Source organism: Zootoca vivipara, chromosome 10 (genome assembly GCF_963506605.1).
Source record: "Zootoca vivipara chromosome 10, rZooViv1.1, whole genome shotgun sequence".
Taxonomy (NCBI): domain Eukaryota; kingdom Metazoa; phylum Chordata; class Lepidosauria; order Squamata; family Lacertidae; genus Zootoca; species Zootoca vivipara.
The window spans coordinates 26,693,011-26,745,207 of NC_083285.1; the positions used below are offsets into that span (position 1 = coordinate 26,693,011).

At 44.8% G+C, this 52,197-nt stretch overlaps 2 protein-coding genes across 2 annotated transcripts in view; one reads left to right on the forward strand and one right to left on the reverse strand.

The window, feature by feature from the left end:
* Positions 1 to 1,928: 1,928 nt before the first annotated feature.
* Positions 1,929 to 37,359, reverse strand: WIF1 (WNT inhibitory factor 1). The gene is made up of 10 exons (XM_035128274.2): positions 36,970 to 37,359; positions 34,912 to 35,051; positions 15,389 to 15,497; positions 10,397 to 10,537; positions 9,148 to 9,243; positions 6,491 to 6,586; positions 5,387 to 5,482; positions 4,815 to 4,910; positions 4,546 to 4,641; positions 1,929 to 2,771 (listed from the first exon to the last, which is right to left on the reverse strand). Exons 1-10 carry the CDS (start codon positions 37,118 to 37,120, stop codon positions 2,650 to 2,652), a joined length of 1,143 nt encoding a protein of 380 aa, XP_034984165.1. The 5' UTR covers positions 37,121 to 37,359; the 3' UTR covers positions 1,929 to 2,649.
* A 10,834-nt stretch (positions 37,360 to 48,193) lies between these two features.
* The window catches only part of LEMD3 (LEM domain containing 3), a 21,575-nt gene continuing 17,571 nt past the window's right edge, over positions 48,194 to 52,197 (forward strand). Inside the window, exon 1 of the mRNA XM_035126597.2 lies at positions 48,194 to 49,857. Coding sequence (XP_034982488.2) covers positions 48,252 to 49,857 — 1,606 coding nt within the window. The 5' untranslated portion in view covers positions 48,194 to 48,251. The remainder of the gene's footprint in view (positions 49,858 to 52,197) is intronic.

Sequence of the window (52,197 nt, forward strand, 5' to 3'; positions counted from 1 at the left end):
CACAGAACTATTTAGACATTTCATAGGTCTATGGTGCTACTGAGACTATAAATCTATAGGGTGTTTTTTTTTTAAATCTATAAGTCAGGGCAAGTCATATTGGGCAATTAAACATGGTGGGTGACCTTCACGAGTGGCACCTGAGCATGGCTTCCATTCAAAAAGCAGGAGTGCTGCCTGTACACAGCTCAAATGACTCTGGGGCATTACAGGGAGGGTGATGAATGGCAGCCTGGAGAGAAGGGAAGTGATAGTGTTGCTGCCCCTGCATACAGTGGTGAGCAGGACAGATGTCCTGCACTGGTTGGAAGGGGTGTTGGGAGTGGAGCAGCCAGGCAGAGGTGATATGTCTGATGGCAGGCAGGGGATCTGCCTTGGGTGGGTGGGTGGTCCATCCATGGTGCAGGGCTGTGGGTCTCTTGAAGTTTGGCACCGACCATCCTGAGGGAAAACCTGCTCTTTAGTGCTCAATTGGAGCTAACAGGAATCTGGGTTTCCCCCAGATTGCCATTTGTTCTGATATATCACTAACTAACTGGCTCTGCCACGCATTGCCATGGCTAATCCCTGTGACTGCCACCACCCTGTGTCAATCCATGACGTATCCCAGCCCCTCCTCCCCCCCACCCCGGGTTTCTCCTGTGATTCCCCACAACCTGTCCTGTCCCATGACGTATCATGCCCCCTCTTCCCCCCACCCCTGGGTCACTTCTGTGACTGGTCCCACCGTGTCCTGACCTATCCCATCCCCCCTCCCCCACCCCCCAACCCCCACCCAGGCGAGTCAGTACCTCCATTCGGCCTAGTCTGTAAAGGCTTCGGCGTAGTATGTAAATGGCAGCTGAGGTGCTGTTGAGAGGGAAGGTTCTATAGGTATAGTACCAGTGTAGCCGCCGCTAGAGGGCGCTGGTTTGCAACCTGGTTCTTTTCCCAGCATGCACTTTCAGCTGAGTGGTGTGTTCTGGAACACGTTGTTTTTGGGGTTTTACATGGCACAGGTGTGGCATCTGTCTTAGGTAACTTTCTACGGTCTTTCGGACATTCGCATGTGATGTTGTGTCAAAATTTGAGCGCAGTCAAGTGGTTTCAGTGAAAAGTGGATAGCCACCCACATGCCCTTTTTACATTTTTATATATATAGAAGAGTAGGTTTTCCCTTGGAAAGCACGGCACATGTCAAAGTCTGGATGAGCCCCGTATTATATCTATATCTATATCTATATCTATATCATCTATATCTATATCTATATCATCTATATCTATATCTATATCTATCTATATCTATATCTATAACAGAGATCAATAGTTGCAGTTACCTGTGTATGACAGCTATGTACATTTTACAATTTTTTTATGTGCTGTAAGCCGCCCAGAGGGGCAGGGGAAACCCAGCCAGATGAGCGGGGAATAAATAACAAAATCCTCCCCCCCCCTCCTCCTCCTCCTCATTGTCCCAGCATAAGAGGTGGTGTTGAATCCTTGTAGTGGGGCAAGCTCTCCCCTTGCACCATGCCACAATCTGAGCACTGTGAAGCCTAGCATCATAGAACCACAGAGTGAGAAGGGCCTTGTAAGCCATCCACCCAACTCCTTTCTTGATGCAGAAGTTCCTGAGCTACAGCGTCCTCTGACAGAAGGCTGCCCAGTCATAAGATGAGGGCATCTCCTTCAGATACCGTGTTTCTCATATTATAAGACACGTCTTATATTTATTTTTTCCTCAAAAAAACACACTATGGCTTATTTTCAAGGGATGTCTTATTTTTTTCCTCCTCCTCCTGCCGCGGCCGGCATTGCTGCTGCGCCTATCACTATGTCTTATTTTCGGGGTATGGCTTATTTTCCTTGAATGCTTAAAAATCCTGCTATGTCTTATTTTATGGGTATGTCTTAAAATATGAGAAACAGGGTAACACCTCAAGCATCACCACATCTCAACACACACAAAACTAAAGCAGCATCTTTATTTCATACATAACAATCAGTATAAAAATGTTTATTACATAAGAGCTGTTTTGTGTACACAATATATTATATTGCTATAAGCCGATGCAAAGACTGCGCTCATACTTCATAGTTCCACTTTGTTTCCAATATATTATATTGTTTCAATGCCACAACTACACTGTATTCAATAGAGCATGCTGCAGAAATGGGAATTGGCTTTAAATTATATTTTTTAAAAAGCTTTTGCCTTTATTAAACAGAACATGTAAGACTGCACTGTGCCAAAATAAAAAAAAATAAAAAAAATGTTTTTAAGGTATGTAGACACAAATCCAGGAAAAAAAACTGTGGGTTCCAGGCCAGCATTTTCAAAATCTCTCCCCAATTTTGGATAATCAATTTGTTCTGAGGAATTTCTTACAAGGAAAGAGGGGGAAAAAACCCAAGTCAATAAAGAATTGAAATATTGTACAAAAAGAAACCAGTCCAAAGAGCACTGAAAACAAGAAGCCTATATAACTGTGCCAGGGAAGTAAAACTTAAAAGGAATAGTAAATATCAGCTCAGTGGTTTATAACGAAGCTAGTAAAATTCAGGCCAGTAATCTTAAAATGTAATGAACAGCGTTTTAACATTCAACACATGAAAGGTTAATGAAGGCTATGAACTTTGTGTAACATAAAACGTTTCAGATGTTGGAGTTCACCAGATATAATTGGATTCAGGGGGTGCTTGCTTCTCCTCGGCTCTTTTCGGTGAAGGCGTGTACTGCCTGTGCTTGGTGCCTGTTGGCCTCAGGCCATTGGTCAGGTTGGCTCCGTACCCTGAAAAACGACCCAGTTCAAGAGTAAGGAGACTACAAATGCAGCCCCCCCCCTTTTCACTGTGAATGTTTCACATGGAAATTTCAATATGGACTTCATGCAGTAGTACCATGAGACAAACATTTATTTCTGAAAGGGCATTTTTCTCATTGTATATATATCGATCTGACTTGACATGTGTTCCCTGCAGTCCTTGGTCACAAATCTACAGGCAAGTAAATTGATTACCATATTGGCCTGAATATAAGCATCACTCCCCACCCCCACCCCAAATTCCGACAGTGAAAAGTTAAAGTGTGGCTTATATTTATTCACGACCTTACAGTATGCAGCCCAGGAGCCCAGGGCAAACAGTGCCAGGACTGCGGCTAAGCAGCGCCCGCCCCGTGCATAGGCCCCTGTCCTCGCCCCCAAGGCCAGGAAGGGAGAGAGCGAGGAAGGGGAAGGCCGCTGGCAATGCAGTGCAGTTCCTCCCCCCCCCAGTATGCAGCCAGAAGCAGAGAGGAATGGAGTGGCTTATATTTGGGTATTTTTTCTCTTTTTTCTCCTCCCCCTCCAATTTTAAAGCTGCGGCTTATATTCGGGTGTGGCTTACATTTGGGCCAATACAGTGTTCTACAGGGGTGCCAACTAGAATAAAATATTGGGGGGGGGCCCAGGTCAGCCCCTCCCTGCATAATCAACCACACACAACGTCCATCAGCTTTGGGAGGCCCAAGCCCCCCTCGGTTGGCTCCTATAACTCCCTATAACAGTGGTAGCCAACGATGTTATTGGCATTAACTCCCATCATTTTGGCAGGGGCTGATCGGAGTCAGAGTCCAACAATGTCTGGAGGGAACCATGCAGGGTATTCCTGATCTATATGGTGGCACCAACACCAGCTCATTCTCTGGATTCTGGTGAAGTAAATGAAGACGTAATCTTAAAGTTTGGATTTGAATGGAGGGGTACCTCCCTATGGCTGTTTAGCATGGCACAGGAAAAGAAATACCAAAAAAGAAAATAAAACAACCAATGAATTGCTCTTAATAGATGATCTCAGGAGACTAATGTTTAAACTGTAGTGTAATTATTATATTTTTTATCTTTTCCCACTTTATTCTCACAACAACCTGTCAGGTTAGTTAGCCTGAGGGAGAGGTCCACTGCAAGCTCACATAAAAAGCAGAAATTACTAGGTAAGGAAATGGATGGATTAAATGCTGTCTAAATGCAACCAGAGTCTGCTAAATCATCTTCGATCTGAGTACCGTACACAGTGCCTAGTAGCAACCCTGTGCGATGGGATTGGTGGGGAGAGGTGGGAGAATCCGAGATCGGGGAGAGGAGACGGTGGAAGAAGACTGGAAGAAATTCAAGATTTATTTGGAGAAGAAATATATAATTAAAAATGGACAATAAGGGAAATGGAAGTACAAAGAGGCTGTAGAAGCAACTAGATATAGTAAGAAGGGAATAGGTTTATATGTAATAGAACTATTAAGATTTTTAGATCCAAATGATAACCTGAAATACTGGGAACATGTGCTTAAAATGGATCAAAAATTGTTTTTATAAAAAAGTATTTTAGAAGAAGAAATGGTTTAAATATATATGCCGGTATATATATGCCGGTATATATATGCCGATATATATATATATATATATATATATATATATATATATATATATATATATAGGATTGGTGGGGAGAGGATATCAATAAACCCAATACCACAGAGACTGCATATTTTACGGAGGTGAAGAGTCATATTTTGTCAATGCCACTTACTTTTATTGCAGTGCCTTCCATGCCAGCCTTCTCGACACTGGCATGTGTTAGGTTCAATACAGATCCCATATGATCCACAACCAGGTTCACATACGGCTGCAATAAGACACCTACAGTTAATATTTAAACCAAGTGTTTCCTTTTGTTGAAGGATCTTCCACAGCGCCACACTAACACATACCCACTATTTAGCATGAACGTTACAAAATCCCGAATCTGCTGCAAAAGCTTTTTTTTTTAGGAAAAGGCTGAGTTGATTGAGCACTTACGCTTTGAACAGAGATCTCCTTGGTAGCCTTTGGAACACTTGCATTTATTTTTACCGGTACATTTGCCTCCATTTCTACACGGCTGATGGCATTTGCCTAGAAATGATTTTAAAAAATATGGATTATAGCACTGCCTTTATTGCCTTAAGTGAAATCCGGCCCAGCCCCACTAGAGTTGATTACAGATTTAACAGCAGTTATTACCAATGGGATGCAAATGGGACCACCATTGTGATCAACAAATACTGACATCGCACACTCAGCAGACTTCATTCCCAGAATAGAGGCCTGGCTTGCACATTATATTCATACCACAGCTTAGCAGGAGTGTGAGGGCTCCAGCAAAAGAGATCGTGGGTGCTTTGCTCTTCCCCAGGTCATTCAGTATCAATTTGCCCTAACCCCATGACTTCTATATCCTTAGTAATAAATTCTATACCCATCCAACACACTAGACACCAGACAGCCCAGTGTTGTGAAACCTAAAGCTCATTTTGGCTGCCTGTACCATCTTCTGGGAGTCAGGAAAAATATTTTCGGTCTCCTGAAAATGACATAAAACCGGGACTCACTGATTTCACACTGATCCCCCTCAAGTCCTGCAGGGCAAATACATTTTCCTGGATAAAAACATGTTCCTCCATTGAAGCAGGCCGTTGTGCAGTTTGCTGGGGAAGACAAAGCAAACGTATGAGACAGGATATGTAGGCTTTCCCCACCAGAAATGGATAGCTTTGGCAAGGTACGAAAAAGTTTGGGGTCTTTTCAAAAGCCAATTAAACCAAAGCCCCAAGGAAAGGGCAATATTCTGATTTAATGCACTCAAATGTGGATTCAGAAGGTACAGCATCACTTTCGCATGCAAGAAACTGCCATGTCCAATAAAAGGACAGCCTTGAACGAACCTTGCATGTTCATCAGAGCCATAGCCGTGATGGCAGGAAAATATAATTTTTGGTGCTGGGAGTGGTGTTCAGCATTTGCTGAGGCTGTCATCCTAAGGGGCGAATGGCAAGAAAAACGAAACTGTCCCAGAATCATTGGGGCACACTCTAAGGTTAGGTTTTGCTGAGACTCGGGTAGGATGTGCGAATCAATTCTGGTTTTCTTTTTCATTTTTCCAACCTTAATTTCAGTTCTCTGTGTTTCTCCATCAGTTTGAGATTATTACGTATTTTGAAGTCCTCATGAAAATTCAGCAGGATTTTAATGTGAATTTCTCCGAATACACACATATTTGTATGCAGTCTTGTTTCCCTACTATACTGCATTTTTTGTATGTTATTTTCATAAACATATGCATTTCAATGCACATTTTTTCTGAGTATTTGCATTTTTTTCAGGCTAGAGAACAGTATTGTGAAAATCAGAGAAGTGTAGATTTCGAAAAATGGCTGTGTTTCCAGCTCACATATTGTTTCAGAAAGTGTGAGTTGGGCAGAGCTGCCTTTAAATGCTAACTGAATCAAATTCCTCCCCGTCCCTAGACTGTCAGCTAGGCTGTGCTCTCTGTTCTTCACTTTTCCTGCTCAAATTTTCTTGTTTGCAGTTCTCCCAATTAACTGGAGGTGATTATTTTTTTAATCTGCTGTGAAAGCTTTGGTGGCTTAGCCTACTGAGCGAATGGTTAAAGCTCACAGGTCTCATTCTAATCCTTTTTTTTTAAAAAAGCATACCTTTGTCACAGTTGATGCCATAGAAACCAGGTGGGCAAATACACAATCCAGGCATGACGCAGAGTCCACCATTCATGCAGTGCGGAGTACACAGAGCTGAATGGAGGGAATCAACACTATAGTGAGATGTTGGCACTGATGCAGAGAGGAAAAACCTTCAAAGCATAAAGCACTCCTTAAGACGAACTGTCTCTTCTGCAGGCAAAATGAATTCAGCAGTAGTAGAAGGTGCCTGAAATCTGGTGTAACAAAACCCTTGAGCTTTGATTTTCAGACACCTGTCTCTGCAAATAACATTTTTTAAAAATAATAATAATTTGTACTGAAGATTTCTTAGTTTATGAAAATACATGCATTTTCTCTTTTTTCAAGTTGTGTTTTCTACAGATCAGTTACATTTGTTGTGAGACATTATTGTTGCATGCAGTATAAGGTTGGGAAGAAAAGAGGGGGGAAGAGGAGAATGGTCATTGGGGTGGGGTGGCAATGCTTCTATTTTTCTACTTAGAGTATGTGTGGGGTTTTGCGTCAGCGGCACTTGTGTGGGTTCTCTTTCTATTCACTTGTTATATTTCCTTGGTGGTGAGAGAGGTTGGGGGTAGCCGAGGGTGTGGTTGGTTGTCTTTGGTTGGCTGTAGTGAGATTTGTTTATGTGTGTGAGTGTGTGAGTTTTTGGGTCAGGTTAGCCATATTGATTTGTATGCTGTCGTGCAAATAGCATTTTAGGCATCATGCTGCCACGGAAGAAAACTATGGGCTGTATCCAATGTTGGCTGCTCGCTAACGCGAAGGCTAACAGGTGAGTTTTAATGCCGCTCCACAGGGGAATCCAATGCAGCAGGTTTGCCAGCAGAAACTCATTGCTCAACAGATGGCACCGTTTACTGTGGAACCAAGTTACTCTCAACCTGCTTGTGCATTTTATTGTGTGACTATGTCCTCCAGGCACAAAACCTTTCACCAGAGGAACAAGTATACCACTAATTGACTTTAACTTAGCACTGCAATGGATATAAACTGGTAAATTCATACTCTCCAACACCACGACAGCAAAATCTGGTACACCATCTTCCTGGAAGCCACCTTCTCATTTTCCTTGGTGGACATTTAGGGAGCCATGATTTTGCACCACAATTTGTTTTTGGGGGGCATGGAGCAACAAAACATGCATTTTGGGATGCTGCACGAGATCGCAGCCCACCCAAAAGCAATTTTTCAGGGGGATATTGCATTGTGAAATTGAGCACGACCACAGCTTCCCAAATGGCTGCTGTTGCCTTGCGAGAGAAAAAACAGGACGTCCCGTCCCGTCCCGTCCCCGGACACTTGCGGGTTATGTAAATTTGCTCATCCTTGTGCCTAAACACAACCACACCCAGGCATTTGCTGAATGTGTGAAATGGGAGGAGAGACTACCAGCCCCCAATGCATAGATACCAATGGGCTATGAAGAGGAGAGCTTTCTCATTATCATCACATTATCATTTATCATCTGGGATATTTTAGCTATGATTCCTGGGTCCCTTCCAACTCTACAATTCAATTATTCCCTATAGTTGCTGGGAATCATGGTCAGGGAGTGTGGCAAGGTTTGGGGCAAGTGTAGTAGGTGAGATTCTACTTCCCCCTTCTGGCATGTAAATAATGTGTGAGGGAGTATGTGGTTATGGCCAGATTACCCTGAGTCTATAGTGACATGGGCCTGGGCACGGTGAATCTTTTCATTTTCATTTCATTTACATATTTACACCCTGCTTACAGTCTCAAATGCAAACCACTTCGCCCTCTAATAACGATGGGAGAATAACTCTAGGTCAGAGGTCAGTAACCTTTTTCAGCAGGGGGCCGGCCCACCATCCCTCAGACCTTGTGGGGGGCCGGACTATATTTTGGGGAAAAAATGAACGAATTCCTATACCCTACAAATAACCCAGAGATGCATTTTAAATAAAAGGACACATTCTACTCATGTAAAAACACGCTGATTCCTGGACCCGATTGAGAAGGCGATTGGGTCGCATCTGGCCCTCGGGCCTTAGGTTGCCTATCCCTGCTCTAGGTGCATGAGTGCTTCACCTAAAAAAAATTATATCGAAATACCCAGAAATGCCTGCCAAGAGCAAAACAGGGACAAATTACAGGCAGGGATTTACAAGGCACAGATCTGAGGAAATCCGAACTGATTCTGGCAAACAAGGGCCCGCTGGAAAGGAGGCAAGGCTATTGCTCTCTCTCTCCCAGGCAGGCTGTGCCTCTGCACAGATGGAGACTTGCTTTCATGATCAAATTGGGACATTCTCTTCAGTAACAATAGCTGAGTGAAATAATTGTGGTACTTTTACAGCTAGTGTTCATTAGCAACAGCCTTTTACTTAATGTTTTGCCAGATGGACGCTCGTTCACTTGTTGGTCAGTCCTGTTCCAGCCTTTAAACCATTCAGCGGAGACTTCTTTATCTTTTTGTGTAAACAATCTATGTTTACTGAGAAGCCACAACTTGTAAAATATTTTTCTTATGCGTTTAGATTTAATTTTTGGAAGCGGCCTAAGCCACATCTGAAAATCTCTACAAAACAATATTTTGAAAGGCAGCGACTGCTTGGCTGTCCTCGCAGTGTAAATAAAAGCGCATGAAATAATTGAAGCCTTTTGATTACCTTTTTCGCAGTGAGGACCATAAAATCCATCTGGGCATTCGCATACATGCCTTTCGTTGCAAAGCCCGCCGTTCCTGCAACCTCCAGGACATTCAGCTTCAAAGAAGATGGTAATAATTATTGGATGAATTGAATATGTGTTGTGTGAACAGTCTTATTACAGTCTGAGGTAAGAGCATCATATAGTCTGCTGGAGATGGGGCAGTGGGAGATGCCCAGGAAGTTAATTCCAGTGTCCGAATGATGGACATTTTGGTAGCATACATTGACTGAGATGCTCAAAATGTACAAGAAAACTAGATATTCACAGGCTCGGATCCTAAGAGAAGTTAACTGAGACGGCAATCCTAAAGGAGGAGAACTGAAGGCAAATGAGCTGCCATATCCAATACCCTGCTGGGCTCTTGACAAGGTAGAAGTGAAAGGAGAGTAGTTTTATTTTTATTTAAAACCAATCCCTTTCCCAGGCTTTTATTTTCCCTTTAATGATTCTCCTCACATTGGAATGCCCTGATCCATTCCCTTTTTGCCCCACCAATGTAGGAGCTCAGATATGGATGAGGCTAGGGCCAGTGGTGGGCTTTCAAATTGTGCGACACCAAAATTCAGGTGCCCCCCGCCTCTCACCTTCTGTTTTAAGTCATTGCTGTGGCACCTTCTGTGGCAACCCTCTCAGCTTGGTGCCCAGTGTGGGTGAACTGGTTGCACTTTCCTAAATTTGCCTCTGCTAGAGCCAAAGACGTTTCCATGGAGTAGGATCTACAAAGTCAGATTACTCTCAAAGAAGGGAGGTTTGATCTATCCTATCGTTCCGGCGGGGCCCACCTGCCCATGAGGTGAGCTGAGGCAGCCACCTCAAGTGGTGTGACACTGAGAGGAAGTGCCCCTGCAGGTGGCCCACCATCTCCAGTGGTGAGAAGAAGTAGTGGTAGCAACAGCAACAGCTTCTGGAGAGATTTCACCCAAATCTCATGAGATTTTGCTGGAACCCACCTTTTAAGCCTCTGGCTGCCTCTGAGCTCCTGAGATGCCCTCCTAAAGACCGTAGAATTGTATGTCTGAGGAACTTTCCCCTTTCCCTCCCTCATCCCTGTAACCCTCCCAAAAAAACCTCTCATCCACATCTGTATTCATAGTAGAAATTGTGTCTCAGCTTGTTTCTGGTCTGACAAATGTGAGCTATTCCCCAAATGTGTGAAGACAACGGCAAGACAGACAAACTTCCCTTCCGAGGGCAGGTTCTGGTTACCTTGCTGACATGTTTTAAAGAAGATGGCGTTCTGTGGCGTTTGGAGTATGGTATTGCCTTCTGAATTCATGATGATGACCGTCACCTCAAATGCCGCCACGCCATCTTGTTTCCCAAGGCAGGGAAATCCAACCTGGACAACTTAAAAAAAAAAGGGAAGGGGACAAAGTGCGAAGAAAATAAAAGGCAGTCTTACTGATTATCTGTGAAATCTGAATTATTTTTTTTTAAAAAAAGACATTCCAAACCAATGATAATCTACCGATAAATAAGGAAAACAAGTACTATGAATAAACAGCTGATCATATTGCAAAAGTGCTACAATAGGTGCTAATGATTAAATTATCTTATCCAATGCAGTGTGGCACCCTGGTAATTTTTGAGTCAAACAAACTGCATCTTCACAGTTCATGGAACTTCTCTGTGTGTGGTTCCCCCCCCCCCAAAATATCTAATTGTGCCAAGGGATGTCAGTTATCAGTAAGGCATGTTGTTGTGCTTTCTGAGACACTTATATCCTGCTTATGCACACCTAACCAGTGTCGGAAACAGGTATCGGTCTGATCAAGGAGAGCTTTCCTTGTGTTCTGATGACTGCCTTGTGCACCAATGTGAGCAAACCTTGGAAGCTACAATCAATAGGGTAACCCTACATTAAAGGTAAAGGGACCCTTGACCATTAGGTCCAGTCGTGACCGACTCTGGGGTTGCGCGCTCATCTCGCATTATTGGCCGAGGGAGCCGGCGTACAGCTTCCAGGTCATGTGGCCAGCATGACAAAGCCGCTTCTGGCAAACCAGAGCAGCACATGGAAACACTGTTTACCTTCCCGCTGTAGCGGTACCTATTTATCTACTTGCATTTTGATGTGCTTTCGAACTGCTAGGTTGGCAGGAGCTGGGACCGAGCAACGGGAGCTCACCCCGTCATAGGGATTTGAACCGCCGACCTTCTGATCAGCAAGCCCTAGGGTCTATGGTTTAACCCACAGCGCCACCTGGGTCCCTTAACCCTACATTAGGATAGAGGATAACTGCCCACCATTGAATTATTCTGAGTTCATATTCCCATTCTTAAAATAAAGAAATGGACCGGTCGACTCTCCTTTTTTAAAATAACATTTTCAGCAACACGGACAAAATTCTTCACAGTCTGCACTCATTGAGTGAATGGTCTTAGCCTTTCCATGTCGGGACATTTCCAATCTTGTTTGCACCCGGGGACTTGTCTTTGGCTGCGGCTGACAGATCGTTTTCTTTTGCTCTGAGCGATGCTTAAAGAGAATTGGTCAGGGCTGCAACATAAGATCCCTCCTATGTCCCCGGATAACCAGGCAGCTCTGCCACATGTGGATATAGATATATTTTTTAAAGTACAGTCCTCTACGTATCAGAAGAAAGTTCCATTGAGTTCAATGGAATATACTCCCATTGAAGTTTGCAACTTTAGTTTCTTCAGTGCTACTACCATGGTTGCAGGGCAATGGTTTGAAGAGGCAGGGTGCAGCCACTGGTGGAGGAAGAGGAGTGCGGGGGGAGTGCACCGCCCCCGACAGCGCGATCCTGGTGGGGTGCCATCATGGCTGCCCCCCCCCCCCCGTGCTGGGCGCCATGTCCCCGCAGGCAGCGTGCCATGCCCCCAGTACACACGCCATGCCCCTGTGGGCGGCGCACCACGCCCCAGGGATGTGCACCAGCCCTGCCCCCACCTGCTCTCTCCCCCCCCCCCGTGCCAGAACATGAAGCTCCCCCACTGGATGCAGCAAACCTTGCTGAAACTAAGCAGGTCTGACCGGTCTGACACCAGGATGGAACACAGCCTAGAAATCCTTCGTATGATGCCCTGGGTTGCACCATGGAAAAATAAATAAATAAATGCAATAACATAACCCACACTTTGCTTTAAATGTAAATCTCAATGTAAAAATAACAATAATTTTATTTATACCTCGCCCACTCTGGGTGGCTCCCAACAGAACACTAAAAACAGAATAAAACTTCAAACATTAAAATCTTCCCTAAACAGGGCTGCCTTCAGATGTCTACTAAAAGTCAGATAGTTGTTTATTTCCTTGACATCTGATGGGAGGGCGTTCCACAGGGCGGGTGCCACTACCGAGAAGGCCTTCTGCCTGGTTCCCTGTAACCTCACTTCTTGCAGTGAGGGAACTTCCACAATGTTAATAGAGAAGAAACACCAGGGACGTCTAAATGTTTCTATTTGTACTCATATCTTTTAGCAAAAAAAAAGTGGCTACGTTAAGCGATAGTTCTGTCATTTCGCCAAGGAACTGAAGAGAAAAACTATAAAAGATACCGGTTTAAACCAAAGGTGTTAAGTGTTCTAAATGCAACAAATAGATGGGGATGGCTGCCTTTAATGCAAACTTTCTTTTAACTACAAAGAGCCAATGGAAGGCAGTAAATCTGGAGTATTTTAATGAGGAGAAAAGCCTGGTAACCCCAAAGCCTTGGAATGCTGTTTTGTGGTTGTTTCATTTGAACGCTGCTTGAGATTAATAGTGACATTTATCTGCTTTCTTTATGACCGGCTTCTCATTGATGCTTTTTGGAACTGCACCTATTAGGTTCCCCCTCCCTCCTTACAGCACATTTTGAGGATTTTACTGCAAAATACTCTGCTAATAAAGATATTCTGCTAGTAAACACCAATCTATTTTTTTTGGGGGTGATCAGCTCACTGTTTCTGCAAACAAATACTAATCACAAACAGACACAATAGCATCATCCTACGAAACGTAAACCGTTCTTCATTATAGATGCCATTTTGTATCAGTTCCATGTCATACTTTTATTTGGCTCAAAGGAGCCATGGGGTAAAGTGGCCATAGCTGTCAAATTCTTGGGTGTTTCCTTCCCACTCACAGGCAACAGAAAACGTTATTTGCCGAGCTGCATTGTTTCAGAATAACCAGCTCCGCTGAGACCTGAATTACTAATGTGTCATGTTGATGCACACACATACATTTCAAACTAAGCTTACTGAATAATACTACTGCAAACCATATGTATTAACTTAGCGGGCGCTTATTATTCAGCACAGCCTGTAAGTATATTTGTATGTCTGCACATGCTCGCCATATGGAAACAAAGTCTACATCTCCAAAGCAATCTTGGAACTCAAGTCACCAGAACTGCAATTATAGCGAGCCTACTTTCATTCCACTCAGACCTCCCAAAAGGAGAAGAACAAGGAGCCCCATTCCAAGACTGGATGAGGAGGAGAGCTGAGAGCTGAGCACTGGGCTTCAGCATTCCAAAATGGTCAGTTGCTGAAGCAACTTCAGAACACACAAAACCTGATCCTTCCACAAGTCTTGCCCGATTTGCATGGGAAATCGTGTTTCACAGCTCCGTGATTTTGCTGATCTGCAGGCCTGAAGCTCGCTCGCTCCTTCTTTCATCCCTTTCAGATGTGGAACATGAGATAACTTTGACAGCAAAAGTTCAAGAGCTTTTGCAGTTACCAAGCTATCAGATCATCTGACACAAACAAGCTTGTGGGGGCAGATGCAGCAACGGCAAACGACCTTTCCCATATGTATCTCTCTCGATAACTTGCAATTTGGGGGAAAGCGTGCAGTCTACACAAACAAACCAGCACTGTATGGATGCATGCAATGGTCGCAATGTCAAGTTAATGCCTTGCACATAGGGAAAAGCGCTCTGGCAGATCTGACACCAGACACAGACCTTTCCTAGAATCCCAGACACAAAGATTTGCAACTGGAGGCAGTTCCCACATTCAGCTGAGAGCCATTAAGTGATATAAATCATGGAGCGATGCAGTTTTAAGCGATAAACATATATGTGTGAATCAGCCCTTGTGGGATGGCCACCAAGTGAGAATCTGCCAGAGGGGGCAACAATTCTATGTAGCAGCTGCAACGTATGAGATTCGAGATATGGGTTGTCTCCATTGCAGATACACTTTTGGCCTCAGTGCAGGACGCATTGTAGCCTCCGCGCATGGCAACTTCGCAGAAGCATAGCCAGTATTGCACTAGTGGAGTCTGTTGTATTTACGTATTTTATTCATGTTCTAAGCTGCCTTGAGCATGGTTTGGACTGGGGAAAGATGCCATGCAAATAAAATTATGTCTGTTTGTCTGTGTGTATTTCCCTTCTTGCTGGCTTCATTCACTTGCTCTGCCTGCTGTTGTCAGTGTGATCATTTGTTTTTCTTACAAAAATACTATACAGTAAGAAAACTAAACTTTTCCCTTGAACACATCTCTCCCCACCCGCTCTGGGCCCATGAAGAACCTTATTGGTTGCCAAAGTTTACTCGTTACTGCCTTTTTAAAGTTTGAGGTCTTTGCCACCTAGCAATTAAATACTTAATCGCTAATTTTGAAACAAACACACACACACTTTTCAGTCTGGTACATCAGTAAAGTGGATAGAAACCACCTTGAAAACCATTTTGCTCCCGTCATCGTTAATGTCTGCTGACTGGAACCACCAGCTGTTATTTGGCTACTGCTACGGAGATGCCGAAAGCTTATAATAGTAACGCCTTTGTAAGCGCTGAGAGTAGGAGTCACATTTAACATACATATATTTTATGCTTTGCACTTTGGGCTGGCTTCTGCCAGCCTGCACCCATTAGCAATACTAACAAGGTTAGCTTGTACGAATAAAATACATAAAAGATGCTATTCATTAGCTATTTCAGAGGAGGAGTTACATTCTCTTGATCACATTTATGCAGGATAAATATTCAGCATTGTGGCAAACCTTTCCCCATACAGATCAGTTTGTACTATAATATTATTTTTGATTCATTATGAACTGCAAAATTCCCATATTTACTCAAATGTAATGTGCACCTTTTTTTGCCAAATTACGTCGTGAAAATTAGGGTGTGCGTTAGATTTGATGGTGCATTAGATTCAAGTAAATAAGGTAGTTCCTTGCAACACTCCCCCCAAAAAACTTTGAACTCATAACTGCATACAGATCCACAAACCTGATGCCTGGTGAGGTATTGTTCCAAGCAGAGGGATGTTCACAGTTGGGTCAGCCATTATGCCTTTATCCAATGAGCGCAAGGACAGGAATTCATAAAAGTATTCAGCCTGCAAGAAAATGAATGTATAAGAGAGGTTAATTTTTATCGCATCGGGCTATCTGTTCTTCGTGTTCATCTAAGGCTGGAAGGCACCCCCAAACATAGCTGCCAAGTTTTCCCTTTTCTCGCGAGGAAGCCTATTCAGCATAAGGGAAAATCCCTTAAAAAAAGGGATAACTTGGCAGCTATGCCCCCAAACTGCGGCCCTCCAGTTTTTTTGGCCTACACTTCCCATGATCCCTAGCTAGTGGTCGGGGAAGATGGGGAATTGTAGTCCAAAACATCTGGAGGGCCAAAGTTTGAGGATGCCTGATCTAAGGCGAACAATACAACTAAGCTTTGAATCGTATGTATCAATGAGTAAGCTCCAATGAACACAGGAAGACTTACTTCTGAGTAATAGAACTGGAGATTGAACATTGGATTGGATTTTTGGCTATTTACAGATATTGTAATTTATTTATATTTTTGCATTTCTACTGAGTTTTTTTTAAAAAAAAAATAATTCGCACCATTTAAAGTAAGAGTACAAAGGAACAAAGAACACTTATGCAAAGGAAACTACTCTGTTCATCACAAATTATATTCGAACCAAGTACTTCTCAGACTAGACCCTTTGAAATCAACAAACCTAAGTTAGTCATGTTGGTCATGAATGTTTTGTTAAGTGAACTTGTAATGTCGGTGGAGATATCAATCAGTTGTTTTTGGTAGATCTGAAACAGATACTTGAAGGGGCTTAAGAGACTTGTGGGTCCACCACTGCATCTGTAGCCTCATGCCAGCCGGGGCAGAAGGCAGGGACAGGTAAATCAGTCTGGAGCTGTGTGGCAGGGCCCAAATCGGCTCCCAGGCCATCCAATGATGCCAGTAGGGCCAGCTCCGAATCCAGCAGATCCCAGGCAGACTCAGCCTTCCCCACCCCCACCCCCAGAATGTCATATTGCCATTCATATGTTGAATAAAGTACTTCGAAATTTTAATGAGACATTTCCTTCCTCAAAAATATTTATTTTTTTCATTCACCCTTCATTGTTGTTATTTTGGTAGGAATCAAATAAGAAATCTGATAAACTGCCAACTGTCAGATGCTGTGATCCAAATCCCTTGTGCTGGGCAGTAGCAGCACTAGAATAAAACGGGGTGGGGCACAGAAGGGGCAAAGTATATTTCTAAAGTAAAGGTAAAGGTAGAGGACCCCTGACAGTTAAGTCCAGTCAAAGGCGACTATGGGGTTGTGGCGCTCATCTCGCTTTCAGGCTGAGGGAGCCGGCGTTTGTCCACAGACAGCGCTTCGGGTCATGTGGCCAGCATGACTAAACCGCTTCTGGAGCAACAAAACACAGTGATGGAAACCAGAGTGCATGGAAACGCCGTTTACCTTCCTGCCAGAGTGGTACTTATTTATCTACTTGCACTGGCGTGCTTTCGAACTGGAGCTGGGACAGAGCAACAGGAGCTCACCCCGTCGTGGGGATTCGGACTGCCGACCTTCCGATCGGCAAGCCCAAGACAAGAGGCTCAGTGATTTAGACCACAGTGCCACTTGTGTCCCAATAGTATATTTCTAGGACCTAGGTGGTCAAGAAAGAAAACAACAGGAGTTCAGAAATGAGGGGGAAGCAGGGGAAGCTCATTGTTTCTTACAACATTGTTTACTGTTGTAAAGGAGAACTAGACTGGACAGGGGACACTCTGTGCAGCCCTGGCAGGCTTCTACCCATGAAGCTACGCTGCCCCAGAGCTGCTGATATTACACCAAATGTTTGGTGGGAGGAAATGCTGCTGCTGGGATCCCTGCTGCTGGCAATCCACATCTAAACAGGACATTCTGGGGGTGGGGATGGGGAGGGTCGAGTCTGCTTGGGATCTTCTTGGATTCTGAGCTGGACCCACTGGCCTCATTGGATGGCTTCGGACCTGATTTTGGCCCTGCTGCACAGCTCCAGACTGATTTACCCATCCCTGCCTTCTGCCCCAGCTGGCATGAGTCTACTACAGATGCAGTGGTGGAGCCCTCAGTCTCTTAAGCCCCCCTGCTTCCTGGCTGGTGTGTGGGTTGCAGTGAAAATGTCACTACATGCCAACTATTAAGTACTGTTGAATTTCAACAATCAGATATTAAATAGTGGGTGATGTCCCACCAAGTCATGCTCAGAATGGCTGAAGTCCACTGATTTCAATAGGTCTACTCTAAGTATAATCTTCGGTTATTGAAATACTAGATATTCAATATCTGGTGAATAGTTGGCAAGCAAGCTGCAGAGGGATTTTAAAAACTACCGGTATACAGAAAAAATAGGCACACATTAAAGTGGAAAAGGGAAATAGAAAAATAAAAATCTGTCAACTGTCACTCACTCAAAAGATCTACTCTTTTGCCCCTATGCGTAGCACTGAAGCCCTAAAACTTTTTGGTACTTGGTAAGGAAGTGAAAATTTGCCTAATGGATGCAGAATGCTCCACTCAATAAAGGACATTTGAGAGAAATACAGTGCAGAATAGGAAGGTAGCAAAACAGGAGATGAGAGGTGAAAACTACAGCTAAATTTCAGGGTAGGTTTTAATAAAAGGCATGCAGTTTTTCCATGCAATGTGGAATAAACAAACTATCCAAATGGTCTGTACAACTTTGTTTATGAACGCTTGTTTTAAAAACAAAATAATCTGCTCAGAAGAAAAATACAGTAATTGTTTTGTTTCCTGTCGATCCCCACGAAGCCATGGCATCAGAGCTATGGCCATACTGTCTGTTTCTCATTGTTTAAGCTTTGATGTTTTAATTATATCAAAACCCAGGTTATAACGGGCTTTGTGATTAAAACAATGTGTTCTTCATAGTTTGAAAACAACAATTGGTGAGTCAAACAAGCAGCTCTCTGCTTGCTGCTCCATCTTAGTGCTGCTTTCCACTGTGTAATTCTGCTGTAGCATTTTGGAAGGTAGCTGGGAATGCCAGCATAGAATAGGTGAAGCCAGGCTGAGTCATTCTTAAGGGAGAGCCATGGGACTCATACTAAATTGCCAAGCTTATCTGTACAACAACCCTGTGAGGTAGGTTACACTGAGAGAGAGTGACTTCCTAACTGACGGGATGATGAGTTTTCAAGGCTGAGTGGGGATTTGAACCCAGGTCTCTGTAGTCCTAGTAGTCCTAAGGGAATGCAGCCCTCAACAGGAAAAAAAAGTTTGCCCACCTCTGGAGCTTGGGCTAGGGGGTGATCTCAACAATTGCTTTATTCCTCGCTTGTGGCTACTCCTTCCCAGCTGTAAGAAGAATGGAGCAATTATCTTCCTGCTCCAGACTATAGGCAATAGGTTCTTTCCAGCTGAGAGGCCTGTACCGCAAATCAGGAGACACTCTTTTCTGGATATACCCACAGCCACTTGCTGTTCCTTTCAGGCCAATTGGGACTGTATGCACTACAGGTGTCTACAAGCAGGTTTGAGATGTTGTTGGAATTAGTAGTATGCCTGCTGATATCACAGTAGTATTGAAGGCTGCTTCAGAGTTTTCATTCTACACAGTTCTTAAGATAGAGGAACATAGGAAGCTGCCCTATAATGAGATAGACCATTAGCTAAGTAGCGTCTGCACTGACTGGCGGCATCTCCCCAGGGTTTCCAGATGGGGATTTCCCCCAGTCCTACCTGGAGTTGCCGGGACTTGAACTGGGATCTTCTGCTTACAAAGCAGATTGTCAGTCCCTGAGCTATGGCCCTTGAAAAATAAAGGAGATTGTAAGAAGTTGCCTCCTCTGTGAAAGTTTGCAGGTTCCTCTCACACAATTCAACCATCACTCCTTTTGCACATTGCAGATTTTCTTCTGACAAGGTGCGCCAATAAAATAGTAAAAGAGGGAAAGGACAGACTCATAGGCATACAGAACTTTTTCTTTCTTTCTGGGAGCGTACCAAATTGCAATTTTTGTTTTGAAGAACAAAAATACGCATAGAGATTTTATTCTGAAAGGCACGAGAGATCATATTGGGGGACTGCAACTGTGAAGTAGTTTATTACTAAACAAGCTCAGATGTGAATCCCATTTATTACCACAGGGTTTACTCCCAGGCAAATATAGCCTTAAGGGTTGTAGCCTTAAGCCAGCCATGTTACTCAAAGAAGATGATGTACAAAACCCAAAAGATGGATTCTCACCTATTTATTTATACTTTTTCTCTGCTGTGGAGAAAAACAAATCATGTCAAGCCTGCTGCAATTTTCTTTTCATTTGCAAGATTAAAGGGAACGGGCCTTTGGGGCAAAATAAATAAACACGTCTTTAGAACCGTGTGTAAATATACAGGTTTCCGAGTGGCATCATTGTAAATTAAAAAATGTATACTTAAAGATTTTCATCTGCCAGAGACAGAAGTTTACCTGATGTGATGAGAGAAGAGTTCACAGCCGATGGAGAGGAGCCCCGACCCCTTTGAATGGTAGGAAGCATGAATCGAACATGCAAGGTCATTTTGGCCATGCTTCAAACTAGGGAAGCCTTTGTTCTTCAGGCTCAGAAGACAGCTTTGAAGTTTGGGATAAAACTCCTCTAGCACACCATTACCAAAGAACAACCTTTTGATTATGATCTCATGAAAGTATAATCAATAACTTACATAAGTGAAAAGTGTGGCTAGAAGCAAAGGTTTTGTAATTGGACCTTTATTGGTTCCACGTGCTGCCTTACAGCTTGCTGCCTTGCACTGCTTTATAATAAATATCCACCTCCCACCCCTTGCAATTTTTTAAAAACTCTCTTTAAAATGATGAAACTTCAGCAGCTACTGTCAGCCGTGAACATATCCAGGCCATAAGTGCAAGGCAATTTTTTTTAGATGTGAAGTACCCTTGTCGAAAATCTAACCTAGAATAGATAAATAAACAGCAAAATGTGGGTATTTTCTCCCAAACATTGGCCATGTATTATGTCACTGAAGGGGTGCTCTTGCTGAAGATATGAGCCTTATGTTTCTTGAACAGACATTTTGATAGATATTATGGGCATGATCCAGTCCACCATGAGCACAGCACCCATGCATGGAGGATCCTGTTGCCTCAGCAGAGTCTCCCTCTTCCCGTTCTTCCACCTACAGGTAGACAGACAGCATGGGGGGGGCGGTCGTCCATCTAATAAGGAAGCAATGGCAAGTAGCTCAGCGGGGGGAGGAAGTGGCAGATGAAGCAGTGCAATGTGGGAAATGGAGTCAAAAACATGAACCAGAGGTCAAGTAGTCTTGTTAGGATGGAAAAGAGCAGAGAAAACAGGGAGATGAAGGACGATGGACCAGGGATACAAGGTGAGGGAGGCTGAAGAAAAGTAGCAAATCTTGAGGTCCAGAGAGCTGCATGCTATTTTGCAGCTGAGTTTCAAGCCTGCACCTAAATCAAAGGAGGCTGCATGTTAGACTAGTCGAGACGTTAAGAGCTATTTTTGAGAAGTTGTTCATCTCTTTCGACACCTTTTCTCGACTGTGCCCTGTTTCGTTTTTCTTGTTTACAGTTGCCGCCATGGTCTTAGACAGCACTGATTCAATCCACACGGCTAGTTGAGGTGGTAGCCGCTCTTGCTGTATGTAATTTTAATCCTTCTCCAAGTAATAGGAATGATGAGCATCTCGCTTGATCAGCTGGCCTCCATTACTCTGAAAGCTAATGAGCAATAAGCATTTCACACAGCCCAACGACACCCTGAACTCAGCTAGCAATATTGTAAATCTGTTCAGCCACACAGGCAGAAGAGACTTTCTTTAGTGGGGACCTGCCCTTCTGCCTTACTTAATGTACACCTGTGGTGGAATTCTGTGGTGACTTAAGAGGGTTTTCTCCATTGTCTATGACTCAAAGAGTATTTCTTCCATGATACTGACCAGTGCATCAGCACACAGCTATAATCTTCCCTGCACACTGCCACAGACTGCACCGACTACACAACAAACGTGAATTCTGAATGGATACCTTCCAGATAGAGGTGTTCATCAGTATGCGGATGATACCCAGCTCTACCTCTCTTTCAAATCAGAACCAATGAAGACTGTGAAGGTCCTGTGTGAGTGCCTGGAGGCGGTTGGAGGATGGATGGCAGCTAACACATTGAGGTTGAATCCAGACAAGACAGTAGCACTGTTTTTGGGAGACAGGGTGTGGGTGGGTGTGGAGGTCTCCTTGGTCCTGAATGGGGTAACTGTGCCCCTGAAGGACCAGGTGTGCAGCCTGGGAGTCATTTTGGACTCACAGCTGTCCATGGAGACACAGGTCAATTCTCTGTCCAGGGCAGCTGTCTACCAGCTCCATCTGGTATACAGGCTGAGACCCTACCTGCCCTCAGACTGTCTCACCAGAGTGGTGCATGTTCTAGTTATCTCCCGCTTGGACTACTGCAACACACTCTATGTGGGGCTACCTTTGAAGGTGACCTGGAAACTACAACTAATCCAGAATGCAGCAGCTAGATTGGTAACTGGGAGCAGCCGCCGAGACCACATAACACCAGTCTTGAAAGACCTACATTGGCTCCCAGTACGTTTCTGAGCACAATTCAAAGTGTTGGTGCTGACCTATAAAGCCCTAAACGGCTTCAGCACAGTATACCTGAAGGAGCGTCTCCACCCCCATTGTTCAGCCCAGACACTGAGGTCCAGTGCTGAGGGCCTTCTGGTGGTTCCCTCACTGCGAGAAGTGAAGTTACAGGGAACCAGGCAGAGGGCCTTCTCGGTAGTGGCACCCGCCCTGTGGAACGCCCTCCCATCAGATGTCAAGGAAATAAAGAAATATCTGACTTTTAGAAGACATCTGAAGGCAGCCCTGTTTAGGGAACTTTTTAATGAGTGATGTTTTAATGTATTTTTAATATTTTGTTGGAAGCTGCCCAGAGTGACTGGGGAAACCCAGCCAGATGGGCAGGGTATAAATTATAAATTTTTGTTGTTGTTGTTGTTATTGTGATTCAGATTTTCCAGACAGTGTTTCAGAAACTGAGGTAATCAGCAATCACCATCCACATAGTCTCAGTCATGCAAAGTATGATGCCACTCACAGCCTCAGAAAGAATACTTTTCTCATAGTTAAATAGACCAGCAAAGGAGGCTCTGTCATCACTGGAAACAAATCCGGCTACATACAGGATGATGAAGAGAAACTCTCCACAGGGCCCTGTCCCCAAATCCCACTGAAGAGTAACTGAAGGAACTCCACAATGTCCTTCTACATTCTACACAGGAAAAACCTGACATCAGAAATGACAACATTCATTCTCCAGTGGGGGAACATTTCAACCTTCTCAAAGAATCAGCAAGTGACATTTAAGTGGCCATCCTGGAACAAAGAAACTTCAAAAGGGAACTGCAAGATGAAACCACTGAATTACAATGCACACAGAGGTTCAGTGCTACCCTATCACTTGTAGACAGAACTGAGGCAAAGGATTTTCAGCATATTGTATGTGTTAATTGTCTTACGAAAGCCAGACTGTCTATGGCAGGGGTGCCCAAACTTTTTTCAAAGAGGGCCAGATTTGATGCAATGAACATGCATGAGGGCCGACCAAAGAAGTTGTTGAGCTTTTTTTTAGAATTTGACCTCAAGAAATAAACTGCCACAGGGGTCGAATTAGGCCCCCAAAACGGACTTTGTACATGCCTGGTCTATGGCATCAATAACTGTTTGGTAAACCACCACTGCTAAGTATCTAATTATCACTGTTTATACTACTGAGCATTTCATTTTCCTCTGACGCACCCAAACCATGCATGTAGATAACTGCAACGCAGGATAATGTTTCATGCATCTGATAAAGAGGACAGTAATCCACAAAAGCTTGTGTCATAGCAAATGTGTTAAGACTTTAAGGTTGTCACAAGGTTCTTTGTTGTTTATGATAGCTGTAGTTAGCACTCAGCAAACGTGATTGTGGGAAGTGGCTCCTAGAGCAGAGATGGGCAACCAATTGTTGTTGATCTTCAGCTCAATGGTCAGGAATTAGAGCAGTTATAGCAGAGTAACATCTGGAGAGCCACATTTCCCCATCCTTGCCTTCCAGGCAACAATCCCATAAGCCAGCCTTTTTTTCACAGGCTAAATATACGTAATAGTCAAATCCAGAAACAAGCTGCATTTCAGCAAATGATCTCAAAGATGGAAAAAGCCTGTTTCTCAAGGTGAAAACTCCAGACATGGAGGAATGAATGTGCGTTTGAAAAGGAAGACCATTTATTTCATGCCAAAAAATGAACTTTTGAAATATGCCAACTAGTCTGGATACTGCATGTTTCTGTCTGCTTGCGAGTCGGAAGAAAATCGAGAAGAGAATATGGTGACTCAAAATCATTGCAAGCTCCTCAGCGTTTCGTGAGACTTTAAAGAGCTTCTGATAGCACTAGAAGACTGAAAGGACCTGTGAGTAAATATGCACTGAAGTGTAATCCTTTTCATGAATGGCTAGCTGAAAACCTGCCCTATTCTAGGATACTACATTCCATTCCCCTCCCTCCCTCCCTCCCTCCCTCCTCCCTTGCCAGTCTTCTGGTCTCTCCCAATATTCAGCCAGCATTCCATGCCCCCTGAGCATCCTCATTGGGCTATTTTGGAGTTTATACCAAAGGGGGGCAGTTCTAAAGATGCTGTACTTTGGTGTTTTTCCAAGCCTGCTGGCGTTTCCATCCCCTTGTGCATGGATGTTGCCATTTTGGCTGCATAAAGAATGGGTAGTTGGAGAATGGAGATCACGGTTAGTATATATTCTGGAGCAGCCAACATGGTGCTCTCTGAATGTTGTTGGATTGCAACTCCCATCAGCCACAAGTTTACTTGATTGGAGAACAGCTATGAGTGTTGAAAATGGAGTCAGATTGCAGAAATAAGTTGATATTTATCTGAAGCCCCCTGCCCCATTTCTCCCCTGCTGCTTGCAAATGTACACACAGAGGGAAATGTAAATATTGGGACCAAGGAGTGTTCCACATACTGTTATATTGACTATTCACTATCCTTACCTTGTATAAATTTGTGCTTTGCATAGAATTGCCAAGGAGGGATGCTGTAAAGATTTAAGGAGGACATTATTATGAAGAGGTACCGTGTTTCCCCTTTTTTAAGACACCGTCTTACAACTTTTTTTCCTCAAAAAAACACACGGTGGCTTATTTTCAGGGGGTGTCTTTTTTTTTAAAGTGCCGGTACAACTGGGTCCCACTGGCTCAGGATGCTTGGCGCTCTCTTCCGCGCGCATTTCCTGCCTCTTCTATTCTCTCCGTTTCCCCTCCTCCCCATCCTGAATCAAGGGCTCTCCTTCCTTGGAGGCTTCTAAGCAGAGGCTGGATGGCCACCTGCCTAGGAGACAGACACCTCACTCTGTGAGGTGGATTTAAACCTCATAGGATGCCGGAGCAGGAGGTATACATGAAGCTGCCCACCGTCATGTCGGTGTAGGTGGGACTGCGCTGGTCGCAGTCGAAGCACTTGTGGTTGGGTGGGAGCACTGGGAGGCTGCTCATCTCCCATGGCTTCGAAGGCGGCGGCGGCCGGGTGTGTGTGCGCGGAGGAATAGAGGCTGCTCCCCAGGCTCTCTCATGCTGGCCGGGGAATGAGGAGGGAGGCCGGGACCCGTCCCGCTCCGAGACACTCGTGAAGGAAGCGCGAGGGGGACGAGGCTTGGGCCTGCAACCCCAACTGACGGACCGACGGAAGGAGGGGGGAAAGGGAAGGAGGAGGAGAGGAGCAGCATCAGCTCTCGGCGAGGAGGCCGGGGCAGCTGAATGACAAGCCGAAGAGGAACCTGCGCGGCACCTTTTCTCTGTCGGGGGGGGGGGAGAAACGCGATCACAAACATACAGGGGAGAGAGAGAGAGAAAGACGCACGGGGAGGGAGAGAGAGAGATGCGCGCGCGCACACACAGAGAAAGGGGGAGGGAGAGAGAGAGACGCGCACGCGCACACAGAAAGAGACTGACACCCACACAGAGAGGGAGAGCGGTGCTGCTTCGCACTTTGTCAGCGCTGCAGCCGCCGCCGCTTCTGAGCGCCAACCCGACCTGGCAGGCTTCCTCCTCCTGCCACGGCCGGCATTGCAGGAGCTGGGTCCTGCTGGCTTGTGCCCTCAGTGTTCCGTGCGGCACTGCTGCACGCTTTATCGGCGCTGCAGCAGCCGCCGCTTCCGGGCACCGACCCAACCCGGCAGGCTTCCTCCTCCTGTTGCGGCCACCGTGCTGGGTCCTGCTAGCTGGCTGGGGCGCTCAGTGGTCTTGCTCCGCACGTCGCGGAAGTATGGCTTATTTTCGGGGTATGTCTTACATTTCTCAAACGATTAAAAACCCTGCCATGCCTTACTTTTTGACTACGTATTAAAAAAGGGGAAACATGGTATTTGGTTTTTTTAAAAATAAAAAAGCACTAAATAAACTATGCACTGGGAAAACAGCAAAAGTTCTATCCATTTGTCTTTGATACATTCATAATAAAAGCTACTTTATTATCATTTTTATAGATCAGGCTTCCTCAACCTCAGCCCCCCAGATGTTTTTGGCCTACAACTCCCATGATCCCTAGCTAGCAGGACCAGTGGTCGGGGAAGATGGGAATTGTAGTCTCAAAACATCTGGAGGGCCGAGGTTGAGGAAGCCTGTTATAGACTATCGATACTTGAACACAAAAAGTCAGTTTAGGGTTCTCGTAATCATCCAAATAACTAAAAACTTGTATCAAGCTACCATTTGACAAATCTACATGGATGGGGTTTTGTTTTTTTAAATAGAACTATGTTTATTCTCTGTTCATTTAAGATGATGAAACAGCAGTTCGTGTCTGACTCAAGCTTGGAGTTTTTGATGTATATACTTTAATCCATGTGGTATACATTCTGCAGATGAAATATGCAGGAGATCAAACTTCATTATCACAGCCCACGACCATGAGAGGGCAGGGAGATAAATTGTTAGGATTACTGGGTAGTAAACCATAAATTACGCCACTGAACCCATAGCAGAGGGGCTAGATTTTGAAATGACAACTAGACAAGGCCAGCTCTAGGTAGACTCCCGGTAGTGCGGTGTGCCACGGCGGCGGGTCGGTAGGCGGGGCGCTGCGCGACGAAGCCGCGCGGAAACCATGCTGCGCCCTGCAAGGGCGGAGGTGCCGGAGCGATCTCCGCCCCTCAGCGCCAGGGCGCCCAACCTGCTCGAGACTGCCCTGCAACTAGACTGGCACTGCCTTTTGACAATAAGATAGTGGTCCTTAGTGCATTTTGGGATGCAAATTCAGGAAGGGCTTATGTAAATATGTTTAGGATTAATTGCTGGTATCCAAGTTATAATATAATATTGCTTCTATTCTATAAGCTTCAATTGTGCTACAACTACCATTCGTTTTCCATTGTGTGATTTGTAACATTCGCACACTTGCTATCAAAGGAAGTGCTGCTACAGCAAAGTACAATTTTACAAAATGCTATTACAAACTATTTTTTAAATGGGTATATGCTGGGGGTGGGGAAATCATTTGAAAACTAAATGAATTTTAGTTTTCTCTCAAAAAACTTTGACAAATGAAGGGAAAAGAACCCACGATCACATAGAGAAAAACTGCAAACAAACAAACAAACAAACAAACCCACAAACCCCAAAGCAACCATTTTGCATTTAGTATTTCTAAGTAAGGTACATTAAAAATAAATCATATGGAAAATGAAGCACTAAAACTAAACATAAACCAAAACACTATCATGAAATGCCTGCTGGAATAACAAAATATTTTCCTTGTGCCTGAAGTTCATCACAGATTAATACAGAAGTGAGCTGGAATGGGTTTGTGAATCAACACATTCCAAATATACACAGACCAGAGGTAGACTGATCCTCCTTCCCTACAGGTGTCACTCATGGTTGCCATGGCAGCTGCAAGCAGGTGCCCTCCTATCTGCCACACAATGAGTACCACAAAAGGTGGTTATCCTAACTGCCCCTGGTACTTTGGAAAGTTGCATGTGCTAATGCAATGATGCACCTTGCTCTGCCAATGGTATTAAAGAGGGAATTGCGTTTGTAGCATATGCAAAGCATAGGAGGCTGTGGTCAATGTGGCAGCCACACCGCCTCTCACTTGCGCCGGTGAGGCTACCCCTCATACCATTCGCTCCCGTGGCTGCAAGCCTTGAAACCTAAATGTTGCCAAAACAAGAAAAGCAACTACACCCTCCCCACCGCCCGGTTTATAGCACTTTCCCCCATTGGTTTTGGAAATGCACCTTACAAAAAAAAGCCTAAATCTCACCAAAGCTGGTATTTGCCAAAAGTTTATGTTACCGTGGAGAAGGGGAGAGGGGGAGAAGAGGAGGGCAATTCTGCAGTTTACAGATATGCCATGTAAATGACTGTGCGAACCAGATGTAGCTTACAAGGTACCTAGTAACTCATCTCTGCTGAGCAATAAAGCTTTTCTGGCAAAAGTTTGAGAAATTTACTGCTGTTTTCTGTCAGCAGCTACAACAGATGGCGGGCACATGCCTGCCTTGCTAAATGAAGTGGGATCTCTACAGCACGATGCTTTGATCTCCAGTGGCAGGTCCACAACACCGAGATGCAAAATACCACAGCAGAAGCACAATCTAAATATTAGAGGTTCAGAGCTTTGCTTTTGATACAAAGACCCTCGCTTCTTTCTTTCCTTTTTAATTGTGTCCGTAAGCATGTTCACATTCCACGTTGCCGCTCAAGTATGGAAGTCAGAAAATATTTTATCCTCCCCCCCCCCCGGTTCGGTGACAGGAAAGCAGTGAACATTCCATTCAGGCACAACTGCTTCCACCGTAGCTGTCTGTTTGTAGCTGCCTGAGTTGGCTGTTGGATAAACAGTGGAGGAAAAATGTAAGAAATAAATATGAAACATTGAGTGAAATGTTATGAACGAAAGGGTGGCTTCGGAAAGGAAGGACTCCCATGCCAAATCCACTCAAGGAAGAGGGTGGCTTATGTTCGTTCACACTTTCTTTGGAACAAATATTTGAACCGAAGCCCACTGCCACACTTTTTGTTTAAATGTTAACAGCACCTTTGGATGAAATTTTTTAAAAAGGAGAGGGGGGACAACGGCCTCTTGTGCCAATAGTGCATTATAATAAACAATCCCTTTACCTTTGTGAGGGAGGCTAGGATAAAAGGGGTCAGCCTTGGCAGAGTCAAAATTCCTTTCTTCTCCTCAAACCGATTTCTGATCTAAATAATGCACACACCTGTAGAAACTCAAGTCATGTGACACTTGTTACACACTTGTTCAAAGGGTTGGGTTTGTTTAGCCTAGGTAAGAAAAGATCGTTGGCAGGCATGATAGCTGCCGTCAAGTATCTGACGGGCTGTCAAGAAGAAGATGTTGTAACAGATGTGTTCTTTGTTGCTCCAGAGGGCAGAACTGGAACCAATGGATGGAAACAGCAGAGATGCAGATATTAATAGCAAGTAATCATTTAGGGTGGAAGGATCTGCCCATTTTGGTTCTCTCCTATAATTTTAAATACGCCTAAACTGACAAATGTCTTAACTGTGCTCTATTATCTTCTATTATCTAGGCCAGCCCCCTAAATATTCCTGGTAAATTAGAGTATTAAAGTATTAAAGTCTGGTGCCCCCTTTTTAAAATTTATGTATACCACTACTGCACCCTGTGTTTTGTTAGCCCTAAAACGGAAAATGTGCGAGGCCCCAAACAAAGAAGAATGGTAACTTAAGTTGACAGAATATGTGCACCTTGCAGACTTAACATATAGAATGAGAGAACAAGAAGAACATGCGTTTAGAGAAGATTGGAAAACATCTATTGAATATATGGGAAATAACTGTGTACAGCTGAAAAGGCTGGCAGCATTAAGATAAATTCCAACAGTGTAAATAAGTTTTTATGGATGTAACAATGGATTACTGAAGGGCATAGTTATTGTAAAATATGCAGGGATTTATGATATGCAAAATGAACCCAAGAAGGGAAGTCATTGATAGCTTAAGGATGTAAAAATGAGTGCTTTAAATGGTAAAACAGAACAATTAATAAAAATTAAATATATAAAAAAATAAAGTCTAGCGCCTCCTTCCCAAAACCCAGGAAGCTTCTGCCCAGCTTACGGAGGGAGGCGCAATGCTCCGACTGAGTCCATGAGTTCTCCCGTCACCTTCCCAAAACCTGCCCCGCTTTGGGAAGCCGGCAGGAGGGCTCCTGCATCCTGTCAGAGACCTGGTGCCTCCTCCCCAAAATCTAGTTTAGGGAGGGCAGCACTACGCCCATGTACGTGCCGTTGGCCCCCCACATTCGCCTCTGGCCCTAACTGGCGCCTCTGGCCCTAATTGTTTCCCTATGATAGATTTCACCGCATGCTACTGGTTTTCTTCCTTGGTTGAAAAAGTGAGAGAGGTTTTGCAGCAAACAGAGCCTCGTGCTCTTGACCCAGGGACAGGGAGCTGCCCAGGTGGGTAGGAATAGACGCCTGCAGGACACAGGGTATGCTCATTTCCTCCCAGTACGGCTAAGCACAAGACTTTTCAAGCTTGAGTCATGGCACCTGAGTGACATTTGTGGTTGGGCAGTCAGACCAGTATATAGTCAAGAAGAGAGAGGTGTTCCATTCATCCCGCACACATATCTATCCCATATGATCATTTGATTAAGAGATGGGGAACCCCAGGCCTGGAGGCCAAATGTAGTCCTACAGGACCACCTGACCACAGGAGCACCCCCTAGGCTGGGATCTTTCCTTTGGTGACTCACATGTCCAGCTCTGCATTCTCTTAAACCTACCCAACAAGAACACTGCAAGTACTAGGGCCCAGTGACGGAGAGAGAAGCTAGTGGCAGTAGGTCACACCTGGAAGAAGTATCATTATCTGTCTCTACAATGAGAACTTCAGATTTCTAACCACATTTAATGGAATTCTTTGAAATAAACATCACCCCTGAAGTAACTCGGCCAATTATCTGCAATAAGCAAAATCATATACAGTGTGAGAAAAATGATCATTCAAAAAGCTTCAGAATTCTAAGAATAAGCAAGAATTGCAGCCAGTAAAATAGATGACTGAACTTGTGTACCTTCATAAGTAGGATCAAACAGTATATGGAGTCATAGAATTGCAGATTTGGAAGGTCATCTAGTCCAATGCAGGAATCTCAACTTAAGACATCCAGTCTCTGCTTAAAAACAGAGTCCACCACCTTCTGAGGGAGTCCTTTCCACAGTTAAACAGCTCTCACTGTCAGACATTTCTTGCTGATGTTTAACCAGAATCTCCTTTCTTGTAATTTGGATCCATTGGTTTGGGGGTCCTACCCTCAGGAGCAGGAGAAAACAAGCTTGCTCCATCTTCCATGTGTCAGCCCTTTAGATATTTGAGGATGGCTGTCATATCTCCTCTCAGTCTGCTTTATTCAGACGAAACATACCCAACTCCCTCATTAGGCTTGGTTTCCAGACTCTTTAGCATGTTGGTTGCCCCTTTCTGCACAAGCTACTAAGGAGCAAATGTGAATACTAGGAAAGTTGGAAACCAGAAAACTAAAAGTATCTTCTCAAAGATGAACTGAACATGTAACAGACTTCTAAACTTCCATGTGGGATCTTAAAGGAGGAGCAAAACTAGAAACTAGTTCCCTGAATCGCATACACAATATCAAAAACGGCACAAGAAATAGCACAACAATTTCAGTGATTCTACCATGATCTTTACTCATCCCAGAATCCTTCTGAAGCAGTAATTAATAGGTTTTTAACTGCAGTCTAGCTACCAAAATATAACCGTACCAGATTAACAATTCTAGAAGCTCCATTTACAGAAGATGATGTAATTAGAACCAATAAGATCAAAACATGAGGACTTGATAGCTTCACCACAGAATTTTACAATAAGTTTAAAGAGTAGTTAAAAACAAATAGAATAAATGAATTACTTAACCTAAAGATCATAGACAGAGATGCATAGATACCGTAGTAGAAACAATTCACATTACCCTGCCCCTATCATCTAATATCACTCATCAACCAGGACTTTAAAATATGGACAATTATCACTGGAAAAGGTAAAGAATAATATACCCTATGTACTAAGACTAAGCATGCTTTATTAAAAACAGAAAGACTTACAAACGGTATCACGATAACTCCATTTGCATCACAAGCAATTTCGGATGACAAAAAAACACACCTTTGATAGAGTGGAATGTGGTTTTTGACACAGAACCTAGGAATAATTTAATCATAAAATAGTAGAGTTGGAATGGACCCCAAGGGTTATCTAATCCAATCCCCTGCACAATACAGGAATCACAGCTATCACCCAAGAGATAGCCATCCAACCTCTGCTTAAAAGCCTGCAATGAAGTCCATGAACCCACTGATGTAGCCTGTTCCATTGCCAAACAGCTCTCACTTCCAGAAAGTTCTCCATCATGTTAAGGCAGAATCTCCTTTCTTGACATTTGAATCCTTTGGTTTGGGTCCTACCCTTTGCACCAGCAGAAAACAAACTTGCTCCATCCTCCATGTGACAGCCCTTCAGATATTTGAAAATGGCTCGAATAATAATAATAATGATGATGATGATGGTGATGATTTATACTCCGCACATCTGAGATATCACATCTCATTCTTCTCTTCTTCAAGCGAAGCATACCCAACTCTCTCAACCATTCCTCATAAGGCTTCTTTTCCAGATCCTTTAGAATCTTACTCACTCTGCTCTGCAAATGTTCCAGTTTGTCAATATCCTTATTTTAAACAGTGGTGCCCAGTGGTGCTATTTTTAAATTATCCCTCCCAAGTTCATTTCTCAAGCACCCTAATTACGTCAACGTATCAAGTAATATTGTAATGAGAGTATTTTGTAGTGCTTGTCTAATAGTATCAGAAAATGATTAATTGAACAATGCATTTTTATTCAGTCTCCATTGTAATAACGTTGTAATGTTACTCAGTCTCTTAATGTTATTTGCCTTTGAACTTAAAAGAAATGGGAAATAGGACAATGGCATTTTAGGGGGAACTTCTCAGAGCTAATATGGTTTAAAAACCACAGTGTTCAATATGTAAGCCTATGGTCAACAGCACTAAAGCCCTGAATTATCACTGCTTATCTTGGTAATATTTAAGACGTGAATAAAAAAGAAACTCATCACAATGTATGAGAGGTTTTTTCAGTTTCACATCAAAAAATGATTTTACCAATCTACAGGTAGATTATCAATGGTCATGTAATCAGAATGATCTTGTTATTTCACTGGAAGGTTAGCGGTAGTCTTTCAAATTTGGCACATTGTTACCCATTTGATAACTAAATGCAGCCACCTTCATGAAAAGCCAATGATAAAGAACTGTATTATCAACCCTAATACTAAAAGACTGGTCCATAAAATGTTTGATTTTCTATCTGACAATAAGAACTGGATCACAAGCAAACATCTTTGCCGGAAAAATGGGGGAAAGACCCAAGGACTCTAAGCTTTATGCGAAAACGAGAATGAAAACGAAAACGAGAACGGAATTGATTGCTCAATAAAGTCCCGTCAGCGTTAATAATGACAAAACAGAGAAAAACTGTTTTAAAATATCTACCAGTGGCACTTCATTCTGTCTAAACTGAGCAAAATGTATCACTTAGCCTCAGATTTATGCTGGTGATGGCAAGCATCAAAGGCAGATTGCACGCATATTTTTTGGACAAAATTTTACAACTACCGGTATTATACAAGAGTTTACAAGTTACCATTTTCTTGAGCCTATTCTCAATTAATGTAGTGTTAGCTCCAGAGTCAAGTTGCAACCCTAAACACATTTAGTAAAGAGCAGGTCTCACTGAACACAGCGAGGCTTACCTTTGAGTAAATGTGCATAACATTATGCTGCATGTTAGCCATGTATTCGATGCACTTGAAATCAATGAGACTTCCATTAAGCACAACTAACTTCCCCCATTGATATCAATAGATCGGAGGTGTTACTAACTTAGCATGGATCCAACCACTGCAAACAATGTGCCTATGAATTGTTTGGAATTCTTCTTCTTTTTAATTCCACCTGAAAAATATGTGCCTATTCCCAGAATTTTCCCCAATGCCCTTAAGGCCTTTGTGCAGATTCACCATATGTTGTCATGATGTCAAGCTGCACATGTGCGTGTTCATACCAGGCATTCCTATACAATTTGTAGAGGTTTGCTGGGTGTATAGATGCCAGTGCCCCAATCATTTGCAAATAGTGCTTTGCAAATTTGCCTGCAGAGTAGTTGTCTCAAAGTACCTCCCTCGGAAGAAACTTATTGAATGTATAGTAAAGGCTGAAGGTGTTAATCTTATCTATGGATGCCACATTGAAGCCACATGCGGACAGGTAACAGCACTGAAATATAAGAGCTAGTGCAACATAGCAAGTAAGGTCACAATTCTATGTGGGCTTTTCCCTGCAAGTAATTCCCACTGAAGACAGCGGGGCTTGCTTTCGATTTGTGGAACAGACTCCCACGAGTGGTGGTAGATTCTCTTTCCTTGGAGGCTCTTAAGCAGAGGTTGGGTGGCCATCTGTCATGGATGCTTTAGCTGAGATTCCTGCATTGCAGCGGGTTGGATCAGATGACCCATCGGGGTCTAAGATTGTATGATTAAACATGCATGGGTAGGATGGTGCAGTAAGAGACTGAACCAGCAAGGGCTTCAATGCTTGCCTTTGCCACTCGCTAGATAGCTTTAAGCAAGGCACTTTTTCTCAGCTCCAAGCTCAGATCTGTACTGGGGGGTGGGGTAGCAATAGGCTTCATAAGTCAAATAATTAGCCCAGCTACATCACTAGCATTTATCCTAACTGGCCACCTCTGCCTGAAGCTGTGCAGTCTGTCCCCCCCCCCATCCTGATTTATTACAGGCGACTTGCAAATATTAAATGATTAATATTACTTACATGAAGGGCCTTGTGCACAGGAAAAGCACCTTATGAATGGCAAATGCACTTGTTAAATGCTTTCAAGAATGGAGTGTTATATAAAGCATAAGATCAGTTATCTTACAAAGCTCTGGGCTGCTATTTTGTCTGCTAAACATTCTAGTTGTGTGCGTGTCTGAAAGGTTTTCAGCACCTTTCCATATACACCTGATAATTTCTGAATGAGATTGTGAGCTATTTTCCACTTTAGGAACAAAGTTTCATAGAAGATGGAGAGGAAGAGAGAGAGAGAGAGAACACTGTATACTTGTGCATGTCATAGATGTGATTTATTAATATTTCTTATGACAGGTGATTCAAGGAACCACTTTGTAGTGACTTTCTGGCACATCATTGAAATATTTTCCGCGAATATTTTCATAAACTAAATATTTGCTCCGGTTAAACATGCAGCTCTTTCCCCCTCACCGGTCAGAAGTTGCGCTGCTCTTTGCCAACTTTTCCCAATCCCAGACTCTACCTACCCGTCCAGTTGCTTGCCAGGTGAAATTCATAGAGTGAATATTGACCGGGATGGCAGGCATCCTTTGCTGGGCTTTTCTGAAATCGTGTGTGAAGGGGGCCATCTTCCCCTCAGAAACAATGAGAATATCCTCTTCAAAGCCTGTAAAACAAAACCAATTAACTCAAAACAGGTGGGAGATTATCGTAATGCAGGATGAAAAGCAATTTTTTATTTTTATTTTTTGCAGAAGTTTTCGCAGGCAGGCAGGCAGGCAGGCAGGCAACACTCCTGTGGGGAGGAGGGGGGCGCTTCTGAAATTTCCTACACGGAAAGCACTTCTATGGAGAGAAAAGGGGGCAAACCTTATGCAGATCGTCCTGCCTGACAACGATGCACACGTATCATCGCGTACACAGGCAAGGAAGCCGCAATTGGCCACAGCACACAGATGCTCTGCAACAGGTCCATGTGAGTGAGAGCACCGTGACAATGCATACATGTGGCTTTGATTGTGACAGCGTGGGGCTGCTTTCGGTGCGGGAGGGGAGATGCACTCGTGCAATCATCGCACATGATCTACTTGCTGTCCGCCCCTGTTTCTCCTTGAGCTGCACAGAAGTGCTTTTCCGTGCAGAAAATGTGGCACAGATGAAGAGGCCCCGAGATTTCTCTCTCTTCCGCCCCTTTCCTTTTTTTTCAGGGCACATATAAGAACTGGAACATTTAAAGAATTCGGCACAAGCTCATGGGCTTCTTCTTCTCTCCCCCCCCAAAGTCCTTACAGAAGAAGAATGCTAATCCAGTCAAACTGAAGGCCGACATCCTATGCACATTTATGGGGGAGTAAACCCCACTGAATACTGTGGAAATTAATCAGAATTACCAGACAGGCAGAGGGCAATTTACCGGTAGCCCCCTTAGCATTTGTGATGGCTGCCTTAGCTTCACTTCCAGAACTTTGTTTAGGAGAGACAGATTGAGCTAAACTTTGGAGGTGGGCGGGTTAATCAGGTTTCATTAAGGTCCCCCACCCACTTTCTCCTTCATCGTTCCAGCACTGGATTGCTTGCTTCCAATTAAACTGAGCATAGGATCGCTCTGCAAACACACTTGAACGGCAAGTGGCGCTGGACAGACCTAGGTCCAGCTTTAATGTGAACGGATGAAGCTGGCATCCAATTAGGCAGACTTACTATGTTTCCAGATGGGAGTGTTTATGGCGAGATCATAGAATGGTGAAGCTGGAAGGGACCACCCCAGGGTCATCTAGTCCAGCCCCCTGCAATGCAGGAATCTTTTGCCCAATGCAGGGCTCGAACCCATGACCCTGGGATTAAGAGTCACATGCTCCACTAATGGAACTGCAAGTCCAACGCTCCTCCTCACAGCTTCCACACCATGGGTGTAGCGGGGAGGGGGCAGGCAGGGGGACGGCTGCACTCCCCTAAACCAAGCAAATAAATAAAAATAATACTTAAAGTAGAAATTGCAGAAAGATGTCGAAAATTTTTTTCCTGAGCACTTGGCGTCAAAAGAAAGTAATTTAAAACAACTGTTGTGGAGACCATTCATTCTGAATCTGACGAGCCAGACAGAGGATGTTGACAGGTGGGTGGCCCTCCCGTCCCCCCAACATAAATCCCGGCTACGCCCATTCCTCCGTTTGGCGTTCATGTGAATGGATGAAACCGGCATCCGATGAAGCAGGCTTTCGCAGCTTCCAGGCGGGGGTGTTGATGGCGAGATCATAGAACGAGAGAGTAGGAAGAGACCCCACCGGGTCATCTAGTATGACCCGCTGCAACGCAGGGAAAACTTTTTTTGCCCAACGCGGGGCTTGAAACCCACCACCCTGAGAGACGAAGAGTCTCACGCTTCGCTCCTCCTAGCATACCACGTCCTGGCACCCTAATGCCAGCTCCCCCACAGGCTCTCATTTACTTTCCCCCATGAAAACCCCCATGACTTTATTGGTGCTGCTAATGAACCCGATTGCCAAACAGCAGCAGCAGCAACCTGTCCGCCCCCCCCCCATCCGCGTGGGCGCTGGGCTCCTCCCGCCGGGCGGGCGCCTTACCTATGAGCACGCGGGCTTGGTGCGCGTCTATCCACAGGTAGAGTGTGTCCTCTTGGCGCGGGGCGGCGCGCGCAGTCGGCGCGCTCCCCAGGCACAGCCAGAGCGCCAAGCACAAGGCGCCGCCGCCGCTTCTCCTCCTTCCCCCGGCCATGCGGACGACGGGCAAAGTCCCTCCTTCGTAGAGCTGCTGGCGTGCTGCTCGCTCCGTCCTTCTCCTTCCAGCACACGCGAGCGAGCGAGCGCTTCTCCCAGCGCCGAGGCGGGCTGCTTGCTTGCTTGCTTTCGCCTGCTGCTGCTGCTGCTGCTGTCGCCCGAGGTGGGTTTGCCTCTTGGCAGGCGCCGCAGTTGTGAGCGGGACTTCTCCGAGAGGGGGACGTGCCCTTGTGGGTGAGAGAGGGAGAGCGAAGTGAGGGGAGGCGCGGGGGGGGGGGGGGCGGACGAGAGCGGTGGTGCTCAGCTCCGCCAGGGGGCGCCGTGGCACCGAGGACGGAGAAGCTACTCTGGCCAGGACGAGATATAGATTCATAGAACGATCCCCTCCAACATGAAAATAGGAACACCCTATTCCATCATCAACGTCATCATCATCAACAACAACAACATCATTATCATTCTGCTATTTATCTGACTCTGTTGTCCCAGACTCGCTGGGCGGTTTCCAACAGATTAAAAAACACAACATTTTAAAAAACAAAACTCCCCTATGCCTTCAGATGGCTATAGGGTCTGTTAACGCCCTCCAAAATTTCTCCGATGAAAATAGGGACGTCCTAAGGAAAAGCAGGACATTCTGGAGCATGGGCGTAGCCAGGGGGGCAACTGTCCCCCTAAATCAATCAATACAGAGGTTCTGCCCCCACCAACCAACCAAAGCCTGTCCACCTTCCCCAACAAAAATTCTGGCCATGCCCATGTTCCAGGATCGAATCAGAAACTGGGAGGGCTTCTGTAAAGCCGGGACAGTCCCTGGGAAATAGGGACACTTGGAGGGTCTGTAGAATTGTAGGGTTGGAAAGGCCCTCAGGCAGGGCCATTTAGTGTCCCACAGCAATCCTTGGGTGGGCTCCAACCACCTTCTGGTTAACAGCCAGATGTACTGAGCCATTGTGCCCCTGGATAAGTACAATATAAGCTATCATAATAAAGTTTCCTCGGGCCACAACGTAAGACACTGTGCTTCCACCCCTCCTCCTCCCGCCACGCGTGCTTGCAGGCTTCTCTAAGTAAGTCGTACTCGCAGATGCAGAACCGTTAAATGCCATGCCCTTAGGTGAATTCCTTTTATTTCAATAGGTCGGGTCCGGAGTATAAGATCTTCTTCACCCCCTGCAGTTTGGAAGGGGAGGACACCTCGCGAACGCAACAGTAAGCTGGAGCTTCCAGGATGAAGTTTACAGCTGCTTGTGGCAGGTGTCAATCATCAGGGTCATTCCGCGCGGTCACTGGGGCTGCGGATTGTCCCTAGGCTTGGAGTGAGAGTTTGTCACTGCATCGTCCAGATTTTCAGGTGGTCTGCGAGCGCAAGCAGTTTGGCCTTCCCCTCCATCAACTCTCCTAAGTCTGCCCTGGAGGGCTGGAACCCCCAGAACAGATTTTAAGGAGGCACAGGAAGCGCAGAAGAAGCAGAAAGCCGAATCCCATTGCACAGCCCTAAGGCCTTGCGCTAAGGGGAATCCTTAGCTGGATACCGACCTTGATTTTCCACATACATTAAGAAGTTGACAAATGGATGCGCTGGTAGTACATCCATGCCATTATTTAACAGGAGTTTATGCATGCTTAACTGCTGTTGGTGTAATGTGGCCCTCTAGTGGTTTATATTCCTAATAACACATTCTGAAGACAATTACTGTACAGTACAGTATTACAATCTTACGCACCTATTGAGTCTCAGTCACAATAAAATAAAGCTGTTTCATTACTATGTTACTCATCAGTTGATATCTTGCATTTCCTCCCTCCCCTTAAGAATGCTGCAGACTTTTACACATCTAACCATGGGTTTTTCTTTTTAGCATATGATGCTGGTCTAGATTGAAAATCACTCTTGTTTATAAGGAAGGACTTATCTGAGCCGGCTACAGTTTGTAGCATTGAAAGGGAGAATTTTTATGAACAAGTACAGTCATACCCCATGAATTCTTAGAAGGACTACTATAATATATTTCCCTTGCTCAGTGTCTACCTATGCTGTCTTAAACATCCTCTAGATGTGTCTCTTGCAATCATGACACATCACCTTTTAAGTATTTTTCGTTTAGAGAGCACCTGTTACCTTTTCCTAGGAGAAGCGATGCAACATTTCATGTAACAAAATTTAAAGTAAAAATAAACCTATTACGGTAGCGATAAAGTATCTGTCGACTGCATGTGTAGAATATCTTATTACTGTCTCGCACTGCAACATTCTTAACATTTCCTAATGCCCAGGCATATAACACAACTGCTAAAAATCCATATAAATCCTAAGTGAAAAGGCATGTAATTAGATACTGGTGGGCAGTCAAACTAAATGGGGAGTGCTGCACCCCAAATTATTTTGCACATGGGCCCTCAATGAAGTGTCACTGCTACTGGGTAGTCACACTAGTGTTTTGCAAGAAAAAAAATCAGAGAGACCAGCTAGACTGGTAAAGAAAAAGCAATTTACTGTACAGTATATGTGTTGTATGTGCGATACAACATTGTGCCACCACCAGATGGAGACGTGGAGTCCCGTTTTTCTCTACCTGTTTTCCCTGTTTAAGGTAGGTAGCCGTGTTGGTCTGATGTAGTCGAAACAAAAAATAAAAAAACATTCCTTCCAGTAGCACCTTAGAGACCAACTAAGTTTGTCATTGGTATGAGCTTTCGTGTGCATATGAGCTTTCGAAAGCTCATACCTATGACAAACTTAGTTGGTCTCTAAGGTGCTACTGGAAGGATTTTTTAATTTATTTTTTTGTTTCCCTGTTTTAATTTACAACGCTTTGAACTGAAACACTTCTTTGATGTGTCTATATCCAGCCAGAGTCTTCTAGCATCTTAAAACCTATTATTTATTGCTTTTATTTTCTTTATCTATAAATGAACTTGTTAGTTGCAGGTTTATAAATGACCTGCATCATAGGTAAGAGAATAAGCATGAGTAAAAATATATTTTAACAAAAGCATATTGATATAAAACATATGTACACTGAAACACATGCAATTCATTACACACACACACACACACACACACACACACACACACACACCAGCCCCCAACCCCAGCACAACCAACAGGAAACATTGTTGTAGTCAATCAGAAGCTTGGAGCGGGGAGGGGAAAAAAAATCTTTTTTTTTTAAACCTGCCACTCAAAAGACGTCCGCAAAGGCCCCAGGTGAAGCTCTCTCACTCCACAAATGCGGAGCCACAATTGAAAAGGTCACATCCTGGAACAGTTCAGTTGGCAGAGCCCGAAACTCTTAATCTCAGGGTCATGGGCTTGAGCACCACGTTGGGCAAAAAATTTCTGTATTTTAGGGGGTTGGACTAGATGACCTGTGTGGTCCTTACTAACTCTGTGATTCTGTGAGTGGATCCTTTGTCATTATCCTCCAAGCATCCTTCAAAGCAGGGATCCAGAGAAGGCCTTCATTAAGATCTAAGGGTCTAAGAAGGATTGGCCAAACTTGGCCCTCCAGATGTTTGGGGACTACAATTCCCATCATCCCTGACCACTGGTCCTGTTAGCTAGGGATGATGGGAGTTGTAGTCCCAAAACATCTGGAGGGCCAAGTGTGGCCATGCCTGGCTAACAAATCTGTAAGCCTTTGAAGTGGCAAAGCCACTTTGTTGTTTTCGGAAGCCTCATGTCCTACGAAATTCTGTCTTTGCAACAGGTAGGTTGTGAGGTAGGTTAGGCTGAGAATTGGTTCAGACACCTAGGTTTCAAACGGCACGTGCTTGGAGGGTTTTCCGCCTGCTATTGTTGCTCTCAGGGTTGGCCAATCAAAACGTGTCACCACAAATCTGGTTTCCTCCTTCAACAACATGTACTTCTGAAAGTGTGGTAGGTGGGAAGACAACCATCTCATGATAAACGGGGCAGTTATTTGGGTGGGTGAGTTCAGAGGGTTGGTATCCACTCATCGCGTTCCTTCTTCTAAGACTTCTTGTTGCTAAGACACAGAAACTTGTCCAAGCTTTGACCCGAGCTTAGTTCAGATTGGTCGTATTTCTTGCCGGCTGTCTTTGGTTTTTTTTTAAACGATGTTGTAAAATGTTTTCTAGTCTCTACGTTTGTTTCTGAAGACCAAACACCAGAAGCACGAGAAAACAGTGCAATTGTGTGTTGTTCCAGTTATGCTGTCAGCCACTTGGAAACCGAGACTGAGAAGTGGGACATACATTATAAACTAGTGAAATAAAAAGATCTTCTCCGTTTCAGCTGTAAAAAAAAAAAAAGGTTGCTACTGCACTTGAGCTTCCCATGTAGCCGACATATGATTTCTACAAGCAGCTGCCTATAGGGATTGCAGCTGCAATCCAGATGTGGGTGTCAGTGAGTGTTTTCCCTGTCAGCATCCACAAGTGAAGTGCCTTGAGTGCACTGGACTTGTGACTTGGGTTTCAATTCCTTGCTTAGCTGTGTAGCTCACTTTGGGTGGCCTTGGATCAGCCATATATCCTCTCAGCTTAACCTACCTCACAGGGTCATTGTTAGGATAAAAATGGGAGAAGCCTACATATTTCACCCTGAACTCTTTTGTGGAAGAGCAGACTGGAAATCTAATAAATAAAAGCCCCAATGTGTTTCTGGATCCACTCCTTCCTTCCCTCTGGGTTGTCCTAACCCTGGTTTGCCTTCTGGGTTTAATCTGACCGATAGGCCAAACAGAGGCCCTCTGCTTTTGCTGGAGCAACTCAAGAGGCCTTGAGAAAATATGCCACCTCTAAAGGAAAAAATGAAAACAAAAAGGGTGGGAAGGGAGATTGAATTTGGTTTCTTGGTTCATCGATGTCTGCTGTCCTTCAAAACTTCGAGACTTTGCTTGCTAGGCATCATGACCAGTTAGAAGAGGATACAGAAATGAGAGACATTGCTGCGATCATTTCCTAGCCTGGGCCTGATACTTCACTCACCATGTTGATTTTTAATGGGTCCGTGCAAACAACAAAAGGTTCCTAAGATTCAGGGACAAACAAACAGCATCGGTTGCAATGGCTGACTTGTGAAAATGCTTTAAAAAAAAAGTATTGAAAAATATATCGAATTTGCCATAAGCTCACCATCACCGTCTAGTGTCACAATTGTATAATGTATAATGCACTTAAAACACACTTAAAACGTCATAAGTGAGTCCTTGGTGTGTTTGTCCTCTGCAGGGTCTCCAACTGTTTTTGGACTACAACTGCCACCATCCCTAGCTAGCAGGACTAGCGTCAGGAATGATGGGAATTGTAGTCCAAAAACAGGTGGAGACCCAAATTTGGGAAACCCTGCTCTACTATACCATAAGGTGGTTCCTTTGGCGCCCCCTGGTGAGGAAACTGCTAAGCACGGTAAGTACAGTATGTAGGAAAATTGGTTGTTGCACCAGCTCTGTTAGTCTGTTGCAGAAAAAACAACCAAGCATCTCATGGCATCTTAAAGAATAAATTACCATGTTGCAAGAAATAACTCATCAGGAACAGAAAGTGTTATCCTCAGTTGACAGCTGTCATGCTAACAATGCAGTCAAGTGACACTGACATTAAAATGTACATCTATGCACAATGACCATCCACAATTGTAATCATTGGTGGCAATGCAATACCTTAACACTAAGTTAATTGCCATTAAGAGTAGGACAAGAAACGATTATCACAGCTGCTAGAACTGAACCTGATGACTGAGTTGTAATTTCACATTTTTCACACTGGCGTTTCTCTTTGAAGATACAGTATTTTGTTCAAGTACAGCCATTTCCAGCAGCCGAACGGAAAACCTTCTGTTTCTGAAGCAAGGTTTGGGATGGGATTTCATTCAGCCCAAGTCCCAAACTGTCTTCAGATCTCTGGGGAACAACCTGGCTCGCATCCAAGCAGAGAGGAGAGCCGGCTGCTGTGGACATAGGAGGCTTCTGTTCTCTCTCAACAAGCTTGGGGTAGGGAATTTCTGGCTTGTATTTTGCAACTGCTCTCTCTGCTCAATATTTCTCTTCTTCTCTTCTTCTCAGGGTGTTGGGGTTTACGGTGTAGGGCTACAAGTAAAGAATGCAAGTCACCCTGGGCTGAGGAAAGATTTGTAGTTGTTTCTGGAAAACATGGGGAATTCAAGTTAGAGTTCTAGACAGGGTTATCAAACGCCACGGTGATGGCTAAATGGAATGGGGTGTCCAGCCAAGCCCCAGATCTGCCAGGATGAACTGAGTTTGGAATAGACTGGATTGCTGGCTGAGCCTGAGCTCAGTGGGGCAGAGGGAGACATCCACCTGTTGCAAACTCTGCTCGGCTGTGTCATGTGACCTAGCAACCCAGTAGAAGTTACAAAAAGGCTGGTGCAAGTCAAACTCCATTTTAAAAGGTTGTTTTCCCTCCAAAAGGCTGGGTGGGGCTGAATTAGCTGGCAGCAGCCACACTCCTGAAAGGAGTTTGCAACAGGGGTAAGTTACACCGGCATAAATTGCCATGGCATAAATTACACTGGCTTTCTGCAGCTTAGATTGCTCGGCCCAGAGCAGTATATCTGCCACGGAGTATCTGGTTGCCAACAATTAAGAAGGGTCTCCACAAGTGACTGGCTACTGTGGAGCTGAGATGGACATTTGCTCTGATCCATCAGGACTTCCGTTATATTCTTAGCCTCTGCAATAAGCTCTCTTGTGGAATCCTCACTGCCTCACAAAAGTGATCTTGCCCTTCACTTGCTCACCCCCCTCACCTCCATCAGCTATGTAGCAGTGCAGGGGTGTCTTCTTCTTCTTTGGCGATCATTCATAGCCGAGTTTGTCTTCCATGAACACAGTTTTAACAGTGAGTCCGTAAGTGACTGTGGAGGCCAGTTCTGGGTCCGCACTTCCTTCCACAGTGGGGACATAGGTTTCTGGGTGGGAGTTGATCACAGTGAGGGTTTGCCAAGCGTGCTTTCCTCTTAGCACCTTTCTCCCTTTCATCCTGAGTTCAAGCATCTTAAAAGCCCATGACACCTTTGGGAAAGTCTGTTCTCCAATTGGAGCACTTGCAGGCCAGTGTTTCCCAGTTTTTGGTGTTAATACTACTGTATATTTTTTTAGATTTGCCTTGAGAGAATCTTTCGACCTCTTTTGTTGGCCACCAGCATTAAGCTTTCCATTTTTAAAGTTTGGAATAGAGTACTGTATGTAGTTGCTTTGGAAGATGAACATCTGAACAACATGACCAGTCCAACAAAGTTGATACAGAAGAATCATTGCTTTTGACACCGATGATCTTTGCTTCTTCCAGTATACTGGCATTAGTTCTCCTGTCTTCCCAAGTGATGTGTAAAAAATTTCGGAGACACCGCTGATGGATCTTTCGAGGAGTTGGAGATGGCCTTTATAAGTGGTCTGCAAGCTGCTGGGAGGAATGTAAGTGATGGAGAGGGGCACTGTAGGCATTGCATCTCAGATTGCCTATGCTATGGTTGGAGTGCCACGTTGCGGCTGCTGCCAGAGGCTGGGCGAGTGGCTTGAATGTCCTTTCCCATGTGGTAGCCCTGCTAATGACAGAGGTTCTCTAGGCTAGCCTTACCCAACCTTGAGCACAGGTGTACCGTAGGTGAACTACAGCTCCTGTCAACTCCGGCAGCATGGCTAATGGTCAGGGATGATGGAAGTTGAAGTCCAAAGGCATCTGGGGACCAAGGCTTGGAGAAGGCTGCTCTATGCTCTACTGTACTGTTTTTAATATTCAGTTGGAAGCCACCCAGAGTGGCTGGGGAAACCCAGCTAGATGGGCGGGGTATAAATAATAAATTATTATTATTATTATTACTTGGTGGCTTGCCCTTTGACCTAAGGTGGGTTAGAATAGCAGCATGACAGCTACAGATGTGCTAAACAAATTAGGGAGTCGGTCTCCAAAGGCATGTGGGTCACGGGGTATGAAAAGGCTAAACACTGTTGCTTAAGCCATTGATGTGGTGTGACAAGGAATGTTGACCACCCACCCACCTGGAAAGAATGTGTTCTGAACTTAATGCCTATTGAGAGCCAGTGTGGTTTAGTGGTTAGTGTCTGACTAGGACCTGGGAGACCAGAGTTCTTGTGGGGATTAAATTGGGGGGGGGACCATGGATGCCCCTCAAGCTCGTTGGAGAGAAAGGTAGGATATAAAAGCAAGCAAGCAAATAAATAAATGTCACCAGGTGCATTTTCACATAATTTGTCTTATATATATAAAAAGGTTAATTATTTTAGAAATGGGATGTACAGTAAAATACTGCTGTGTGCAGAGCTTTTGTTTAGGCTACTCCATTACACACACACATGCACACATAGTGAGTCAGCATCATTCCATGCGTGCTGAGTCTGCTGTTCTGGAGAAATTTTACCCCCTTAGGGTTTTTTACTTGAGATTTCCCCACCCCCCCCTTTCTGCAGATATTGAAGTCTCCTTGAGGCTGCTAGCATCTCCCTCTTGACACCTTACATTTGGGTGACATTAGCCAAACTCATTGGAGATCATGGTTAGTATATACAGTATATATATATATATATATATATATATATATATATATATATATATATGTGTGTGTGTGTGTGTGTGTGTGTGTGTGTGTGTGTGTGTGTGTGTATATGTATATGTATGTATATGTATATGTATATATATGTTTACATTCAAGAACTTCCCAGAACTGTGACAGACACCCTCTTAGAAAAAAAGCAAACATTTCTCTCAGATGTATTTTATTCATATGCAAATCTGTGGATTTAACTGATGGATGGATCAATTCCTGAATGAAAGCTCCTATGTTGAGCTAAGATTTATGCAAACAGTGACAGCCCAATATATGTTTAGCATTTTCAAAGCAGCACACAAATGCTCACCCTTCTGGGCATTGCCCAAACCCAGACGTGCTTAGCTCCAGCAAGGTGGAGGCCTCATATAACTTCAGGAGATATCCTGAGACCTAGTAGCTAATATAGATGTATAAACAATGCATCCTATTCTTATTCCTTCTTGTGGCTGCTCTTCCTCAGATCAGGAAAATAGAAAGCTTTGCAGATGTGGAGTATTCTCCGATCACTGCATAAAAGAGGACTATTCACAACTGTCATGTAACAACAGCATCATGGAACTGGATGACTTGCTTCTTGACAAGAGTGTTGATTCTTGGGTGCTGTGCATAATCTTAACTAGGAACAAATAAATTAGATTAAATACCTAGGCTGAGTGGGGTAGGAAGCTAACTTTGGTGGCTGCTGCATGTTATGTAAAATAAACGTGGTGCATAATTTATTTTTTCTCTTGCTAACCAAAGCTTGCTTGCCACCCTCCTCCTCCAACTGGCATGGGAGAGAGGCCTTAAAAATGGGCTATGAAATGCAGTCTTTGTCCCTCCCATCAGGATCCATTCCATCCCTCATTTACCATCTATACTGTTACTCACGAGTAAACTAAAAAGCCTTGTTGTAATTAGCATAGGATTGGGCAGAGTTACAGCAGTCCCTCTTATTTTTAACTTGCTTTAGCCATATGCCTTATTCCCCGCCTTCTCTTTTTTAAAAAACGGTCAGTCCCTGAGCATGTGGATACCTCCATTTCCGAATTTGGTTCCAACATCCTATCGGCATTCCTCACTAGGAATAATGTTCATTATTAGAAGGAATGTGGAAAAGTTCACCACTTGGAAGTAGGACATGGAGCCCATACAAAATGACTGGAAATTATCTCAGGTGAACTGGAGCAACTCAATTTTGTATCACCGTGTCAAGCCCTAAGGAGTATTTTATCGCACTTTTAGGGGATGACGGAGTAGTTAAATGCATACTGGGGTCACTTGCTATTTGGTAATGGTAAAGGAGCTGGTAGCACCAGCCACAGTGGAGAGAACAAATAGCATCTTGAAGCAAACCCATTTTTGGAGAGAGGTTTTGGATCTGGCTGCAATATGGTCACGCAAGTAACGTTTTGAGCTGGGCATCCCACTGCAAAAGCTGTTACAGGATATGACGCTGTCAAACGCCTTTTACAGCTGTTCTTTTAAAGAACACAGAGAGAGCTCTTCAGTTCAGGACGTTACGATTCCCCCTACACGTGTAGGGTGGCCCCAAAACTGAATCACAGCCTCTCTCCGTTTGGACTTCGTGCCCTTTGTACAGGAAGGGAGTGTTTGCTTATTAAGTTGCTATTCCAGACACATGGAACAAAAATGTCCCTAATAAGGAAGACTGACTGACCGACTGTGTGTGTGTAACTGTGCGCTTTTACATGGCACGCCTAATGCTTGTACTTTGGGGTCGTGATGGGAGTTTGCAGTCTCTCTGTGCCAGAGAGAGCGATCTTGAATTTAGGAAGCCCACACAACCCGCCTCCCTCCCTGGCGGGCAGAGCGGCGCTTCCAGGGTGACGGGCGGGTCTAGGCCACAGTCTAGTGCGCACGCGTCAGTTCCGGCCGGCGGGGACCAAAGGGATAAAACAAAAACCCTGAAGCTTCACACACCCATCGCTTCCTTGTTCTGATTAGACTTCCCCAAGCCAAGCAAGTGCGGATTGGTACCTGGGCGAAGGAAGCTTTCAAAGGATTCCCAGCACAGTTGCACACTGTGTGCGCAAATATATTGAAGCCTCGTGCCTTTCAAAGTTGGCAGCAGGCAGAAATTGAACAGGTGCGGGTAATAAACGGAGGTGCGCTGTAAACTTAAAACTTCTGGCTGTGCCACAGAAAGTAAACGCAGAATCTGATTCCCATCAGATAAAGACCGGTTTCTACTTTGGGGGGGAGCAGAAAATGGCACACACCCCCGGAATGGTTCTCTAAAAAACTGAGATGCGGCACAGAAACTCAGCGAGTGAAACCCACTCCATCTCTTGAATTTCTGTCCAAGCCAAAGTGTGAATCCTGTCAGGAATAAAAACGTCGCTCTTGGAGATTGGGTAGGTTCCCCCATTTTCCCCGAAGCTATGGGCAGAGAGTGCGTGTGCAGCACTTAACTCTCTTTTTTACCCCGCACATGGAAGTGCTCGTTCGGCTGCCATCGGGGAACCGGAACTCTCGTCAGAGGAACACATAAGACCGCAGCCCCTTGGGCGGGGACCGGAGCTTCGGCGCGTGGGTAGGAAGCGGCTGCGGCGGCTGTTGAGGGAGGAAAATGGCGGCCGCCGCCGCCGCCGGAGCCGCTGCTGCCGCCGCGCAGCTTACCGACGAGGAGCTTTTCTCCGAGCTGAGGCGACTCGGCTTCTCGCCGGGGCCCGTCACCGAGAGCACACGGCCGGTCTACCTGAAGAAGCTCAAGAAGCTCCGCGAGGAAGAGCGAGCTGGCGGGGCCCGAGCCGCCGCCGCCGCCTCCAGCAAGACCCGGAACAGTAACAACAATAACCCCGGGGCAGGAGGCGGCGGCGGTTTGGCGTCTCGGCTGACCAGCGCCGACCTGTCCTCCTCCTCCTCCCTGTCTGGGGCAGCCGGCGGCGGCGGCCGGGCCCGTGGAGCTGCCCTCGGCGGCGGCAAAGTGCTGCTGGGCTTCAGCTCTGACGAGTCGGATGCGGAGGCCAGTCCCCGGGGCCCGGCTGGCGCCGCGGGCAGCCGGCGGGAGCGAGGCTCAGCCTCCCGACGGGACGCGAGGCCTGCGGCAGCCGTGGGCACTGGCTGCCTCCCCAGCAGCGCGGCGGTTGAGGCAGCGCCTCTTCGGAGGAAGCCCCATGCCTGGTGGGGGGCGACGGCCAGGCGGGCGGCTGGAGCTCGGGAGCAGATTCCGGGCGTCGGTGGCGGCGGAGAGGACGACGACGGGGAGGACGACGACGACGAAGCTGCAGCAGCCGCCGCCGAGGACGAGCCCCAGGAGGAGCCGCAGCAGCAGCAGGAGCGCTGCAAGAACCGCGCCGTGAACGGGAGCCGATTCCTCTCCTACGGCGGCGCCAGCAAGAGGGACAAGTACTCGGACTCGGAGGAGGAAGAGGCGGCGGCTGCGGTTGCGACGGGGGCCAAGCAGCAGGTGCTGAGAGAGGAGTCGCTTGCCCGCCACTACCTGGCCCGAAGGAACCTTAACAGACCTGCCGCGCCATTCTCGGGCCAGGCAGGTGCAGCAGGGGGCTTGATGGAGACAGGCCAGGGTGCTGCTGCGGCTGCTGTTGCTGGTAGCGGCCGTGCATTGAATGTTAGGGTGGCTGCTGCTGGCAGGAGCAGTGACAGGGGGCGAAGTCGAGAGGAAAACGAGGAGGAGGAAGAAGAGGAGGTCGACCTGGCGAAAAGGGGCGGGTATTTGGACTCCAGTCCGCCGCTCCTGCCCAGGTACCGCGGCGGCGGCTCTGCTAGGAAAGCCCACCAGCAGCTGTTTCTCCCGCCGCTGCTCAGCGGCTTGGACAGTAGTAGCAAAATGACTGATTCCTTGGGCGGCGACAGGAAACCAGCCAACAATCATATCCTCACTGGTGGCTACAATATGGAACCTAGGATATATACAGCTACCACCAGCCTCTCTCCAGGTGCTACCACTTCCTCCTCCACTAGAATCAATCACTCCAACCACACAGGTTCAAATCATACTTATCCGAAAAACACCTACAAGCAGAAGGTTTCGGAGCCAGAGGAGGATCTTCTGCAGCAGTTCAAGAGAGAAGAAATATCCACCACAGGAGGCTTCAGTGCCCATTACCTGTCCATGTTCCTCTTAACTGCTGCATGCTTGTTCTTTCTGATATTGGGGCTCACGTACCTAAGAATGAGAGGTTCAGGAATAACTGAGGATGTGGGAATTGACAGTAAGTATTGGGAAACGGGGTGGAAGCCCTTTGCTTCACTTAATGACATAAATAAATGTGTGAAGTATGTCACATAAAGGAACCCAGAACCTTGAGTTGCTGCTTTGTTTTCTGTCAACCCTAACAACTGCTTCTGTAGACTTGTGGATGTTTTTGCTTACTGAGTGGAACGAGAAACAGTTTTTGGGCAAACCACACAGACCTCTCTGTTCCTTTATGCCAATAGCCTTTATGCCAATTTTGTTTCCTCTTAACTTCTTGCCATTAATTTTATTAGAACCTCTCAAACTTTTAAGGGTATGTCCTTAAAGATGTTTCCCCCCTCAGAACAGAATAATTACTGCTATGTGTCTTAGATTTAAAAATGGGAATCTGATTCTAAGCTTGTAGCTGTAGTGATGTTCTTGTGGGGGTGAATCGGATTGTAAACGATGTTTGAAACTCAGATACTAATTTTTATCTATAGGAAAGCACCCCACACCTGACAAAATGCAGACACAGGAGATGCTTCTGTTTAAAAATGAATGAGTTACATAGGGTAAATTCATTATAATAGCTGCATTCTGATGCACATGTAGTATGTTGATTCCTACATGGAAATACTATGTAGATATTTATAACATGTGAGTGACACCTGTGTTTAAATTTAATTTAAATTCTAAATTTAAATTTAGGATTTACTCAGGATTCTGGGAAAAAAACCACTTAATTGTCACTCAAAGTTGGCTTAGTTACAGTGGGTTCTGACAGTAGGAGGAAAAAGCAGGTGTTTGAGTTCAGTTGAGGGGGGAATAGGGTAGTGGGAGATCTTGAACAGGAAAAAATAATTTATTAGTTTAAAGTGATTTTAACAGGATGATTGTCAAATGGGGAGCTTAAAGGCCCCCTGAAAATTTGGCATACGTGCACCTTTTGCTAAGCAAATCAGCACCTTTAAATGATTTCCTGTAACTTGTGGTTCATTAACACAGCCACAAGGCTAGATTTAGATCTTTCCATCTTAATGCTGTGTTTTTGTTGATTTACTCTTGGCATTTTCATGGTGACCTGGTTTTCATGTCACCCTAAGCCAAACCATAGCTTAGCATAAACACACAGGCCCCAGGAGATAGATTTGTGCCTACTTTACTCCTCCCTAGTCACTCTGCTGCTATGCTAAGTCAGCACTTGACTTAGCATGTTGTCCTGGGTTTGTGGTTTAACTGTCTCCATACTAACCATTAGATGTAACCCAAATTTGTCCCATGGTTTATGGCTCATTGTTTGTTTGGAAGAGATAAACTGTGAGCCTGGGTTCAGACAGCATGCTAAATCAAGCTAACACAGCAGCAGAACCACTGGGGGTGCCATACTCTTCTCTGGAAACTTGCATGCTCACACATTTGGACTGAGCCTTGGTTTGGTTTGGTTTGGTGTAGTGTATTGTGATGTATGAACCAGGCCAGTGTTGTCCTGCTGGTAAAGATGGAAAAACAGAATATGATGATTCCCCCAATTGTAGTTTTGTGATTTATGAAAACCTTATTACTAGGAAAACATGGATAAAAGACTATTTCATATCTGGAAGCCGCAGTCTTCCTTGGTTTATTTAATCAGGCAAAATGATTCTTGCATACATTTGAATGTATACCCATACTTCTAGCTTAGGTGTATGTGTTCATTTTTATTAATCCATAATTGCCTGCCTGAAGTACTGTTTGGACAAAAAAAACCCTTGATAGATGGATTCTAAAAACTAGATAAGTAATATCAGAATTCTGAAATGTGCTGCTGTATGATGAGGTTCAAAAGTCAAAAGTGCTACTGTTTTTATCGGCCTGATTTTTGTGTTGCTTTATATACCATGTAGATATACCATGTGAAGCAGCACTCAAGACTTGAAATGCTTGGAAATAGCAGCCATATAAAGAGAGAAAAATGGTGCCAAATCATAATATTTTCGCAGAGTTCTTTTGCTTCAAGCTATATTCCTAGTGGTTTGTTGATATGCTTGGCTTTTAAATCTCAAGCCTCCAGATTGCGTGCACACACATTCACCTGGTGGTTTTGGCAAGTGGATACTGCATATTGAGTCATCTTGGCCCTTTCCTTATTACTATGCTATATATCTGCTAATTGCAATTTATATTTGCTTCTATAGTTATCTGTGGATGTAATCTTACGGTCTTTGAGAGAGTGTATCATGGGCCATACAGTAGATTGCATTGATACTGAAGGCAGAGATCTGGACAGGGGCATCTCATATTAGAGCCTCTATCTTTGCTGCTGGCCTCAGTGCCCTGCTTGAACTAATGTTAGAGCTGCAGCATCCGTAGGGCCAAAAGAGGGGCATGTCTGGAG

Excerpts from the sequence above, each read along its gene's own strand:
- WIF1 (XM_035128274.2), bottom strand. The coding sequence starts at position 37,120 with ATGGCCGGGGGAAGGAGGAGAAGCGGCGGCGGCGCCTTGTGCTTGGCG. Across the intron at positions 15,498-34,911 it reads CCTGGCAAGCAACTGGACGG|GCTGAATACTTTTATGAATT; the intron begins GTAGGTAGAGTC and ends ATTTTCTTGCAG. Across the intron at positions 9,244-10,396 it reads CTTTAAAACATGTCAGCAAG|CTGAATGTCCTGGAGGTTGC; the intron begins GTAACCAGAACC and ends TCTTCTTTGAAG.